The sequence below is a fragment of the Pisolithus orientalis genome (genome assembly GCF_024613125.1).
Source record: "Pisolithus orientalis strain OTSU chromosome Unknown F5J12scaffold_18, whole genome shotgun sequence".
Classification (NCBI taxonomy): Eukaryota; Fungi; Basidiomycota; class Agaricomycetes; order Boletales; family Pisolithaceae; genus Pisolithus; species Pisolithus orientalis.
Window position 1 is genome coordinate 656,633 of NW_026260799.1, and position 63,885 is coordinate 720,517.

The following is a 63,885-nucleotide window of genomic DNA, read 5'->3' on the forward strand; positions in this document are numbered from 1 at the left end:
GTCGAACTAACGAGAATGTTACGTTTCTCCAAAGTTTACCGGTGCTTACTGATCTGCTGTGGATCCGTGTATATGCCAGCGTGGCGTGGACCACGATTCGTAAAGGTGGTGCAATCGGCGTTGGCCGTCTATTTGAAAGGGCGTGGAGGCTGTTAACTAGAAGTTATGCCATTGGAAGTCCAGAGAAGTGGAACATCTGCCAATGCACGTTCTTGATCTTCGCCAAAAATACCAACTTAATTGGAATTTCGTACAAGGGAGTGCGGAACAGCGAGAGGAGCGCAATAATCCTGCGACTTTGCAAATGACATTGATGATCCACGCGCTTACAGTTTTGGTAGAAATCCACGGTGAAGAAGCTCCTTTATGGTGTCTTGTCACCATGATCGTGATACTAGAATGTCATGGAAGTGTCTTCCTTATGGAAGGCTCGTATGCTCGGTTCCTCGACAAGGTTCACCAGTCCAATTTATTTGGGCACGTACACCCCCACATGTATGACCCCCTTCTGCCTACCACCTCATATAAAAGCAGCTCGTACTCTGATTTCTATCATCGATAGGTTTCACTTCAGGCACCTTCAACATGTCTGTTGTCCCTGGTCTCTATAGGATCACTACTCACCTCTCCCCTAACCCCGCCATTGGGGTTGACCCAAGAATTTTGTCGGCAATCAAGCCAGTAATTGTCGCACCTCCTGATTTTTCCCCTGAAGGCACAACAGTAAGTTAACATCTCCGTGTGTGGGTTTGAAGCTAATTATTCTGCAGTGGGAAGTAGTACAGGACGAAGATGGCCAGCTTTATCTTCTTCTTGTCCATAGTGCCAGGACTCGCCCAGAAGAGCAGAGAGTGTTTGCGTACTATGCACAACCGGGTGAGAGGTGGAAAATTGTCCACCACCCACTCCGCAGGGGGTATGCGTGAGTTGGCTGTCTTCATTCTCAAAGTGGCTGTGGATTATTGACGATTCCTCGTAGCATCCTGAGCCCGGACGAATCGCTCGCTTGGTATCTTCCCAACTCCGAATACCTCACCCAGGTGCTCCAAACATGATACCTCGATAATTATGACCATACACTAACTTCTGTTTCAGGTCGAGCTCAAGCCCATGGGGATCCTGCCTGGCGAAGGATACTACTTCAATTTGGAGAGGTTGGTCGAGTAAATGTGCCGGCCTAAGTCCAGGTCGAAATCTAGCTGTGATCGGTATGACATGTATTGACAAGATATATTAGTTGTTTCGTGTCCATAAATAAGCTGCGAAATGAGTTGTGCTGAGTCTTGAACTTCTACTGGGCGTGATCCCAGCTAATGTCATAGTGTCTGGCTCATGGCAGGTAATTGGTAACTATGGTCAGGACAGTGGCCCAGGAAGTGAAACTCCAAGTTGCATAAGTAGCAAAACAGTCAAGGGCGGTATTAAATACTCAGAGATCGTTTTTGCTTAGTTTCTACGGGTTAACGATATGATGAGCGGTACTTTCATGCCTTTCGGTGCTCTTGCAACTTGCCAACGCTGGCTCTGACAGTGAATTTCATTGGACCTAAATACTTCCGCAACCCCGCCGGCCTTTCGGAATCCGTTGCACATATTAGACGAATCATACATTTAGCATCCACAACGGCTCTCTATACCAGAAAATGCCACCGGAGGTTGAACGAAGGTGAACTCACCCTAAAGATTTTACTCAAGAATGCCAGCGATCTTTCCCTTCGTCACCCTCCGACTGACGAGTGCCAGGGAAAACTTTTTTACATCCAGCTGCAGATGCGTGTGATTAATATTGTCAGGAGGTCGTAGTCTATTCCGTGCTCATGCCGTACTATCTAGCTTTTCGTACATCTCCATTCCCCTGCGCCCATCCCTACCGCATTCATACTCCTTGTAAGCGTATGTTAGCCCACCAACCTTTGTCACGGGTCAGGCTTGCAAGGGAGAGTTTAATCGGTGCTGACCGTATCTGGGAGTTTCGCTTGTGCTAAAATCAATCAGCATTGGCGTAGGTTTCTAATTTCCGCCCTCGCATGTGTGAGATGCTCACTCACCTCACAGATACTGTGGTTCCCGGAAATTACCTGTTCTCGGTGGGAAGTGACGCAGGGGACTGACGAACTCTGTCTTCTGTATGGTTATGAAAGCAGTGAGTGCTTGTGTATGCGCTGAGAGTTCAGCGAGCTAATCAATCAGGTGAAGTAGTGCCGCAGTGCGACGATAATGTAATGACGCCCCAAGCTACAAATGCCGCGAGGCGAGTAGTACAGGGGCTCCTTCGGGAACTGATTTACACCCAATTCACCTAGAACCTAACCGTCTTTGTTCTTGTCAGAGTAAGCGTGATGGTGCGTTCTATCCTCGCAGGTGTACGCCTAGTAGTTCTAAGGGGTGTACGAACTCTGTCAGTTCGAATTCCTGAAAGGTGTGCTCGGCTTGGTGCTCCGTGGATGAACCTTTGTAGCAGGTCCTTTCTGACCAAGCAACATATTTTCTGGCGGTCTGGAAGAGTTGGAATCACCACAGAATGTTTCTCATTCTGGAGCCCTGGGGCGCTATCACGGTTACCCTCGTGACTTTGGCTCTCCGAAGCTATTAAAATAGTACGCCCACTTCTCTCAATCCGTTTCTCGCAGCAGGTTCCGTGCCTTCGTTTCCAATTGTGCGGCTGGCAGTCCAGAGAGCCGTCGTTGTAGTGGCACCCCTAGCAATGACTGGCGAGCTTAATTGGGATTTCGTCAAGTGGAGCAACAGGATCACCATAACCGGGTGAATCTGCAAATTTTATCGGTGTCTACACCACAACAAGTTTGGTAGCAGCCCACGGTGAAGGTTTCCTGTGTTGCACCCGCTGTTGCGCCTCTCGCCAGTTCTGCGTGGGGAGATACCCAAACGTCTACATGTGGTATGCCGCATCTCGCAGCGCCCTGCGACACAAGGCACAGACCTTTCACGCTTCATAATAAGATGTCCAAGAAGTATCTTTAGTGGATTCCAGGCCCATACGTCATACGTTCGGTTCTTCGACAAGGTTCACCCGAGCGGTACATACACCACACGTATGACCCCCTTCTCTCCATGGCCGCATATAAATACAGTTCGTACTCCTACTTCGGGCGTCACTTAAAGCATCTTTAACATGTCTGTTACATCTGGTCACTATAGGATCACCACTCACCTCGGCCCTAACCCAGCCGTTGGTGTTGACCCGAGAACTGAATCTGCAATCAAGAAAGTTATCGTTGTACCTCGAGAGATTCCGTCCCCAGGTACTAATGCAAGTTGGTTCAATTCATCTGTGGTTTGAAGCTAATCATTTTTCAGTGGGAAGTGAGACAGGAAGAAGGTCAGTTTTACCTCCTCGCTGTCGATAGTGCCAACGCTCGCCCGGAAGAAGACAAAGTGTATGCGTATTATGGGCAACCGGGTGTGAAGTGGAAAATTGTCCACCACCCACTCCGCAGGGGGTACACGTAATTTGATCGTCTTAACTCTCGAAGTGACTGTGGTTTATTGATGATTCACTGTAGGATCCTGAGCCCGGAAGATGAAGCACTCGCTTGGTATCTTCCTAACTCCGAATATAACACTCAGGTGCCCCAAGCTTAACCCATTCAATATTTATGAACTCACACTGACCTCTGCTTCAGGTCGAGCTCAAGCGCCTAGGCCTCATCATTGGCGAAGGATACTACTTCAATTTGGAGATGCTAGTCGAGGACTAGCAAGTCTGAGACGACATCTAGGTATGATTAATATGTGTTTGAGGGAAGTGTTGGTTGTATTGTTACACTGTAAACGGGCTGTGAAATGAATTGTACTGTATCTTGAACTCTACGTGACAGGAAAGAGCGATCCTGCGGTTGGTATATAATCGGCCGGGAAGTTGGTCCGGGAAGGTGAAGTTACGGAGTAGTTGGACGACCAAGAATTGCACGCACAAATACTATGGCCTCGGCGGATTCCAGTTATCGTTTGGTTTCCTGCAGGCTAGACCAAAGACTGGATAAGGAGTCGTTCCGGCGGTGGTCTTGTCACTTCCCAACGCTCCCTCGCTCAAACAGTTTTATTTCCGTTGACGGGTCTGCGTAAACGAGTCACAAAATTCGGTAGCCTAGTGTGTATACGATGCTGGTGCAGGACCCGACGTTACACCTGGCATAGGACGCATATGTCCAATTGTCTTGCTCGGGCGACTACATATTACTGATTGCCTCATCCTTCAGTTTGAGTACCCCTATGTTCAGGAACCAGATACAGCCAAGGCTTTCATCGCACGCCGTTGCACTTATATCCCTACCAGGACACAGGACCCTCACTCGTTCTGCATCGCGATCCCTTGGGTGCTCCAGTCCACACCGATCTCTTATCGCCTTCGGAATCATAACTGGTCTCCATTATCCGGGACGTCCTTGCAACTGCACAAATTCCCCGAGAAGGATCGGCTTCTGAGCGTTGCCGTCTCGGACTCTCGGCTTCAGGCTTGTTTACATGTCCATATGCTTGGTCCTGCCCCCTGATGGTTTAGGGTGCACTTGAATAATCGCTCTTTGTCCAGATGAGCAGCAAGCGATACTCACAACTGACCCATCCCGAAGTTCAGCGTATATACCCACCAAACCCAATGCTCATATTCGCCCACTGGCGTCCTCATGATCACATTTTCAATATATTGTAGAAGGTCTGCTCGAACTTGGGTTCTGTGGCTAGTGACCTTGCGCATTCACGATCATCTGGACCTGCCTCGCAGCCTTCGAGAAATGTCATGGATTCCCCTCAGCCGGTTCTCCATTCCTCACACAAAATAACTTAAGACATTAAATGTCCCTGATGGTGATTGGGGTACCCAAACTTCTGGGGAACAGAACTCGTTGGGTTGATGTTTCGTCAGATGACCTTGATGGTCACTTCTAGGGCATGTTCGCCGTATGGGGGTCTTATCACCCGAAGGTCAACCTCCTCAATAGTCTACCTCCAGATTTCTATGGTTGTCATAATTCGACTCCTCGATAGTTTTGGAAACTTTGTGGCGCCACCAACTCCATCATCCGATTTTCGATTGCATCGGATGCAGCCTTTCCCAGTTACATACAGTAGGCTACGCCCAGAGTGGTGTTCGTGATGCTACGCGTCCGATTGTATCACCATGGCGTTGCGGTGTCGCTGTCGCACTGCCGCTACTCAGGACTCAGATGTGGGGGTGATCTTGTTGCGCAGGTCACCGATACCGAATCCAGACGAGTCGTATTACCAGTCCCAAACCAACCACTACTTTCCGATAGCGACATCAGAGTCCTATACAATCACCAGGAAGAAGTTGAAGTCATATAATAAATGGATCGTTACAGGTCGTTACATCATTACAAAACAGTATTGCGTGCGTCGGAAGGATAGCACGGAGATCTATACGGTCTGGAATGCCATAAATCTAGATAACGTAAGCCTAGCTGAACCAGGTCCATTGCAGAACCGGGCATAAACGACAAAAGAGAGAAAATATAAAACCTTTACGCCGTAGGGAAGGGTTAAGCTCCAGGAACTTCAAACAACAAGCATTTGTTGCTATAGTGTTTCGTGATTGCATTTCTCACTTCGTCTCGCAGAGCCGAGCGAACAATGAGTCCTCCACAAACATAGCAGAGGTGAGTATTGCATCCAGGGACGATACACTAAATGAAAATAATTAGATTATATGTGCGACACTACAAATCCCAAGAGCCCACCATCAGGTGATTGCACCCAGAAACCTTCTGAATTGGCGTTTTACAACCTAGGATACTCAGTTCAAGCGTGTGTAGGTGTAGTTGAAGAAGGTTGGCAGACATACTCGGGCAGTAGCGCCAGCCTTTGCGCTTCACCAAAGAGTCTAGCTCAGCAGACCCATCGCATGAATGTTTCGGACCACCGATAATAACCGTCTGTTGACAATCCTTGCACCAGACATGGTTGCAATGACGGACGGGACAGACAATATTCTGCATGGCATCATAGTCTTGCCGATCCACGAACGCTGACTGCTTGCACCTGAAAATCGGACAGTCAAGAACAGATGTGCGAGTACGCCATTGAAGGTACCCTACATCCGACAGTGTAACAACACAGAAAACTGGGCCATTTCCATCTCGACCCACACACGATAATGTTCTTCTGTGACACCAATCTGTTCAACGAGCGAACGCGTTATCGCTGAAAGTGAATCAGAAAAAGCCACACGTATTAGTTCCTGATATCGTAAACAAACGTACGTGCAGGTTCTTGGCGTCCTCCAGAGGCTACACAGATAGGGCAGGAGATGGGAAAACGGTGTTCCTCTATCTTCGTACAAATGAAGTCCCTCAGGCAATTTCTGCATATCATATGTGCACAACATTCTACTTGAGCGACGTTATCCTTGGAAACGTCATCCAAACAAATACCGCATCGAAAGATATACTGAACGTTGTGGTACGGGGCCGGCGGAAGTCGACGGGATTGCTTGTCCTCGTTATCCAGGATGTTCTTCAATTTCAAGGCGCGCTCTATCTCTTCGCTCAAATCTTCTGATGTTCGCATCCTCGGAGACATTGGTTGCATCCGAGGGCTCTGCGGGATGTCACCGACATTGTTACGCGAATCCTTGGGTTTCACACAGCGCTTGATATATGGTAGTCGCGGTGAGCCAATGGCGTTGGATGCCTGCGAGGTGACCGAACTGAAGCGCCGCTCCTGTTCAGCCAATTCCCTGGCGCGTGCGACAGCCTGTTCGGCTTTGAGCCTCTCCTTTCTTATGACCTCAACTTGTGCTTCCAGGCGCTGGATTTCCGGAGTTAAAGTTATTGTTTGTCGCTTGAGCTCGACAACCTCGGCTCGCAAGGCCTGTGGAGGCGCAGTTGACGCTCTTTGAGGTTCCAGCCGCTGCTTCTTGGGCACAAATATGTGTCCCGTAGCAAGTAGTTGGGGTTGGAAAGCGCATGTCACTGAAGGCATGTATTCATCGGTACGCAGGATACGACTGAGAGTCAGTGCAGTTTGAGTCATTGAGGTACTGAAGATGAGGGCGGCGCCGTGCGGGTGAGAGCGGCGCGGTTGCGGGTCGAACACCACGAAAACGGTTTTATCGGAAAGGCGGTCTTGAATCTTAAAACAACCTATAGCCTCGGGGGAACAGCTGAAGATCACAGCAGCACAAGACTGAAGAGCTTGCAGCTCCCTGGATGAGAAGGTGGGCTTTGGTAGTAGTTCAAACAGGGTAGAAAAGAAACATACTGTAGGACCTGTTTGAAGTGGTCGGGCCTGGGAAGCTCGTACTTTGTAGAGACTGGTTTAAGGGATTTGTCAAAGAGAGGCGCTCGGCATATGTCTTCGACATCCAGTTGAATATCGCTCGACCACCCAGCGCGGATGGACACGACTTCCTGTATAGAAGGTTGCTAAGTGAGCGAACAGTTGCGACAAGGACTAAGGTAATGCCGTCTCCAACTAATAACACCGACCCATCGTACGAGCCCGATGATGTTTCAACCCCCGGGGTTCCGACTTACCTCCATCGACTGTCGGCTACCTAACGAGGCAAGCACAGCGGCGATGTTGCCATGGTGGCGTTCTGCCAGGTAAAACGCAACTCTGGCGAAATTCAGGGATGCGAGACTGCATGCCGAGATGTCCCCCGAGGTGAGCTGGGGAATACCAGAAAACGAGACGATGCGATCTCTTCCAAGAAGGACATCTGAAGCGAGGGAATCTGTACAGGACACCGAGCATTCGTCAAAAAGCTTCACCATCTTGCGCTGTGGTGACTGTATAGGGTTAAAGACCGGCTCAGTCAGCTTTTGGGGCTGACGTAGACCTGCCAAGGGTTCGGATGGAGGTTCCGTGTGAGACGCAGGACTTTGACGGAAGCCAGCCCGGAAAGCCCTCAAACGGTCGAATTTGGGAAAGGAAGGTGCCATGATACGCAGTTACCAGCTGTGTAAAATTCTCTTGTTCAGTGTGAAACGTCAGCAGCCTGCCAGGAAGAGATAAACAGGCATGGTGACATACTTAACGTACGTCAAATCGTCAGCCCTGTGGGGGGGAGAGAAAACCGTCCAAGCGGTAGTAGGGAGAGAGCGACACGAGTAAGCAATGAGGTGGCCCATGGTCTTGAGGGAGAAGCATGTGTGTGTGGAATGCTGAGAGCCTCATGGGGACTAATATTAGCCCCTGAATGATACTGCATTGCAAATTTGTGGTCCCAAATGACCTCCGCAGGAGGTTCCAGGGACGGTCCTATCAATCGTCAAAACAAATCGCAGCCCGCTGATTCCCTTAAAAAATCGATTCCACAGGTAGTCCGTGTCCTGCGCAGTGCTCAGCGTTGTCAACGCCTGCGGCCGCACGTCGCAGCATTGTTTATGTTTGTTTTGATTACATAAGCGCAGTGTTCATCGCCTCTCTGGGTTTGAACTGGTCAAATACTCCGACGACTTTTGATTTGCATTCCTTCTGATTCTCACCTTCCAACGACACAACTAACGACCTTAGCAAGATCTCTTTTGACACACTGCCATGGAGGAAGAAGTAGCGGCCCTTGTATGATATGGTCTATTGTCGCGTATGCATTGCCATCCTCATTTGCCATATTTCTAGGTCATCGATAACGGTTCCGGCATGTGCAAGGCTGGCTGTAAGTCTCTCCCAGATCCTTTGTCTTCCGTCTTACTGATCAGGGTGTTATTCTAGTCGCTGGTACGAATACGATGTCTGCGAGCGTGCCAAGTTCTCTGATCCACTTTCCTTCGCAGGTGACGATGCACCTCGTGCTGTGTTCCCGTAAGTCACAGCTTCACTCCATCTTGTGATCCTCTCTCATCGGAGCGCGATCAGCTCAATTGTCGGTCGCCCCCGCCACCAGGGTGTGATGGTCGGCATGGGCCAGAAGGATTCCTACGTTGGGTACTTTAATCCGCTAGTGATAATGGGCCTACCGCTGACGTTCTCAGTGATGAGGCTCAATCGAAACGTGGTATTCTTACTTTGAAATACCCTATCGAGCATGGTATCGTAACGAACTGGGACGACATGGAGAAGATCTGGCATCATACGTTCTACAACGAACTGCGTGTCGCTCCAGAAGAGCATCCCGTCTTACTCACGGAGGCCCCCCTTAACCCCAAGGCCAACCGCGAAAAGATGACCCAAATCATGTTCGAGACGTTTAATGCGCCTGCATTCTACGTCGCCATTCAAGCAGTTTTGTCGTTGTACGCATCCGGTCGTACCACCGGTATCGTAATGGACTCTGGTGACGGTGTCACGCACACGGTTCCCATCTACGAGGGTTTCGCTCTTCCCCATGCCATATTGCGTCTGGATCTAGCTGGCCGTGATTTGACGGATTTCTTGATCAAGAACTTGATCGAACGTGGCTATTCGTTCACAACCACTGCGGAGCGTGAAATTGTTCGGGATATCAAGGAGAAGCTCTGTTACGTCGCTCTCGATTTCGAACAGGAGTTGCAGACGGCCGCTCAATCATCTATCCTCGAGAAGAATTACGAACTCCCTGACGGCCAGGTGATTACGATCGGTAATGAGCGGTAAGTAGGTTTCAGTAAGCATAAATGACGTCATCTAAACAAAGTGCAAGCTTCCGTGCACCAGAAGCCCTCTTCCAGCCTGCATTCCTTGGTCTTGAGGCTGCTGGTATCCATGAGACTACGTAAGTTTGGTGTACTTTCATCGGGCAATGCCTCTTATCGTCTTTCAGGTACAACTCTATCTACAAGTGCGATCTCGATATCCGTCGCGACCTCTACGGGAACGTTGTCCTGTCGGGTGGTACGACAATGTTCCCTGGTATTTCTGACCGTATGCAGAAGGAGCTGGCTTCGCTTGCACCTTCCAGTATGAAGGTTTGTGTACATTACAGATATTCGCAGTATGCGTTCTGAGAGCATTGTGTTATAGGTCAAGATCGTCGCTCCCCCTGAGCGCAAATACTCGGTCTGGATCGGAGGGTCCATCCTTGCCTCCCTTAGCACCTTCCAGAACTTGTGGTGCTCGAAGCAGGAATACGACGAGTCTGGTCCAGGTATCGTTCACCGCAGTACGTATCCCTTTCTCCCTGGCGGGGAGTTGAGATGTAAACCTGACGGGTATCTTCACCTCACCAGAGTGCTTCTAAGCGTGCGTAGACGTCGCAGTGGTCAAAGGAAAAGTATTGTTGCAATAGTAGATTGCCGTCGACGTGGGTTTTCTTTCCGTATCCCTTCAGTTTTGAGGGTGGTTCGGCCGGCCATTATGATACGATTTGATCCTTTATATCACCTACACACTCTTACCGCCAATTGAAGATCTTTTTGCAAGTGCCGACCTCTCGATAGAGCGGTGCCGTCGTCGATATGGTGGAAGTGGGCATCTGATTGCAACAGATATTGTGAAGAAAGCTTGCCCCATCTCGGCGTGCGCACAGGTCTGATAATCAGGGCACTGCCTTGAGTTGTACCGAGCTTCCGAATCAGCATTGCGAATGGGTGGACTTATGCCTGTAATTCAGACACGGGGTTCCGCCAACTTCTTTCGGAGTCAATATTTGGGAGATGTCCAACAACTTAGAATCGCATCATCCTATGGAATGTTCTAGGATATGTACAAGCACAGGCCTGCGATGTGGGGCGTGACTATCATTATCATAGTGGACTAACTATAAAATCCACTGCGCAGTCCTCCGCATCTACATACTAGGCGCGACAGTGCAGCTCATGGCCTTCGAAAGTTGACCGTATGCAAGGCAAGGAGTACTCGGCAACCATTGAAACACCTGCAGCACGAGTATGGCTTAGAAGCGCGTTATTCCATGATTGATCCTGTCACCTCTTTGATAATGACTTACAGCAAGCAACGTAACGAGAGACCAAATCCAAACAAAAAGAAGTGTAAGGCCTTCGCAACCATCGGAGCTTGCACAGTAGAAGTATGGCTTAGAGGTGCGTTACTCCATGATTGATGCTGCCAAGGCCCTCTTTGAGCGTTGCCCGCGTTTCCTAGTGCGCTGTGGCACTAGTAGCCTAGTACAAAATCAAGACCTGGGGAGGGCTGTGGCAGGGCGCTCTAGGTTGCGCCCAGCTAAAATTGTTATGGTGGCGCATGAGGTACTGTCCGACGACAGTCCTGCTGCTTGTGACACGATTCTCAAGAACATAGCTACTGGTCCGTGTTTGCGCACGCCCCGATCTCACTGGGTCGGGTACTAAAGCGGAAACAGGGAAAACCGTTATCGATCATCTACTGCGATCAGAAAGGTGAATTTGCGCGCCGATGGAGACCCAAGTCAATTGATTCGCACTGTTTATGGGCGGTCCGAATTGGAATTACATAACTGCATGTTGCCAGTCCGGGGTACCAGGATGACCATGCATTTAGGTCTGGTTCCAAGACGACTATAAAAATGGCATCTGCGTTTGTCTGCTTCTGCTCCTCGTAAAGGTGACCAACCATGGTAGGGATTCCACCGGGCTTCATCTACATTGCACATCGACTCCCTCGCCTAGTCAGTCCTCTGGCTCTTGTTTATGCTGGCTCCAGGATCTGGGCAATCGTCTTCGAGAATGCAGCCCCCCTCTGGCTGAGGCGCTCTGCGTATATATTCTCCATCCCCATCGCAATGGCATGTGGGATCATCTACACCTACCTTCGTGACAGGAGGGAGGCAGCACTTCGAGGCGCTGTCCTTGCCTCACAAGTGAAGAGTACGTGGCCTGGTGGTCTCGACATCCTTCTCTCAGTTGCTCGGGGTTTTGGTGACGGGCATATCGGTATGCGTACTACGGTGTTTCCCGTTATGGTGCTTTTTTGACTGATTCATTTTAGGATCACCGTTTGACCAATACAGTCAGGAATATGGCCCAACTGTCAATGTTAGGTTCATGTTCGAGGACCAGGTTAGACCTTGTCGCAGTTTAGTAATATCTGTTTGACTCCTGAGATAATGGACAGATTTTCACGACGGAACCCGAACATATCAAAGTATGACTCTTTGTCGTCATTTCACCCATCATACTGACTAGTTGCCATTAGGCAGTTCTTTCTACGCAGTTCAATTCCTTTGAAAAAGGTGGGTTTCCTGCGACGTTGGATAAAGTGCCATGTTTTTTATAACAGTCTCAGGCCCGGTGTTCTGGGACCAAGTAAGTGCTCTACTTGGAACTGGAGTATTCAACTCGGACGGTACACTTTTCCCGTATTCTGCCACCCTGCACCGGCTAACGCTTTTGCTCTTTTGGATGCAGGTGAAATATGGAAGTAAGCATGCTGGTTCCTTGGCACAGATTATCTCATGCTCACACATATCATGATCTAGGTTCCATCGCTCGATGACGCGACCGTTCTTTAGCAAGGATCGGATTAGTCACTTCGATATATTCGAAAAGCACGCAGATGACGCTCTGAACCAAGCGAAATCCAGATTCCAAGAGGGTTACCTGGTGGATTTCCAGGTACTTCACACCGCAACTTGGGGGCTCCTATACTGATGTTATTATTACAAGGACATGGTGGGCCGATTCACCCTTGACTCGGCAACTGAGTTTTTGTTCGGGAAGAATGCTGGCTCACTTTCTGCTGGACTAGTCTATCCCAAAAATTCGTTACCAGGGCAAAACAATGAATATGAAAACCATCCGTCCAACGTTTTTGCCCGTGCGTTCTCGCAAGCACAATCGCAAGCCGCGTTCAGGGGTCGTTTCGGATCGTTTTGGCGCTTGGCCGAGTTCTGGAGTGATCGCATTCAGAAGGAAATGGATGTCTGCCATAAATTGATCAATCCTGTCCTCAAGGACGCTTTGGAAATGAAAGGCAAGCGATCTACAGGACAGGGGGGCACGGAGGAGAAAGGGGCCCTTGAGGATACATTGCTTGAACATCTCGTTAGCTGCACTGAAGGCAAGTGGTTTATTTATACTTCCCTTGAATCTGCACTCAGCAATCTCTCACAGACCACACTGTCATTAGGGATGAGATCGTGAACATCTTAATAGCGGGGCGTGATACCGTACGTTGCCTGGCTTGTCTTCACTTTTGATGCTCAATCCAAACTATGTCAGACGGCGGCTACCTTGACATTCCTGGTTTACATGCTTTCCCAACACCCGGATGTTCTGAAGCGACTTCGTGCAGAAGTTCTTAGTAAGGTTGGGAGTTCGAGAAGGCCGACCTACGATGACGTGCGGGACATGAAGTACATGCGAGCTGTCATCAATGGTACGTTATCTCCTCGCCTTGTGTGGAACAGTCGTCATATGTCAATGTGCAGAAACTCTTCGATTGTATCCCCCCGTGTAAGTTATCCGCTGGCCTTATGATTTCTATCGTTTGATCACATCTTGTTCAGCCCTTTCAACGTTAGGTTAGATTTAACTTCCAACACAAAGGTTTCGATGGCACGCACCTGATATCTTTCTATTTTGTAGGACGAGCACAGAAGCGGCGGTATGGGCCGGCGTGAATGGAGGTCCGCTCATTTATATCCCACCAAAGACGCGGTGGGTGGTGCACGCAACCGCGCATGTATAATGTACTGACATACAACAGGATCCCGTATTCTGTATTCCTTATGCATCGTCGGAAAGATCTCTGGGGTCCCGATGGTGGGCTAGCCGCCTTTGCCACTGGGCAGTAACTGAGATTGATTGACTGGCAGCTGAGATGTTCGATCCGGACCGATTTCTCGATGAACGATTGAAGTATCTAACATCGAATCCGTTCATCTTCCTCCCATTCAATGCAGGACCCAGAATTTGTCTAGGTCAACAAGTGGGTCTCCTGTTTAGTGATAACATTGGTGATGCCGATTGGAGTCTGCAGTTTGCATACAACGAGATGTCGTTTTTCCTCGTTCGTCTATTGCAAACTTTCTCTTCCATAACGTTGGCAGAAGACGCCCAGACTCGACCACCTGCAGAATGGGGCAAAGGAATAGGACGCAACTCACAGGAAAAAGTGATAATCAAATCTCACCTGACCTTGTATGTGAACGTGAGTACTGGTAATCTCGGCTTCACATATCAAAGGAAATTCAAAATTGCGGGTTCTAGGGGGGTCTGTGGGTACGGATGGGGGAAGCTGGCGATGATGATAATATGTGATGCCAGATTAAGAATATGCAGAGTACCAATATCGACATGATAGTCAACGTTTTTGTAGTACAAGCCAGTGGTCGTCTTACAGCGACCTTCGTATCGATAGACCAGAATTGACCAAAACTCAAAAGAGTGCCTTTATTTAGTTTTGGAATGTAGCCAAACAAATGCTGGATCATGTGCCCGATGATTACTACAATGAGTAGGAGAAGCAGATGCTGTACCTGGAGTGCTGTGGTGCTGCGGGTCAGTTTCAAGTGCCCAACTCCTTGCTGTTGCCAAAATCCACCATTAGTGGTGCTCAATATGGCTTTGGAAGTGCTCTGGAATCGCACTCTGACAGGCCACTGCTGCTATAAAATTTGACTCTGATGTGCCATGCCCTGTGGCACTGCTTGACTAGCAATACATGGTAGTTACTTATCCTGGAAGATACATGTCAAATAACATATCAAACTTGTATTAATGCATTGTACATGATTGATAAACATCTACCCATCATCCAAGAGCTACCAGATGCCCCAGAAATCTGTCCACCAAGATCTGCTCAAACAGCTGGATGAGACTAGCCTTCATGTTGTGATAGCAAGGCTTGAAAATGCATGATGTGGAGTTGATGGTAGCAGCTCAGAATCTATGTCAATGTTGCTGAGTTCAGGCTCCAGCTCCCCCACAACTCTCTTCTTCATCACTCTGCCATCACCAGTCACTCCGATCCTGTCAGATTTTGAATCCAGTGCCTCCGATGACACAGACTCCACAGCTGAGTGTGATGGGCATTATGCTCAGCTGCTAAACACGATCACAGCTCTCAGAGATGAAGTAGAGCATGCACGTATCCTTGAGAGACCTGAGATGCCAATGATGCAGGCATCTCAGCTGTGCCTCCTCAAACATTTTGTGGATCATCAGCCCCACCTGTTTCAAAAGTGCCTTTGTGTAGACCCACCAATTTTTGATCACATTCTGGATCAGATTAGTGGACATGTGATATTCCAAAGCAATTCTGAAAACCATCAGCTGGCAGTTGCAGTCCAGTTGGCAATCTTCCTTTTCCATGCAGGGCATTATGGAAATGCGGTGTCACCTGAGGATGTAGCGCAGTGGGCTGGTGTTAGCATTGGCTCAGTTGTCAATTGTATGAACTGTGTGATGGTAGCTATACTGGATGAGCATGATAGATTCATCAATATTCCATCTGAAGACTCACAGGAGATGGAAAGAGCGTGGGTTTTCACTGAGTCATGCACCTGTTCAGCCTGGAGGAATGGCATGTTCGCTACTGATGGTTCAAGTATTCCCCTCTTTGAGAAACCACATATCTTCGGGGAAATGTTCTATGATAGAAAATCTAGGTACTCGTTGAACTGCCAGGTGTGTACTCAAATGCTGAGTGTGAACAGCAGAAGAAACTTACCAAGATAGCTTATTGTTTTGCCACACAATCTTCTTGTTGTGGACTACAGACTTGGACATCTGGGAAGCATCCATGATGTGTGGGCCTTCCAGGGGACTCACATCACTTCAAACCCTATGCAGTTGATTCCACATGATCATTGGACGTGGGCAGACAGTGCATACCCATCAGAGATGTGGTGTGTTGTCCCCTTCAAAAAACCTAAAGGTGGGAGATTATCTCAAGATCAGAATGTGTATAACAAGTACCTTTCAAAGGTATGCACCTAGTTTTGCCACAGTACATGGGCTGACAGCTTTGGAAGATCCACATATGAGTTGAACACACATTTGCTGCCTTGAAAGGGCACTTTCAAAGCCTCTGTGAAGTGTGCCTGAAAATCCAGACAGAGAAAGATATGAAAGTCACAATTTACTGGGTGCTTTGTTGCATCATCCTACACAACATGATCATCTGGTTTGAGGAGGAAATGGATGATATGATTGAGCATTCAACTGACTGGGTGGTCAACAAAGGAAGTGGCCTTGATGATGGGGATGGAATTGCTGCAGTGGAGGCTGTGGAGACTACTGGTCAGTGATTTCAAGCAAAGCTATTGGATCAGTTGTTTCAACATCTTGGATGGGAACGAATCCATTAATGGTGGTTGTGGGAGACAGTAGTATTAGCAAGATGAAAAAAATACATTCACCATATGTACATCTTGTGAGAGAATAGCAGAAACATGAATATGATGTGAGTACATAGTGGGAATGCACTGGAGATGGATACAGTGGGGAAGGGTGGGTAAAAACTTGGCCATGACAAGATAAACCTATGCAGTGGGAGGGGTTGCGTCCAAATTGGCCTTCATGAGTTTTGCAAGCTCAATTTTGAGGCGAAGCATCTCTGCCTCACTGTTGAAGGTGATTTCCTGGGCCTTCATCAGCTGGATGTTGAGTTTCTTCACCTCAAACTCCAATTCCATCTTAGTCACCATTTTCGGCTGCTCTTTCATCAATTCCTCCTTCCTACAAAGATATTCCATCTTGATCATATAGCATTTAGTCTTCCCAGAAGAAGAAGAAGAAGCCACTAGCAACTCAGCTTTGTGACTCAAGTCAATGACCTGGTCTTGAAGCTGAGACTTGCCATGTTTAGTTAGTGTTGAACTTGGCTTCGTCAAACTTGTCTTTGATGATGAGTCCCAGAAGGAGGAGGGTGAAGATATGGCAAAGACCAAGAGAAGGCAATTCAGCTATCTGATGAGGGCATATGACCCCTTCACAGGAGGGAGAACCTAGAGGGGAAATGAGTGTCACTTGGCATTGAAGGCCATTGTAACTAGCAATAACTTATCAGTAAAATTTCATTAACTGTTGCTCTGAATGAACATGAACATACCTCATCACCCTACACAGATGCAGAGTCCATGTTGACATTGGGGTACTCATCACCACCAGTCTGCTCATCCCCAAACCCCAGCATTGCCTCATCAAACCCAGCTCCACCATCTTCTTTGCCCTCATTAGTGACTTCACCACCAGCTTGAGATGGCACATCCTCCTTGGCTTCCTCAAGTTCCCCCACTGTCCCCCCCACACCCATGCAATCACCTGCAATCTCAGCCCCAGAACCCAAAATGTTCTTCATACCAAGTGTCTTGTTTTGGATAACCACTAAGAAGCCCTCTGCATGGTTTTTGTTTGGCTCAGAGTTGAAGGGCTTGGGATTGAACAATGGGTTCCCCTGCCAAATGGAATGTAAGTCATCATACCAAGGAAAACTGTTGAGAATGACATCTGTATGTACACATAAGCCCCTGCATTCTTGTACATTGGTCATGTAATATACCATGAAGGTTGGCAAATTTTGGATGGCCAGGTATGATGCCTTCCCCTGACTGTTTGAATTGTGCACAGCACTTTCAATAGCTTGCTTTCAGCCTAGATGATCATTAGTGAATCCTGGGTTTATCAGATGATCAGAGACTCACATATTGAGATGGTTGCCCACACTGACTTGAAACTTGGCAGCACTCACTGTGTACATGTCCTTGTAGACACTGTCATCCTTGAAAATGGCTTGGGCGATCATCACTTGGACCTCCTTCTTGTTGTGGCCCACTGGTCTCTCAGTCGAAGTAGATGATAATGATGGGGGTAAGTCACCTGAGTTTTTGTCACTGAAAAGAATCCTGCAGTTAGCAGGATGGCTAAGAAGCCACTGGACAAGTATTTCAGTATGAGGAGTATCCCAATTGATGTTTTTCAGCTGGGTACTTTCCATTGAGGAGTCAGCCACTGGCTGCTTGTTGGATGCTGGGCCCTTCCCTTTACTCCCTCTCCCAGGTACTTGTGAGGATGATCCACCACCAGTAGTCACAGCTACAGAAGGCCTTCCTCAACAAGCTTGTCCACTCAATGAAGCCATGGGTTTTGATAAGAGTGACTGCAGGTGAGCAGACCATTGAGGGTGTTGTCAATAGGGAGGCATAATTTTCAAACTCCATCATGGCATTGCTCTCAAATTTGCCACTTCCAGAGCACTTCCAAAGCCACCTTGAGCACCACTATTGATTGGCACCTGGTCCTTCACTGCATCAGAGATATGGAATCAGTTTCTAGACACATTGGGTACCACCAACTAATGAGGGGGGTTGAAGTGCATGCACACACCACTACCATCTGTTAATATATTGGTAGACAGCAGCAGAGTGCCCCAGCAATATGAACAAGAGATAGTGTGTGCCATTATTTGGCTACATTCCAAAACTAAATAAAAGCACTCTTTTGAGTTTTGGTCAATTCTGATCTATTGATACAAAGGCCACTGTAACAAATTAAACTATGAGTTTAACCATGGATTTTCTGAGATTTTGAGCTGCTTTTAATGATGAACAGAATGTGAATGCTATACTTGAATAGTTTATCATTTGATGAATGACCAGATTCAAGCATAAGTGCACCCTACCATCAAGTAGGGTTCACATATGTATAAGGGTGCATTTATGCTTGAATCTGGTCATTCATCAAATGATAAACTACATTTCAAGCATAGCATTCACATTCTGTTCATCATTAAAAGTGGCCCATAATCTCAGAAAATCTGTTGTGAGAGTCAGATCTGGGAGAGGCTGTAGAATCTCCCAAGTGCTGCAGTGACCCTGGATGGATGCTACTGTTAACCACAGCAGGGACCTGCATTAGTCAATAATTGATCCAGCCACTTTTTTCGATGATGAACTGGCCTAAGCCTGAGATTGTGGGTGAAAATTCACCGCCATACTCGCACTTACTGACTTAGACTCACTTACTCATGTCCAGTTTCCACGTGTGTGTGTGTGTGTGTGTGTGTCAGTAAACCATTAGGATCATCTATGATCTGACGAGCACTCCAGATATCAGATAAGATAATATGCTGCAATGTCGATATTCCTTGCGTACCGATGAGATCCAAGTCAGTTAAGACGCCAGAGGCCACTAGTAGATCAGCTAAAGTGGACTGACTGTTGTGTCACAGGGGAAACGCAGGGTTGCAATGAGGAGTTGGCGTGTCAAGCATCGTGTGAGAGACGATCCGAATTAGAATTGCATAACATCATGTTGCCTGAACTTTGACAAATCTGACAGGCCAGTTGGTAACCCGATATATGGAAAAATTGGGGGTTGCCACCTTCTGCTCCTCATGACGATCAACCATGGTGAAGGTCCCTCCGGGTTTTATCTACATTGCACGTCGACTTCATCGTCTGGTCCGCCCTCTAGTTCTCGTCTATGCTAGCTCTAAGATTTGGGCAATCGTCTTCGACAAACCACTCCCTCGCTGGCTGAGGGTCTCCGCGTATCTATTTTCCATCCCCATAGCAATGGCATGCAGCGTCCTCTACGCCGACCTACGTGATAGGAGGGAAGCAGCACTTCGAGGTTCTGTCCTTGTCCCGCGAGTGCAGAGTAGGTGGCCTGGTGGCTTCCACATCCTTCTCTCACTCGCTCGGGCCTTTCGGAAGGGGCACATTGGTATGTGCAGCACGGTTTCTCCCGATTCCCTTTATGGTTCTTCTTGGCTGACGAAGTACGAGCGTGCCAGGAGAGCCGTTTGACCGGTACTGTCAAGAGTATGGCCCCGCTGTCAATGTTAGGTTCATGTTCGAGAACCGGGTTAGATTTCCTCGTAGTTAAGCAACGCCTATGATCTGTTGAGATCGTGGACAGATTTTTACGACGGAGCCCGAACATATCAAAGTAAGACACGCTCTCATCCTATCACTATCATACCGATCAGCTACCGTCAGGCAATTCTCTCCACGCAGTTCAATTCTTTTGAAAAGGGTTGGTTTCCTCCTATGTAAACTAGAATGTCTTTTTTTTTTACAAACGTTTCAGGTCCGGTGCTTCGGGACCAACTAAACGCTCTACTTGGAACTGGAGTGTTCAACTCGGATGGTAAACTTCTCCTGCATTCTCCCACCCCACACCGGCTGACGTGTTTACTCGGTTTCGGGTGCAGGCGCAACATGGAAGTGAGCGTGCTAGCTCCATTGGCGTAGATTGCCACGTACTCATGCGCTTGATGAACTATGTAGATTCCATCGCTCGATGACTCGACCGTTCTTTAGCAAAGAGCGGATTAGTCACTTTGATACATTCGAAAAACACGCCGAAAACGCTCTCAATCAAGCGAAAGCCAGATTCAAGGAGGGCTACCCTGTGGACTTCCAGGTACATGACACCACAACCCAGGGGTTGTTTTACTGATCAGTCGTCGATGCAAGGATATGGTTGGCCGGTTTACCCTGGACTCGGCAACCGAGTTTTTGTTCGGGAAAAGTGTTCGCTCGCTTTCCGCAGGATTGATCTATCCAAAAGAATCGTTACCAGAGCGGAATAAGCCCTATGTAAACCACCCGTCGAACGTTTTCGTCCGTGCGTTCTTGGAAGCGCAATCTCAGGTTGCGTTCAGGGGTCGTTTGGGATCTTTTTGGCATTTGGCAGAGTTTTGGAGCGATCGCGTCCAGAAGGAAATGAAGGACTGCCACAAGTTTATCGATCCTATCCTCAAAGACGCTTTGGAAATAAAGGGCAAGCAATCTGCCGGACAGATGTGCGCCGAGACGAAAGGAGGTCTTGAGGATACACTGCTCGGACATCTCGTTAACTGTACTGAAGGCAAGCCGTTCCCATAATCCTCTCTTGGGTCTGCACTCAGCGATCTGTTACAGATCTCACCGTCATTAGGGATGAGATTGTGAACATCCTGATAGCAGCACGTGATACCGTAAGTTGTCTGGCTGATATTTGCATTTGTTCGTTTCAACCCAAGCTATGCCAGACGGCGTCTGCTCTGACATTCCTGGTTTACATGCTCTCCCAGCACCCAGACGTTCTGGAACGGCTTCGTGCGGAGGTTCTCAGCAACGTTGGGAGTTCTAGAAGACCGACATATGATGACGTGCGGGACATGAAGTATATGCGAGCTGTCATCAATGGTACGTTACCTCGTTTTGTGTGGGACAGTCGTTATAAATCATGCACAGAAACTCTTCGTTTATATGCTCCCGTGTAAGTCGCTCGTTGGTCGTCTGTCCTCTACTATTTGATGACGTCCTATGCAGTCCCTTCAATGCTAGGTTAGTTTCAGACGCTGTTACAAGGGTCGCGATAGCCGTGCCTGACACACTTTCACTTCGCAGGACAAGCGCAGAAGCAGCGGTATGGCCCGGCGTGAATGGGGGTCCTCCTATTTATATTCCACCAAACGCGCGGTCCGTAGTGCATGCAACCCGACACATATGATCTACTGACGTACGGCAGGACCCCGTATTCTGTGTTCCTTATGCATCGTCGAGAAGATCTTTGGGGTCCCGATGGTCGGCTCCCTCCCTTGAGCATTGGACGGTAACTAAGACTGATTGACTTGCAGCCGAAATTTTCGATCCGGATCGCTTCCTTGATGAACGATTGAAGTATCTAACATCGAATCCGTTCATTTTTCTCCCCTTCAATGCAGGACCCAGAATTTGTCTAGGTCAACAAGTAGGTCTCCTTTTAGTGGTGATGCTAGTGGTGTTGATTGGAGTCTGCAGTTTGCGTACAACGAGATGTCGTTTTTCCTCGTTCGTCTATTGCAAACTTTCTCTTCCATAACGTTGGCAGAAGACGTCCAGACTCGACCCCATGCAGAATGGGGCAAAGGAATAGGACGCAATTCACAGGAAAAAGTGATAATCAGATCTCACCTTACCTTGTATGTGGAAGTGAGTACTCGCTATCATGACTTCATACATGAAGAAAAGTTGATTGTTGCGGCGTTTTACTCACTATCCTAGGACGGTTTATGGGTAAGGATGGGGGAAGTTGGTGATGCTGACAACATATGATACCGGTCATCAGCTGAGAATATGCATGGTGGTGGTAGTCAATTTCAACAGTAATTGTTGTAAATAGCCTTCCCCACTGGTCCGCACAAACAAATAAACGTACAAGTACGATCACCATTACAGTAATAAAGCTCAATTCTGCATCACCAGCATGGCAGAAAGCCTCTCTGGAGCTCAGAAGCAGAGCTACCCTCCTCTTTACTGTCCTCGACCACTCTCCTCCCTCTCGAGCAACGTGAGAACGTCACCATTGAGTCCTATCACATGCCCGACGTCACTCTTGCGGCTGCCTGAGTTTGATCTTGGCACGGCTGCAAGTCTCCTGCCTTTGCCTTCTTACTCATACGTCATGAGCTGTAACCAAGAGGAGCTATGGGATATAATCCAATCTTTATACGCACAGCATAAATCCCTTCACGACTTGTGTACTGTGCAAAAAGCACAGCTCGATGCCACCAATGCGTACCTGGCGGTCACTCAGCGTCGCATCGCCAAGCTCAAGCTGCTCACCAAACAGCTTACAAGCAAGCAGGCAAAGCGCCGCAAGCCGAAGAAAGTCCAAACCCGCCGTTTCACGCTCGCCGAGCCGCATGCGCGTTCAGATGCCGAGGCTGCAGCAGTAGTGCCGGATGCAAAGGAAACGATAGAAGGCAATACCCAAACCCATTGGTTCAATTCTCCATAGACCACTTGCTGCCAATGCAGGGCACTGCAGCCGATCTCATCAAAGCTATCAAGGACTTCCTGAGAGAATCATCTAACGAGCCACACTTCTCCGCGCCAGTGTGTGGAAACTCGTGACGGCCCACAATATGACTGTCGGCTCCATCATGTATCCGAGCCCCCTTCATGCAGTGACGACGAATGCTGTTAAACCTTTAGACTGAGTCCCAATATTAAAGCCACATTTCCACCATGTCGCATCCGTCCCAAGGCTTACGACAGATTTGTGTGCGGTAATTTCTGATCACCATACTAACCAATGTATGGTCAGTCCCAGACCAGAGCATTCTTCGGGAGAGACGCTATACTGAGCTCACTTGTTCCACTTCAGTGTCCACCGGGAGTCTCCTTCCCTTTCCTCTGAAGCAACTGTCATTTTGTACACCGCATCCCGGAGCAAGTCGTGCAGGTAATTCAGACTCTCCTCAGCCGTAGTCCAGCTTCGCTGCTTCTCAGCTTCAAGCACGGGGGAACTCATACGGTGCGAAGGGGTTGCAATGAAGATGAGAAGGTGTGGGTGCGGTGCATGTAGGGATGAACGAACGAACGATTAACGTCGACGTTGGAGGAGTGATGGTGGTGGACCGGCACCTCGAATGGACATACTTTCTCTCCCGGTATTGCATCTAACACTTGTGCTGGTGACGCCGTGCACCCACTCAGTTGGACCTAGTGCTCTAAGAATGTTCTCACCTTGCAAATATTCAATTAGACCACGACTTCCAGAATTCAATGTATCTGCGACATAGTGAATGAGTTGGGAGATATCGTTACTCTACTGGCTCGGTTGCATTTGTGAAGGCAATGAGTATGCTGGACCGCTGGTGCTCAAGTGACGATTGCCCTGGTTTCTCCTGTTGCCTCCAATGGTCGGGTGAATGTCGAAGGTAATTGTCTGCGCGCGGGGGTCCGGCAGCCAGCCTACTACCATTCTCTTTAAAAGACCTATTTTCGTTGGTGTGCGGAGGGTGTGCGGAGGGAATCGAGCACAATTTGCTTTACCTGCGTATAATCAGCTTGTAGTTTGTAATGTCGGCTATTGGTTTGGTACCATGCTAGACCTGCACAACAGGCGCCTCAGTCTTCAGAGCGCCTGTCTGCTTCTGGTGTCGTGTCAACACCAACCACAGCTATGGTGGGGGCCCCTCCAGGTTTCATCTACATCGCAGGTCGACTTCCTCACCTTGTCCGACCTCTAGCACTCGCCTATGTTGGTTCTAGGATCTGGGCGGTGGTCTTCGCGAAGCCAGCTCCACGATGGCTGAGAGTCTCTGCATATCTGTTTTCCATCCCCTTAGCATTGACAAGCAAAGTCCTCTACACCTACCTGCGTAACATGAGAGAAGCAGCACATCGACGCGCGGTACTTGCCCCGCGAGTGAAGAGTATATGGCCTGGTGGCTTCGACATCATTCTCTCAGTCGCTCGGAGCTTTCGGAACGGGCACATCGGTATGAGCATCACGGTGCGGTGCCCTTTTTGGCTGACGAAGCACGACCATTTAGGATCACCGTTTGACCTGTATTGTCAAGAGTACGGCCCCGTCGTCAATGTCAGGATTATGTTTGAGGATCGGGTTAGACCTCTTCGCAGTTTAGCAATACCCATCTGAGATGACGGTCAGATTTTTACGACGGAGCCCGAGCATATCAAAGTATGACGTCTTAACGTCCCATCACCGTGGTACTGATCAACTACCGTCAGGCAATTCTTTCTACGCAGTTCAATTCCTTTGAGAAAGGTGAGTTGTCTTCTAAGTCGACCCAAGGTCTTTATATATACAACGTTCTCAGGTCCGGTACTCCGGGACCAACTGAACGCTCTACTTGGAACTGGAGTATTCAACTCGGACGGTACACTTCTCTCGCATTCTCCCAACCCGCAACCGCTAACGAGCTTCCTCGCCTTTGGATGCAGGTGAAACATGGAAGTGAGCGTACCAACCCCATCGGCATACAGAGACCTATCACGCGCTCATACACGTTATGAACTAGGTTCCATCGCTCCATGACACGACCGTTCTTTAGCAAAGATCGAATTAGTCACTTTGATATATTTGAGAAACACGCCGAAGATGCTCTTAACCAAGCAAAAGCCAGACTCCAGGAAGGCTACCCCGTGGACTTCCAGGTACATGACTGCGCAATTCAGGGGTTGCTTTACTGATTAGTCATTGTGTAATGCAAGGATATGATCTACCGGTTCACCCTTGACTCAGCAACTGAGTTTTTGTTCGGGAAAAGTGTTAACTCGCTGTCCGTTGGATTGGTATATCCCCAGAATTCGTTACCAGGGCAAAACAAGGAATATACATCCCACCCTTCTAATGTTTTCGCCCGTGCATTATCTGATGCGCAATCTCTTGCCGCTCTCAGGGGTCGTTTGGGAACGTTTTGGCGCTTAGCTGATTTCTGGAGTGATCGCGTCGAGAAGGAAATGAAAGTTTGCTACAATCTCATCGATCCCATCCTTAAGGAAGCCTTGGAATTGAAGAGATCGATGAAGGAGGGTAAGCAATCTGCAGGACAGGGGCAAGGGCTTCTTGAGGATACATTACTTGGAGATCTCATTAGCTGCACTGACGGCAAGGCGTTTCTTTATGCTTTCCTCGAGTCCGCACTCAGCAATCCGTTACAGATCCTACTGTCATCCGGGATGAGATCGTCAACATCTTAATAGCAGCGCGTGATACCGTAAGCTGCCTGGCTGACTTCGATCTTGTTTATTCAATCAAAGCTATGCCAGACGGCGTCTACCTTGACATTCCTGGTTTACATGCTCTCCCAACACCCAGACGTTCTGGAGCGATTATATGCGGAAGTTCTCAGCACGGTTGGTTGTTCCAGAAGACCGACCTACGATGACGTGCGAGAAATGAAGTATATGAGAGCTGTCATCAATGGTACGTTGTGTCGTATTTGTGAGGGACGGCCATCATATGTCAACGTACAGAAACTCTTCGTTTGTATGCTCCCGTGTATGTTGCCCGTTGGTCGTGTTACCTCTGTTATCTTATACTGTTTTTATCAGCCCTTTCAATGTTAGGTTAGTTTCCACTGTCTCAGTGGTGCTCGCCTGTCATGCTTTCTACCTTATAGGACGAGCATTGAAGCTGCAGTATGGCCTGGCGTGAATGGGGGTCCGCCCATCTATATCCCGCCAAAAACCCGGTTAGTGGCGCACATGACTGAGCACGTATAATCTACTGACACGCAGTAGGACCCCGTACTCTGTATTCCTTATGCATCGTCGGAAAGATCTTTGGGGTCCCGATGGTTGGCTAATCCTCTTCACCGCCGAACAGTCACTGAGATTCATTAAATTGTAGCTGAGATTTTCGATCCAGGCCGCTTCCTCGATGATCGATTGAAGTATTTAACTTCGAATCCGTTCATCTTCCTCCCTTTCAACGCAGGCCCTAGAATTTGTCTGGGACAACAGGTGAGTGACGTAGTTATGAGGTAACGTCAATGATGTTGATTGGAGTTTGCAGTTCGCGTACAACGAAATATCGTTTTTCCTCGTCTGTCTGCTGCAAACTTTCTCTTCTATAACATTGGCAGAAGATGTCCAGACTCGACCCCCTGCAGGACTCGCCGAAGGAATGGGACGCAACTCACAAGAAAATGTGATCATCAAGCACCATCTTACCCTGTATGTCGATGTGAGTACTGGCTGTCTCAGTTCCATATAACAAAGAAAGTTGATTGTCGTGGCGTTTTCTTTAATCTAGAAGGGCCTATGGGTACGAATGGGGAAAGCTAGGTGATACTGACAATATGTGATGCTGGACACTCTACTGTTACATAAAGTTGCTCGCAAAGCAATCTCAGAATTTCGCTTGCCGCATTTGTCCGTCACCGTCGTCCTAGGTACTGTTCTACCCTCATCCATCATCGACGGTGCGTTTATATACTGCATATGCATTGTCGGGTTCGGATTCCCAATCCACTCTCTGCTCTCGGCACAATGAAGGCAGTTTGTGTCGCTATGGGTTAATTTGGAACGATTGCCCTTAATGCCAGGATAGTCCATTGTGCACCGGTACTATATGAGTCAAAAATTGCATCATAGGCGGGCGAAAAGAGAATGTGTGATGTGTACGTGAAGACACGCGTGACTAAATACGGTGTCGGAACAAAATGGACGGTCGAAAGTCGCACCGAGGAGTACTTGCGAAATGATCTGGAGTAATCAGGGGTGCGGAAATTTCACGGCGGTTAGACTGCCCAATAAACGCTGATCTTTGCTTTCTCCGCGTACATTTGCCATCCGGGGAATCTCGCACTTGCCCACAGTACAATGCAATCTCCCACTTTCAGGTTACGCACGAAGCTCCCATCACCTGATAACCGACCTCGTCCGAGATCCTCGAGTGCGTGTTGGTCCTCTGCAGAAACAGCCTTGTCGGTGTGACTCCATTTCACTGTATGGTGACTTGTCTTGTACACCGCATACAAGTTCCGCTGGAGTAATTTATCGTTTGGGATGGAAGGACGAGTTTGTTCATTCTGGTAGAACTGCACAGGTGGCTCTACGTCCCGGGCCGCTTCCAACCTCTTTGCGTCTGTGAACACGAGTAAGGATGGCCAGGAGGTATCCGCGTTACCAGTGATCACCGGCTGTGGGGCCTCGGCGGAGGCGTCCCACCAGCTGAATGTTTCCCTGTATGTTCCGTGAAGACGAGAAGGATTGGAGGACCAGCCCTGGTCGTGACTCCACAGTTCAAACACGATCCGGCGGCATGGATGTAACCTGTGGTATAAGGAGAGGCTACTCCTTTCTAGGCCTGCGCCGAGGCGAATTTCCTTGGGTTCTTGAGGAGAAAAGACGAAATCACCTTCAGTTCCGGGTATTGCAAGGGGGAGTGTGCGCATATACATGTGGTCTGGTGAATACCAGCTGTCTGCACAAGCAGGATATTTTACTGTGACCGTGCTGTGGGCCCAGTAGCAAGCTTCGTCTAAGATTATGTCGACGAGCTCATAGGGAAGGGGTGGCTTGCATAGTAGAAAATAACACCGAACCACGAGGATGTCTCGAACTGTTGGCTCATGTCTCCCTGTCGGGCTAGGATGGAGCAAACTCGTAGGGTTCGGCGATTGGGGTCTGGCATGGGCGGTTACGACGATTAACTTCGGGAAAATAATGACTTACGCCGGACAGGCTGAACTATTTGTTGAGTTGTACTTAACAACCCGTCTGTCGACATTGGTGTTCCTCACCATTGGGGGTGGTAAGAATAAGAATAGGGTCGTGGGATGAGGGTAACTGCGGTGGATATATCGCAAGGAATCTGCGGAGAAACATCGTCACGATCACAATCATTTGGAAGCCTATTCCTGGACGGACGGATCCAACGGCGCATGGGAGCTGCCTAGATGGGTCTTTAGTCGCCAAGCAGGATCCCACCATGCAGCACGTGGTCTGAGAACGAGAATGGTAATGTAGAGCGCACCACATCAGCGGTATGTGGAACACGAATAAGAACCATATCAGTAAATCAGAAAGCGAAAGATAAGGTGGAAGTAGGAGAGGAATGACGTCACTCTGGTACGCAGTCAAAACGTCCCATCTCAGTCTACGAGGACGTGAGGAACCCACAAGTCTCTGTTCAATGGCGTCGTGAGCACCAGAAATTTCCCATAGACCTGAAATCGTGGAACGATTATTTAGGGGGTGCCACCTGTGGATCACGGAGTCATCCGCACCGTGACGGCTGCTGACAACTGCTGAACCTGGCTGCGTCTGACGGCGACTCAGAGCGTGTAGGGGAGGCTTACATTGAGAAGTTATAGTGGACCTGTCAAAAGTGTAACGAACTAGGACGACCCAGTGAAGTTTCTGTTTAATGGCATCCTAACCCCAGAAATTCCTCGTAGACCTGACGCATGAATCATCATGGAAGTAGCTTGCGATTAGGGAGTGTTACCCACTGGAGTTACATGGATTACGCAGTCGTCCGCACTCGACAGTCGCTGACGACTGTTGTGTCTGGCTGCGTGGGCCGTCTGACAGCGATACAATGTATGTAGGCGCGACCAGATCGAGAAGTTCAAACCATGGGACCTGTTCGAAAGTGGGACGAACTAGGATACATCAGTGGCTTAATTTCCACTACCTAGGAACATGTGCTGGACGGGTCTATGTAAACCCGTACCCTGCACGGGTGCGATTTCCCAACCAGCAGTGTCACCCGTGAGGAAACTCTAGGACTGGAAACGATTGCTTTGCACCAGGAGTTTCCCCTCGTAACCTTTCAAGGATCCGGGGCTGGTCGGCTGTGCAAGCTCACTTCCTGGCAACCGTCTCTTAGTCTGGAAAGAGTGTGGTACCGGGCCGAATGGCTAGTACGGCCCGGAGAGGGCTTACCCCGTTATAGGTACGCGCTGGACATTTGCTGGACATCCCGCACAACATGGAGTTGTAACCCTACCTGACAGTACTGCATGCCACATAAGGCTCGCGCCGTCCTGGCACGTCCTCCCGTAACGTCAACCGAACGAAACCCCAAAATGATGCACCAAGTGACGAGACCAAAAAAAAACCCGATACAAACAAGAATGTCTCCGTTCTGCAGCATCTTCCCCCACTACTCAAGGATACGGACTCGAAGAGCACCGGTATTGGTACTTTGATGGGAGTAAGCCCTCAGGTTTCACTGCATTGTTTTCGGGGCGTGGCTAAATCGAGTTACTGCTACCGAACCCATTTTTACATTCCAGGAGACAATTTTATAATCCTCATGAAATCCCTCTGTACCCTATAATATCCCCCATTTCTGGCTACATTCTCTTCCGAACGGAGAGGCGACCTTGGCAGTTCTTTATTTGTTATCCGACTATTCCGCCGAAACAAGTCATCCCGGGCTGTTTGTATATCATTGACTTCACACAGTAGCAACCATGTTTCGCGCTGCCACGCTTTCATACGACCCATGCTAATTGTCAATTGTCGTGACGGAGTCGACAGAAAGTCATGTAAGTATAAAGTGCGCTGAGTAGACACGCTGATCTGACAGGAGCCCTTTGGTTAGTGGAAAGGATGATGGAATTCGTAAGACCTTGAAGCTACCACTGATTCAACCGATATGGTCCTCGGACACACATTGGCCCTCTGCTGATGTCATTGGTTCGATACCGCGTTGACCCGCCACCTCATCACGTTTTCCACAATTGGATTTGATATCTCCCGCGAACATCCAGTCCAGACACCCTATGGAAAGAGATTGTTTGTCAGGACAGCTTCACTTACTTTGATTTCGGATTTGATAACGAAGATGCGAATGCAATTCCACAAACGTTGAACACAATTTCACCTCCGAACCGCTCTCTATATGATCTACTATTCTCTTCTCTAGCACAATCCCCAATGTGGGTTAGGTGGCGTTGAACCGCTTCCATTGCTTGTGCATATACCTGAAGGCTTTCAACTGTGGAACATGTGGTGGAGGGCAAGACCCGTCGACTACTTCAGAGACAAACTCATCTCCAGACGCTTGGTCAAAACGTACAATACGGCCATGTTTTTCTGTTGGATGATGATGATGTAATTTGTGAGCCGTCTCGTGGAATGTGATGCATTTCACTCAGTTTGTCGTCTGGTATTGTGTCTTCACGCACCCCATCGACGTCCGCACAGTTCTCCACTGACAAACAAGATTTCGTATTCTGTATTCCTAATGTATCATCGGAAGGATCTTTGGGGTCCAGAAGGTCGGTTTAACTTGTTTGGGTTCTTGATGACAAAAGATGAAACCACCTTCAGTGCCGGGTATCGTAAGGGGGTGTGTAGGCATACATATACATGTAATCCGCTAAGTACCAACTGTCTGCACCAGCAGGGTATTTTACTGTGACCGTGCTCTGGGCCCGGTGGCAAGCTTCGTCTAAGATTGTGTCGACGAGGTCATCGGGAGAGCGTAGTAGACAATAAGATCGAATGGTGAGGATTTCTTGAACTGTTGGCTCGTATCTCCCCATCAAAACAAAGTTAGGGCGGACCGGTACGGTTCGGCGGTTGGAGTCCGGCACGGGGGGCGATTAACTTGGGGACAGATACTAGACTTACGTCAGATGTGCTGAACGATTTCCAGAGTCGCACTTGGCAATCCGTCTGTCGACGTTGGTTTTCCTAACCACCGGGGGAGACAAGAACGAAAATAGGAACGAAGCGCTGGGGGGAAGGGTAACTTGGACGAGAGCGACGACGGTGTTATAGTGTCAACTTCACGGTCGTGGTCGGAGGGTAACCGGTGGATGTATCCTAGGGAATCTGTGGAGAAATGCCATCACAATTGTCAGAATGCTTGTTCCTGGATGGATGTACTCAATGGTCCTGAGTTGGAGAGGACCACTCCCCTCATGATTCAAAACTCGCAATGGATTCTCTGTGACTATACAGTGGTCATGCTTGGGACCGTCTATTTCGGGGGCCCAATCTAGATGGGGGAAGATGAGGGAAGGTCATATGGAGAGCATCTTCGACGGTGATGAGAGGAAGAGTGGTGATTGGCCGCTGTGGAATTGCAACTGCATCTTCGTGGTTGTCAAAACTTACGCCAAAGGACCACCTGTGCCGTCCTGACCCGGCATTGGCAAAAAGGTCGGAGAAGTCTGGTTCGAAGACTCCATTCAGGAGACTATGTAGTCAGAAACGGAGGACGGCACCTTGGTATTCCCAAGGCGAATAATGAGTCCATAGGGAATATATGAATGTCGCCTAGACTGTAAGAAAAGCCTCGGGGGTGAATTGATTTCAGCTCGCGTGCCCTTCATAATGAACATGGTCAAACCTTCAGGCTTAATCTGATTGGAGCAACATGTGTACCAAGTCACATTTATCCAAGATAAAGGGTGGGGCATTAACAAAGGCACAACGAATTGCACCTTGCCAACTAGCAAGAATCAAATAGACAGCATACTCCTCAGAAATGGAAATATTGAAAGTGATTACAATGGAGAACAGAGACCAACCCCATGTAGTCCATTTAGTCACAACATATAGGTAGCCTGCATGCCAAAATGCCAACACTTATATAGACCCTGTGATGGGCCTGTCTAAATAGATTAGCCATGACACATGGACAGGCCTGAGGGCCTACATCAGTAAATCACTTTTGCTGTCCAGAGCTGTCCAGAGCTGTCCAGCATTGGATGGATTCCCTAGGACTACCAGTGCACAAAGTGGTCTACTGATGCATAGTGAGAGCAACATATGTACAGGCCCATAAGTGCAATTCCACAACATATGGGAGGGCCTGTGGAGGGTAAGGATGCTGCAACATATAGACAGGCCCAACCAAGTAAGTATGCTGAGCTACTATAAGACATGGACAGGCCCATCCATGGTAGGGTGCACCCCAGTCACAATATCAGGACAGGCCCACCTATTGTATCATGAAGAAGGTTGCAACATATGGATGGGCCTGCCCATCATATGCTTTATAGGGTCACAACATAAAGAGGGGCCCCTCTATGATAGATTACAGAGTTGGCAACATATGGAAGGGCCTGTCTTTGGGATAATATACCCCTGTCACAACATATAGACAGGCCCGTCCATAGCAAGATGTATGCCTGTCACAACATAAGGACGGGCCTGTCAGTAATATCATTGACAGCATCACAACACATAGATGGGCCCATCTAGTAAGATATGCCCCTGTTCCAACATAAGGACAGGCCCATCAGTAATATTAATTACACAGTCACAACACATGGATGGGCCCATCAATAGCAACATGTATGCCTGTCACAACATAAAGACAGGCCCATCAGTAATATCATTTACAGTGTCACAACACATAGATGGGCTTGTCCAGTAAGATGCACCCCTGTCACAACACATAGATGGGCCTGTCCAGTAAGATGCACCCCTGTTTTGAAGGATGCTGTAGGTATCCTCAGTAGTGCAACAAGCTACTGATGTATTAGACCAACCTGTAGGTATCTACAGGATATCAGTAAGTATAATACTGGTAGTGAAAGTGAGCTTACCCTCAGTAGTGCAACAAGCTACTGAGGGAACAGTGAATAAACTACTGTAAAATGTGCGCTCTAAGGTGATTATGTAAGCACCCAAACATCGCACCAAAGTGAGCAGAACACAGGGGAGAATATATCTCCAACACCCTGTCACAACATAAAGACAGGCCCATCAGTAATATCATTTATAGCATCACAACATATGGATGGGCCCTTCCATAATATCATTTATACCATCACAACACATGGGTAGGCCCATCCATAGTAAGATGTACCTGTTGCAACATAAAGACGGGCCCTTCAATATATATCATTTACAGGGTCACAACACATGGATGGGCCCATCTAGTAAGATGCACCCATGTCACAACATAAAGATGGGCCAGTCAGTATTATCAATTACATTGTCACAACAGATGGATGGGCCCATCTAGTAAGATATGCCCCTGTTGCAACATAAGATGGGCTTGTTATTGTGCAGAGGATGGGAGAAATGAAGAGCAATAAGCAAGAACACTTGCCTTTGGTTAGAATGGTAGTAGATTTGTGAGTAAAGCTTTAGGGGCTCAATGAGTTGTTGTAAGACAGAAGAACAAATGTAGAATTTGATAGGGACTAAGGGAGAAATGTCCCAGGTTTATATACATGAGTAGGTATGCACGGACCAGTAGTGTAAAAGGAAACTACTACTATGTATAGTAAGGAATAGTGGAGAATGTCATGGAATATGATGTATGATATGATGTCATATGTGATGTCATTGTGGAGCTGATTGCTAAGGCAAGTCATGTGATGAACAACATGTTGATACATGTGTAAGTCTAGATGTGTCTAGATGTCAGAACATATAGAATATTTCCAACACTCCCCCTCACTCTAAAATGGGAGTGTAACAAGTCCCATTGACAAGTGATTCATTTCAAATTTTTGCCACATCAATGATTTAGTCAGACCATCTGCTTTTAGTTTATTGGTTTGAATGTATTCAATACCAAATAAACCATCTTGTACACATTCGCAAACAAAGTGCCATTGGACGTCAATATGTTTAGAACGACCATCTGATACAGGATTCTCAGCAATGAAGTGAGCTCCCATATTATCGCAGTATAAAATGGTCTTTTCTGTTTTTAACTTGAGTTCATCAAACAGCATAGAAAGCCATTTGATTTGATGTGCAGCATCACAGAGAGCCATATACTTGGCTTCTGTAGAGGAGAGTGCAATTGTCTTCTGTTTCCGAGACCACCAAGAGATTAGGGCATTGCCAAGAAACATGGCAAAGCCGGTAGTTGAATGATGTGTGTCTTTATTTGAAGCCCAATTGGAATCTGCAAAACCATAGATCCAAGATTTGAGACCAGAATAGTATAAGGCCATTTTTGGAGTAGATGCAATATAGCGAACTATATGCAGGGCCTTGTTGTGATGATCCTCAGTAGGATTCACCATATATTGAGACATGTGAATGACAGCAAATGCAATATCTGGTTGAGTACCGAGAGCCATATAGAGTAATGACCCTATGATTGATTGGTACTGGGATCTGAGTGATGAAGTGGCTTGATAATCTGATGGTGCTTTTTCCAGTTGATATCCTGAAGGTAATGGAGTGTGAACATTTTGAGCAGTCTCCATGTTGAACCTTTTGATGACCTTTTTAACATATGGAATTTGATCAAGGTAAAGTTCCTTTTTTGATCGATTGCAGTGAATTTGAATGCCAAGGTATTCCTTGACTTCACCTAGGTCACAGGATTCCCATTTCTTCATAAATTCTTGTTTCTTGGCTTTAAGAAGATGTATGTCTGATCCAATGAATAGACCATCATCGACATAGACAAGGAAGATGATGATGCCAGCTTTTGATGATGGATGTAAATCCCAGCATCCACTTTTGAACATATATAGCCCATTTTGAGTAAAGATTGGTGGAGGGGTTTATTCCATGCAAGTACTGCTTGCTTTAAGCCATATAAGGCTCTAAGCAGCCAATAGACCTTGTGTTCTTGACCTGAAACTTTGAAACCTTCTGGTTGCTCCATATAGATTTCTTCATCTAGATTGCCATATAAAAAGGCAGTTTTAACATCCAGGGCTTCCATTTCCCAATTCTTTTGGGCAGCAAATGCAAGTAGAATTTGAACTGTTTTGAATTGAGCCACTGGAGAGAAGGTATCTTCAAAGTCAGTGCCAAATTCTTGTGTGAAGCCTTTTGCCACAAGATGAGCTTTGTAATGACCATTGCTTTTGATTGCAAATACCCATTGACACTTAACAGGTATCTGATTCTTTGGAGGATCCACTAAAGTCCAAACTTGTCTTTCCTCGATAGACTTTAATTCATCTTTCATAGCAACGAACCATTTCTTTTGAAGATTGGGAGATAATTTTAGCACATCTTTGAAATGTTCTAGTGATTCTTTAACCCATGCAGTAAGTGCAAACTCAAAAGGATGCATTTCTGCTTCTTGATCGGGCATTCCTTTTGGAGAATCAGGAGTATCTGGAATAGGAGTGAGTGGTGAACCAGGAGATGGGGGTGTAGTTCCTTGTGGATGTTCAGTCCACTGATGAGGAACTTCAGGAGGTACAAGTCTAGGTGGTAGACGAGGTGATGGAGGTCTATTTTCTTCTCCATATCTCCTGTAATCTTCCCAAGATTGTTGTGCATGCCTTTTGGCATTATGAATCCACTCTTGTGCTTGATCCTTATTTTGTTGAATATCTTGTTCTATCTGGACTGGAGGATGATCTCCATAGATGTTTCCAGGATGAGATACAGGCATAAAACAACACTTGGGACAAGGTTCTCTGTCATCAGCAGGTGGTTGAGCTCTACAAACATTTCATGAGTCACCAGATATAGGTCAAGGTTCATGTAGGTGCCTAAGATGATGAGGGTCGACTGGTGGTACAGCAGCAGGTGCTCTTCTTTGTTGTTGAGCTCTAGGCTGGTCTGCAGCTCTCTGCTGTGGGTATGGATCTTGTGGTTGTGGTGGATTAGGTGGATATAGTGGTTGCCAGTGATGAGTCAGTGGTTGGATCTGATCAGGATCCAGAAGTGAATGTAGGCTTTCAGAATTGGATGAGGTGTCCTGGTCATCTTCAGAACTGGGGTCAAAGGTATCAGTCTTGTTTTTGTTATCTGAACAAAAAGGAAAAGAGTCTTCTATGAATTTTGCAGTACAAGATAAAATGATCTTTTGACCATGTAAAAAGTGGTATCCTTTTGTGTTAGGCTCATAGCCTAGGAAAACCATTTTGACTGCATGTGGATCCAATTTATCTTTTCATTGTTCCTTTGGAACCCATACAAAGGCTTTGCAGCCAAAGGTGCAGAAATAAGCAATGTCAGGTACTTTTCCTAAGAAAAGTTCGACAGGAGTTTTAAACAGAATCCTCTTGAGAGGAGTTCTATTGTACACATGAAGTGCACAATCAAATGTGAAGTTCCAGAATCACTTTGGAATGCAAGCTTGGTGTTGAATAGTACCAGCTTTTTCAGATATGGTGCGATTGAATTGCTCTGCATGACCATTTTGCTGTGGTTGATCAGCAATTGATAGATAATGAGTAATACCATGCGAAGAAAGGAGTGCCTTGAAGGTAGAACCCATAAACTCTCCCCCTCGATCTGAATGGAGCACAAGTAAATGATGCCCAGTAGTATTTTGCATGGACACCATCCAATTGGCAAATGCAGTATAAGTGTCGGATTTACATTGAAGGTAGAGACAGAAACCATAGGATGAGTAATCATCCAAGAGGGTTAAGATGTATTTTGACCGAAAATAGGATTCGACAGGTAATTCAAGAAGGTCAGCATGGACCAACTCAAGAGGTGTAGTAGTGCATTTCCAGGAAGGTTTGAAAGATTTGGAAGATAATTTGCCCTGTGTGCAACCTTTACAAGGAGTAGTCTCCCCCTGTATTTGTATGTTAGGCCCCAATCTGCAAATGTATCTGAGAACAGCTTGTGCTGGGTGGCACATGTGATTATGGCATAAAGACTCTTCTGTTATCCTAACCAGAGGGCAAAGGACCCCATAGGCAGTGGTAGGTGGAAGTGGTACACCCACAAACCAATGAAGAGGTGAAGTCAGTGAAGCTACTTTTGCTTCAAGGACAGTCCAGCCATCTGGTGTTCAGATTATCTTGCTAGTAAGTGTTGCTGTGCTCCTATACCTGTTTTTCAGGAGCACATTTCTTGAACATAGTCTCTTTGAGAACAAAGGACTGTAAACAACATTATGAAGTGGTAGGTTACTGCCATTTTCAAGGTGAATAACCACTGTTCCTTCACCGAGTAATTGAACTCTACTTAACCCAGTGGTAGATGCAAGGGAAGGAGTTTTAAATTCTCAAAAAGTGAGGAAATCAGTTTTAAATGGAGTCACATGATGTGAGGCTCCACTATCCAACATCCATATTGACTCACCCTTTGGTAGGTTCTTAAATGAGACATGTACACCCAAGGGGTAACAGTCATAAGAATCGAAGGCATGTCCATCAAATGCACTTGGGAGATATCCTGATGCAGATTTGTTTGGATCATACTCGATGTCTGGATTATGCTTTATACAAAAAGGTTTACATGATTTAGGTTCTGGCACAGATTGAGATCCTCCGTTGTCACAATCATGTCCTCAAAATCGAGAGGTAGACTGATCATGATTCCATATTGTTGGCGAAGCCGAACCACCATTGTCCTCAACATTCCTATTCTCCACCATGTTCTCACCAGCCAAAACAGGAGTTCCCACTTGTACTGAGGATGGGATGGAGTCACTTGGACATAACCTGTCCAACTCAACAATGGAAAGCAGAATCGTCCTCTGATAAGAGTTCGAGTTTGTCCATTCCCATGGTTCCCATAGGGATGAGTCCACTCACTGGCAAGTGAGGACTGCTCGGTGACAAATAGAACATGTACATGGTGAATTAGATTTAGGAAGTTGAACACGAATCTTGACTGACTCAACTTGGTCTGGTTGGTAATTGGAAATTTCATCAATGTACCAGGGTGCAAGTTGGCTGGTGGATGGAGAGACAGGATTGTGGGGAGTATGTCCCACAACTTCCATAGCCATTGCAATGTCTCTTCATTCTAATTCTGGATCATAGGTCTCAGTGTCAGTGATGACATGAGATCCTAAATAGGTATAGAGGTTGTTGGAATAAACTCTTTCAACCAGAGTAGGGTCATTAGGAGTATATTTGGGAGAAGGTTCACAGTTAGGAATTTCCATCGCAGTGATGTCAAATTCCTCAGCAGCATTTTCATAATTTTTGTAGTAGGGTTCATTGACACCAAACTCTCCAGCATAAGAGCGAGTGTTTGGGTCATACATCCCCTCAGGGATTTCTTCAATGAAAGTGGAGTTTATAGCTTCTGCACCCTCTACTTCAACATTACTGGCTCAGGCTTTGCCCTTGCCATGTTGATGATTTTGGCCTTGACCATGAGAGCCAGAACTTTGTTGCTGCTGCTGTTGATTTTGTGGGTAAGGAGTATAACCTCCACATCCATGACCATGACCTCCATGACCTCTGCCTTGACCTCTGCATCTGCGGAAAGATCCAGAGCCAGATCCACCAATGTGATCTTGAGTATTATGACTGCCTCTGCAGATATTGCAAAGAGGAGGTTTATTCATGTGTGCCAGAAGTGAGTTTGATTCTTGTTTAATTTGGGTTGAAGACCCAGAAGCCTTTTCTTGTTGGGGAAGCATAGGTTTGCCTGATTTATGGGCCCAGACTTCTTTCATTCTTGGTATAATGGCATCAGGACCAAGTTGGTCTGCAGGAATAGATGATAATATGTTGATGGGTGCTTGTTCCCAGGCTTGGGACATAGCATGCACGAGTATCAAAGCCTTGATTTTATCATTAAGGGCAATGCCTTGAGCGGCAATTGCAGTGATAAGCATGGTAATCTCAGAGATTTTAACCATGATATCATCTTTAGGCTTGATTTGGATTCAAATAAGGCATTGAAACTCCATAAAAGTAGTTATAGCAGATGGAGTGCCATATCGATCACAAAGTGCAGTCCATTTGGCATTAGAGGTTGCCAATCCATCAATTGACATTGTGATCATTGGATCACAATAGAGTGTAATGATGCCTTGACCACAAACATCTGAAGTGTTCCAAGCATTGATGGCAGCTTGAGGTGCAGCAGGGAGTGCCACAGTGCCATCAATGATTCCCATAATACCAAGAGTTTGAAGGTAAGCCTTCATAAGAACTGACCAAGAGGCATAGTTGACTCTGTTAAGTTTTGGAATCTGTTTTGAAAGACCTTTGGGCATCTAGTGTCAAAAGTCCATAAGTAGATGTTCATATAAAAATGATTGAGTCAGATGAGTCAAAATGGATGGAGGATTTAATTTGTGTAATCTGATTGGTTTAATTCTGCGAGCAGATGCTCTAGCAGATTGAGATGGGCAATGCTTGCAAACCTTTGGAACATATGGACAAGGATTTTACCAATGCTTTATTAACGATGTACCTCTCTCAGCGAATTGCCTTGTGGAGATGTGAGAGTTATTGTGCTCTAGACTTTCAAAGTCTAGTGGAGGAGAATAGTGGTATCCCAAAAAGGACCACTTGCAGTTATGCAATGGTTCTCCTCCAGAGGTAAATCCTAAATAAGGATCGGCACAAGAATATGGTACATTGATAGCATCAGAATGGCGAAAATGAAGATCTTGTACTAAAACTTCAAGTACATTGTATGACTTGTCAATGATACAACTATCAGTTTCCAAATGGTATCGCCTGCCTGATACGTATGGTACGTCCATCATACCTGGAAGAGGATAATTTTTGGCAAATGGTTCGAGCTGCACAAGCTCAGCTAAGAGCCATAGACCATATTCCTCGAGGTCAGGGTTCCACAAGATAGTTGAAAGTATCTTTCTCCATGGCATGTTCAAGATCAGCAATAATCTCTGCTGTGCTGGGCCAGTAAGTGAATTCAGGGTTAGTGGCATTTGAAGACCAGTAAAGATGCCTGTTAGCAGGCATATATCACACACTATTTCCCAAATCGACCTGCTCTGTGAGTTGTCAAATAAACCCATATAAGTTGCTATCAAAGCAGTCTCCTCTGCATTTCCATTCCCGGAACCATTGCAGGATGCATCAGATGTCAGTACTTCTGTCAGCCCAAACTCCTTGGAAATTCCACTCAAGATGTTGGTTCCAAACTCAAAGAGGAGGGATGAGACTGTTGAAGCAGGCCTCATAGAGTGGATGGGTGTTGAAACAGATGTAGATGAAAGTGTCATGTGAAATGGTGAAGGCCAGAACAGTGAGGAGGGAAGGATCTTCATAGGTAACTGAAGGTAAATTGCAACCATTGAAGTTAGCAATCACATGAAAAGTTGATGTATGGGTTAATTTGGGAAAGAAGTCACTTAAGTAGCTGTGGGAGGCTAGATGAAGGCCAGGATAGAAATATGGAGATTTGAAACCAGGAAAGTGGGGCATCACCTGCCATGCTGTTTCCACAGTGTCGAGCAGAATGAGGTACATAGCCAGATTTGGCTTCTTGAAGTATGTCATCGAGGAAGGAACAGCCTCTCTCCAAGATGAACAATCCCATACATATATCATCTTGATAAATTCTATGATCTCTTTGACCACATACTTTCTCCACTTCACCTCATGCATTCCATTGTGATGCTTGGCAGTGAGCAACTTGGTCTTCTTAGCAACGATGAGAGACATCTTGTAATGACCATAGATTAGTTCCTGTAATGACAGTAAAAAGCCATGAATGAGTTAAAGAAGTTCAAACTTGGTGTCATCGTTGGGAAGACCAACAATGGCAAGAATGGGCTCAGGGTTGAGCAACTCGTTCATAGCAATGACTTCCTCAGGAAGAGGAGTAGGTGCACATCGAGCAGGAACAGGGTCAACTGCATTGACCTTGGTGTGCGCCGGTATGGGATCTAAGTCAGCTTTGAAATTGACAGTGGGAAGATGGAAATGAAGGTAGTGAGGAGGTGGAGTTGGTGGATGACAAATGAGCATCTGAATAAGAGCTCTGTGAACAACCAAGTCTTGCAACAAGAGTTGTCACCTTCACCACCAGGCAGAGAGACCTAGAAAAGACAACCAAAATGCGGTGGAGCAGATAAAAAGCTCCCACAGGTGAATCGGATCATGACCACCATAATGAAGTAAAAGTACTGCTTGGTTTAACCCAGCAGCAAGTGACATGGCGAAGATAACTACTGCCATTCCTAGCACATCTAGGCCTATGATATCCATAGTGATTTGCCCATTGGCAGTGATTGCTCTATGCAGATACATAAATAGCTCACTTCGCCTAGAAGGCAGGGCTCATAACCTATTGTGCAGAGGACAGGAGAAATGAAGAGCAATAAGCAAGAACACTTGCCCTTGGTTAGAACAGTAGTAGATTTGTGAGTAAAGCTTTAGGGGCTCAATGAGTTGTTGTAAGACAGAAGAACAAATGTAGAATTTGATAGGGACTAAGGGAGAAATGTCCCAGGTTTATATACATGAGTAGGTATGCATGGACCAGTAGTGTAAAAGGAAACTACTACTATGTATAGTAAGGAATAGCAGAGAATGTCATGGAATATGATGTATGATATGATGTCATATGTGACGTCATTGTGGAGCTGATTGCTAAGGCAAGTCATGTGATGAACAATGTGTTGATACACATGTAAGTCTAGATGTGTCTAGATGTCAGAACATATAGAATATTTCCAACACCTGTCAGTAATATCAATTACACAGTCACAACACATGGATGGGCCCATCAATAGCAACATGTATGCCTGTCACAACATAAAGACAGGGCCCATCAGTAATATCATTTACAGTGTCACAACACATAGACAGGCCCATCTATTAAGATGCACCCCTGTCACAACATAAAGATGGGCCCATCAGTAATATCATTTATAGCATCACAACATATGGAAGGGCCCTTCAGCAGTATCATTTATGTGGTCACAACATAAGGATGGGCCCTTCAGCAGTATTATTTATATGGTCATAATGTATGGATGGGCCCTTCAGTAATATCTTTTATATCACCATAAAACAAGGACAGGTCTGTCTAGTAAGATCCACCCCTGTCACAACATAAGATGGGCCCAACACCAATAGCACATATAGTGTCCACAACATATTGATCAGATCACAGCAAAATATTGAGGCAAGTGTCCTGACATGCTGTAATTTTCCAACAAGCTGCAAGCAGCTCACTCACTATACAACTCCAACCTCATCCACCCCAAGCATGAATACTATGCAAGACACATCTAAAACCCCCCATGGGTGGTGAATGGAACTAACAGACTGCATTGCATCATACATGAAAGCCAGATTTCAAGAGGAGGTATTCAGCAGACCTTGTGCCCTTCCAGATATATCAATTCTGTTTCCAGTGTTATGTGAAGTGGATCGCATATCATCAGTAATCTCACAGGCCTATTGTCGCCCAAGTAAGTCCATCATAATGGTGCAATGGAAGTTTTCATCTGTCTGCAGTCAACATTGGGAAAAATCAGGGTGGAAAAACCTGCAATGCAGAAGTGACTGAGCTGTCCATTCTGGTGAACTGACTCAAACACCATCCATGTTTGGTATTTGCTGGATGCTCTCAGCCCAAAAAGAAGGGTAAGGGAATGCAGAATCTCATATTCTACTGACTTAATGCAATGGCAGGCCAATGTGTGGAACTGCCTTCATCTTCTGAGGGAACCACTGTGGGAGAGCATAAAGGCTTCCCCACAGGCATGGTGGATGGACAAGTCATATTTCCACAATAATGCTGAGTTGAAAGGTGCCATCAACCTGTCACCCACATGGTTTCAACAGGGTCATGGGGTGGGTGATCATTTCTTTCCTTGTGAATAAAGTGCTCATCTGTCTTGAAGCCCCAAAATGGCTTCCCAGAAGCCTCATGGCTGCTTAAATCCAGGACAGAAAACACTTCTACAAGGGAATGGGTTGACCAAATGTCTGACACCAATGCCCTGTTATCTGCAATCCTGCATGTCATCCATCTGTGAATGTATGCAGATAGCAGGGAAGCATTGATCCACCTTGGCAAACAGGTGGAACAGCAGGCAGATTCAGATATGAGCTCCATACTGCCAATATGGAGCTCCACATATAGCAGCATGTCCATGATGGTGAATCAGGCAACTTGTTACCACAGGGATATCAATGGATAGGATCCATGGTATGACATGCTGGTAACTGTGGGCAACTACCCACCCTTGGACTTTGTCATTCAAATGTTGAATCTGCAGCTGCACTACAACCCAGGGACAATCATTGCATTTTCAGGTTCAGCATTGGAGCATGGGGTGGGAGCTGTAGACAGTGACAGAGCATGCCTGGCATACTACATGTGTGCCAATGTCCATCAGTCAGTGCATGTTCCCATGTGTCAATCACCATGGATAGACAACCTACTACCTAGACCAGTTGCAACTGGAGAACTGTTGATTTGAAGCTGCAAAATTTAATGTAAGATTTAGTAGGCAATGTGGATCTTGTATTTTATTAGGATATGCTGGCTCTTGAACTTCAGATGGGTGGTGTTGCCAAGATTTTGCAAATAGGCAGGTGCTTTGACATCATAGATTGGGTGGGTACTCAGAGCTAAAGGGTGTGCATCATAAACTGTGAAAATCATAAACCTACTCAGGCCATCATGCAGATGGGTGGATTGTCAGACATTGTGCAGATGGGTGGGGGTTCAGACATCATGTGAATGGGCAGTATCTCATAAATGATTGACATTCACAGCAATGTATATTCAACCAACTCCACAGTCAAAAACATGTAAACTATTGAAGCAGCATTCCCAACAACCTGTGCAATGCCCACCACCTAGTGTAGAAATGGTCAATTTGTCAACCCCAACTGTTGACAACATTGGCATATTTCCAAATATTTTTGATGCAGTAGTTTACCTGCTCCTCAATATGCCATCAAGACAGTCTGCGATTGGTGCCTCAGGCAATGGCCATAAGCCCTGGGCCATCATCAACTATTTGCAGCAACAAGGATAAGTGGCATACCTTAAAAAAATCCCAGGCCATGGAAAACAATCCCTTGCCTTGCAGTCTTTGGGAATCCACTGTGTATTCCTCAGAATGATATAGCCACCAAGGGAATGCAAAGCTGGAATTGGGATCAGCTGTGTGTGGGGTCCAATGTAGGACAATGGTGCTGATATTGTCAATTATGCAAAATGTGCTAAGGGGAATTAGCTGCATTTGATTGTGGAAGCTAACCTCACCATCTTGGTGTCTGAGGTACACATGGTAGCACACCAGGAGGGGAGGAGTATAACTGGCATGCAACACCATCACCAGAATCAAGCTATTAAGCTGATTCTGAAGGAATTATGTATCAGTCCCAAATTGTGAAAAATTGATGTAAAACCTACCAAGTCCATTGCTAGGTTTGCAAACCAATGTGCAGGCCATCCCATGATATCAGCAGTCTGCTTCAGATGTACAGAGGCCACCTTGATCTGGCACACCAAGTAGAGGATACCCATCTCTACCACAGACTGGCAAGATGGGTGTGATTGGCTGGTGATGAATTGCTTGGGACAACTCTCAAAGGCAGAACATGGATGACAAATGACTTCCATCAAATCGAGCATATTGATGAGTCAAAGGCCCTGAGAGGCTGCACCATACTGGCCCCTTGCAGCTGTGACCAATTCTCTCACAATGGCATTTGCAGCACACACAAGGTGCTTATTGAGGGTGGGATCAAATGGCATGTCACTGGGAGTGGTGTTTCTGCAATAGTGAGATACTGTGGCATGTAAGGTGTGCAGGACTAAAATTATCAATGTCAAAGGTGTATCAGATTAAGCTCATGCCCATACCTTGATCACAACACAGAACAGGTGCCAATCCCCATTGTTCCATCTGAAGAGATTGCTGTGTGGATGGAAGTTCACCTACATAATTGATGGATATCACTGATCACATGAATAGAATCAAATAAATGCTCACCATTGCATATTTCCTCAAAAAGATCCCTCATCTCCAATCATTTGGGCATGCCCAAAGTCAAACAGTTTGTGCCATTGTCCTCATCAGCTGCCAAGTCAAAAGATTTGATGGGTACATTTGAAATGAGTGGGGTAGGTATTGGTTCCCTCATGTCCTGCAATTGAGCAAGCAGGTTAGTTGGAGAATCAGGTTGAGGAGATTGGTCCCTCAGATTTGATGATTTGGGGGTGATGGGCAGAGGAGATGGTTCCCACACATTCTGCAAGTCTGCCAGAAAATCAACCTGCATAGTAATGTCTTGTGCAAGTGTTGAAGACCTGTCCATCCTGTTTAATTTCTCACGTGTGACTGGCAGTGCTGATGGTTCCTGCACATTCAGCAATTGCTCAAGTAGATCCATGTTCATACCATCCACTGGGGGAGCAGTTGGTTCCCATTCATTCAGGAATTGATTCATCAAGTTGTCATGTGGATCTATTACTAGAAAATTGGTTTGTTCATTAGCTTGAAGGGCAATCAGTGCCAACTCACCAGCCATGATTCCACCCTCTGCCAGAGCAGTTGGCTCCCTGTCCTGCAGGAACTGATCCAGCAAGCTTTCACATGAATCTATAGCGAAAGAATGTTTGTTGTTTAGCTTGGAGAGGAATCATGTTCACTCACTGGCCACGATATCCATGTTTGACCCTGCCATATCCACCCTTCCACTTGAGACAATTGGTGGAGGGGTTGGCTCTTGCAACTCATGCAGTTGTACTAGTGTCTCCTCCAAATTTTTGGACTGCTTCACACAGGAGCTAGATTGCCTTGGCTCAATTGGTCTTACATTAGCTGTGGATGGCTTAGGTTGCTGGATCCAACAATGAAGACAACCTCACCTTGACTGACAGAAATGAACTCGGTAGGACTGTTCAGCAGACATATTCAATGATGATGGGTTCACTGATAGGTCAATGATCAATCAAGATTTAAACTTGTAGGAACAATGGTGAGAATATCATTCACACCATGGGAAGCAAGGTTGGACAACATGCAGACATGGCCATATTTGGTTCAGCAAGGTTGGACAATGGCAGATGGAGCCAAATTTTGGGTAACAGCAATACATGGGAGATGAGCAGCAATATCTCCCTACATAGATAGCTACCAGTCACTTCCACATGGCCAATATGTAGACCTGTCCTGCTCAACTGTCCCACTTAACTATCCCTCTCTCTGATATTGGAGGTGCCTCTCACAACCACCATGGTGTCATGAGCTACTGTACATGCCATACACTTGTATTCTAATGTGTCACACTAGGCTAAGCCCTCTATAGACTGTACATGAGTCCCAGAAAAGGTTTCCACTCTGACTGTTTGAGGGATTCAACAACTACTTCTGCTTCTGATTGCTGCCTGTTTGCTTGCACAATCTCTTTGCATCAGGAGATGGAACATCTGCATCTGGCCTTGCAGGGGCCTTTCTGACATGAGGTGACTTCCAGGTGCTCCCAGGGATGCCCTGTTTCACATTTGTGGATGCTGCATTGGTGGTCACAGATCCATTATGGTTGGACTTGGATGAGTACTTGGCCCCAGGTTGACATCAATTCATGTCTGGCTCACTCGATTCTGACAGAGCCTGCTTAATATACAGTGCAAACTTGTTAGCCATAACAGCTGATTCAACATGACTGAACTTGCCTGGTGTGTGCACTTCAGGGCGGATTTCAGCTTTCCACCTTTTTTTCTGCTCATTGACTTCTCCTCAGTTGGGTGGTCAGTGAAAGGAATGCTCTCCAATCCATCTTCATCTGTATATTCTGAGTGGTCCTGTAGTTCAGCTGTGTACTCATTCCCTGAGTGCAGATCAGGGTTTGCTGTGAATACAAGTTACAGTGGGAAGCTCACTGTTTAGGGATGTTGCTGTTTTCTTTGAATTGGATGGGGTGGGCAAATAAATGTCTTCATCAGCTTCATCATCGGAATCATGGCTGTTGCTTTCCTGCCCATTATAGTCAGTTAGCACTTTATTTTGTGGATGATGCACCAGGGTCTTTGCATGGGCTGGAGGTGCAGAGAGCTGCTCACTATGGGAACCATCAGCTGATGGGGGATTTGAGCAGGAATGAGAAGGGAATGGTGTCTTGGCATGGTTTTGCCTCCTGCCAGATACCTGAAGACCAGAATCACATTAGTGCTGATCTGTCATGCATGAAAATCACACATGGTGCACCTTTGTAGTGGAGGGACCATCTGTTCCAACATTGCTCACCTCAGCCTTGCTGTGATCATCCAAACTGTCATCCACACTGTCATCCATCTATCATCCATGCTATCATCTGCCACTCCCTCTTCCTGTACTTTACCCTTGCCCTTGACATTTTTCCTTCTGGGATTCTTTTTGCATTTGGGGGCAGGTGTCTTTCAGAATTTCCACTGCCTCACAACCTGGAGGGGTGCCAAAGTTCTATCCACTGGTGGCTGCAGCTTGCCAGATCGATCAATCCATTTCTGAAATCCAAACACATCACTTGGATGGGATTCCTGTCACTTGCACCAAAAGGACAGCAGCTGGGTAGCTGTTGTCATCCACATGTGACTTGGGTTGCGGTCAAAGGTAAATCCTTCAGGAAGATGGTGGGATGCTATCATTTCCACTTGATGATGACCAAAATTCTTGAATGGCACTGCTGACAGGGGATTTCTGCAGGCTAATCCTGATAGCACTCATCAGAGATTGAGGACACTAAATACTCTGGCCACTCATGGTAGTGAGCAGTCACAAATCTGCAAACCATTTTTTGTAGTTGGTCCTGGCTAAGGCCTGCAATTTCTCCTATCCAAATCTCTCCATTGGCATTTTTCACCAATTTCACAGAGTCAACCTTGCCAGTCCTCATTGCATTGGCCGCTGTCTTTTTCTGAGCACGTTTGGGACTGGACTTGCCATCATGCTTGGGCAGTGTTCCTGGTTCCTCAAATGTTTCCCCAAGGTACTCTCACCAGCTTCCTTCCAGTGTGTGGACATCATTGAAGGGGATTCCATCTGTGATTTTGTTATTGAAGTCCATACTGTCATTGCATGAGTCTTACCTAGGCCTAGAGGAGAATATGGTGGATTCACATGCATGCCTGTATAGTTCCCTCCTCATTTTCCACCCAGCCATACACACTATGCACATTCTGCAATACCTCCACATCTCCATCACAAAGTTTTGGACATACTTGTACCCATACTTGGCTGCATTCCTTGGAACCAGGATAAATTGAAGACTGGGAAGCTGACCTCATACAATTGCACCTTGCTTTTGTCTCTGGCATGGGGCCTTCCCACCCATTCCACCTTTCCACTATATCTTCAACTGCAGCCAATTGTTCCTCTGTCAGGTTGTCCTGAATAAAAGCCATCAATGCATTCTGATACTGTTGGATCTGCTTGCTTCCATGGGTATTGCCTTCTTCTACTTTCATTTTTGCAAGCTTCTCCTGTATTTGCTCTTGGTACAATTTGTGGACCACTGCCTGCACAGAGTATTTGTAACTGGATCTAAGGGTAATGCAGGGCTTCTTTGAACAGAGGGGCTTTTTCAACCAATCTTGTATTAGCTACAAGGGTGCTTTGAATTGTGAGCATCTGAATCAGAACTTTTAGAGCATACCTTGCACTTGGTCTGGACTTTGCTCCCTCTCAACTCCTTGTTCCTGTCCAATTTCTGCATTTCCTCCCATATAGATAGCAGAACTGCAGGCTTCTTCTTCTTCCCTGCTTGCCTCCATTCCTGGCATTGGCACCCAAGGATCTCCAACTCTTCCACTTCAAACCTTTCTTCCTCCCTTTCCCCCACATCTGATGGTTCTATGTCTCCCTCACCATCAGCATCATCTCTTTCCATCTGATCCCAGGTATCTGATTTGTACTGGGACTCCATGGAGTGTGATGTGGTATGATGTATAATGGTGTATAATAGATGGTTGGCTACTAAGTTTTTTTGTGCCCTTGTTTGGTCTCAATGCATTTCAGTACTAGTGCAGTCATGCCAAGGAATTCATTCAGACCTCTGTGAAGCAACTGAAATATCCAATCAGGCTGATCTCCTTGACAGGATCCCACCCAAAGGTGGATTAGCTCCCAGTTTGCATCTGGGCTGTCAGTTGGCTTGCCCAATCATATCCACACTTATATTGATACCAAACATCTTGTTTCACCTTCATCAGCTAATATAGCATCCAAATTCACCATCATAATCCAGGCAAAGCACCCAGGTAATGTTGCAGCAGGAAGGGAATGTGTGGGCAGGGATTGAGCAGTAATAAGAAGGCAGCACCATGCATTGTGCAAGGCCAGTGTAGTTGCATTTGTATTTATGCCCTGACATGTGTTAAGGTATGGACATCAATAGAGCTAAATGATAAAGTGACTTGCACTAGCAGTAGCATTTCTAACAACTGACCTCATACTGTGAAATCAGCAACCTCCAGATGGCCAAGGGAAGCACTCAAAAGGGTATGAGAATGATTGGTCCTACCCTGGGCCATCAGGTGAAGCAGCTGGAAGTCAAGACTTGGAGAACTGGAGGTAGATATAGATTGTGATTGGTAGAAGTCATGATCAAACAGCCAGATCCAACAACCCCTGTCAACTCTCCCCAATCCTCACCATCCAAGCATTCAAGGTCTTGCTCCCACAAGTACTTTGATGCATGGGCAGATTCAGCCTTTGACAGACATGAAAGCATGAGCCCACTGGTCCAGCAACTGATGTTACTGTGGAAAAAGGTATGCAGCAGTTTGCCAACCCAAAAGTGGACCTCACATGGTGTGTCAGACACAGAATGATTACATCCACAAATGAGTTCCATGGAAGGGGGAGTTCTTGAAGATACTCCTGGAGCTGGAAGCCTCCCCAGAGCCAAGGAACTGCACCTGGTGTGGCAACAATGGGGTATACAGATGTCCAGATTGCTTGCATCAGCCCCTATTCTGCACAGAATGTTGCTGGAAGAGTCATGAGAGCCTGCCTTTCCACAGGATCCAGCAGTGGACAGGGGACTTCTATGAGGAATCCACCCTCCATATGGTGAGAGATCAGTTGGTTGCCCAGAATTACATTCACATCAAGACCCACAGACTGGCATTCAGTTGCACCTAGGACATGGTGGAGAACCCTGTCCCCATGCAATCACACAAGCCCAGCAAGCAGCAGGTGAACCTCTGCCCATGGATGATCAAGAATGGGAAGATATGGAAGATATCAAAGAAAACCCAAAGCACCTCTGTCCTCCAGCAGGGTCAAGATATCTCACCATTGTGGATGTCACAGGTGTTCATTTCATTGTAGTGAATTGGTGTGAATGTGAGACTGCAGAAACCTAGTTACTCAGCGCCAAACTATTTCCCTCAACATTCAAGAAGCCAAGCACTGCATTCACATTCATGGTTCTGGATGACTTCCTGAGGGACAACCTGGAATGTGGAATGTCCAGCATGAACTATTACAGCAAGTTACATCAGATCACATCCAGTGTGTTTCCACACCTCATTCCAGTAAGATTTGGTATTTTGGTTCCAAGTGTTGGAATGTCTGAAGGGTCAATCAGGATAGATACCATAAGCTTCTATGGGTTGCCCAGAAATGGTGATACCTCAAGCTACTTAAATGGAATGGATTCTGCAGGACAACCAGGTCAGCAGAGAAAGGCAGACTGGCATTATTTTGCACAGCATGCCCCCAGCCTGGAATAAATGTTGATACTAATGAGGATTTGGACCAGTAAGTGGCTCCAATAATGCAATCCTCATATGCTGACCTTCTCCAGCTGGTGGTTCACCCACACAGTAGTAATGGATGGAAACTTTAAAGCAGAACACATGCATGAGCAGAAATCTGAAGATCAGGTGTGGTTGATGGACAGACTAGGTTATATGGTGACCAATCTGCACTATGTGGACTATTTGAAGGCCACTCCACATATTGGGGAAGTATGAATTCATTCAACCTGTGCAAAACATGATCTGAGCTCAGGCACAGAAATCCACCTGCAACAACCACAGAGCTATCAGTCAGGCAAATGCAGCCTGGGGAAAGCTTCATGTGACCAGAATTGGGGCAACTGCATGCACACAGCAGTATGAGGTTGAATCATCAATTTTGACACCTGCTGATGGCACTGCAGACAGTTGAACATGAACAACTCTTTGGCAAATGTGTTGGGATACAATATGGAAGGGATCAAACAAGTGGTTTGCTTCTACAACATTAACTGCTCCTACATGATGAATCTGCAGAAGCATGTGGGTTGAAGTGAGATGATTGATATCCTGTTGTCACTTTGGATTATCCCTGGAATCAGCATATGGCATGTGCATGGGCACAAGAAGGAATGTTATGCACAGTATGCCCCACTGTTCATCAAGGGGGCTGGATGGGTAGACAGAGAAATCATTGAAATGTTGTGGTCTGTCCTTAACATGGCATCCACATCTGCACATGGGATGACCTCACCACATTGCCAAGAACTGCTGGATTTCCAGATGAATGATTCCAACTTCATGAAGATGATTCAGATTGGTTAGTCTGAGGATCCACTTGCAGTGCACTCTCTGACATCCAAGATTAAGCAGATAGCCTATTGCAGAAGCTCAAAGCAGCTTGAGCAGCAGTGCCATTGGTAAGGCAGGCATATATAAAGCTAGATGAAGCCTTGACTGCAGAGCAGTGAAACAGCTGGTGAATGCAAGAGATTTGCTGCACTGCACAATTGTGTCGATGACCCATCTGTCATGGACATCTTCAAAGTTCAATTAAGGGTGGGTATGGTGTCCACCTTTGTGGATAAATGCAAAATACTGACATATCATGAGAAGCACCAACAGTGTGTGCCATCAAACTAGCATTATTGGAGGAACCAAGACCCAGTGGAAGCCTACATGGAGCAACTAGTTGGCTAGTGTGTGGTTTATGCTTAGAAGAGGCCATAACCTCACTTCACATGGACAGAAAGGATGTCAGGGAATGGGCATCAGAATTGAAAAAATTGGCTATGGCATGTTGTGCTGATCACATTGCATCTGAACAATCAGGTTTTATTGCAGATGCTGTGATTTACTTGAAGCTGCACCTTGAAGTGGGCTCCAACACTTCCACCAGTGAATCTGTACAGCAGACTGCATTTCTTGATGCAAATTCAGAGCAGGATTATGCTTCAGATGATGGTTGGCTGGACAGTGTGGGGGATGAGTTGCCCACTTCAGATGGAACCCTGGCAGGACTGCAGGACAAATTGCCACTTCCATCTGCTCTTGGCATTGATGCATGTTGAGCTTGAGGGCTTCAAAATCTTGCAGAAATGGAGCTGAAGCTTCACACAGGTCAAGCTAATGATGTGCTACATGGCCTCTGTCTTACATTGGCAGACAAGGCAGCTGTCTTTTGGGGGGTGGTGTGCACAGCTAAGAGCTATTCTACAAAAACTTGGGCCTGGGATATGATCTGCATTATCAATGTCTCAGTAAAAAAACAGGCCATGATTTATAATTGATGCAGAGATGCCATGGTTGTACTTGGCAGGGGTGCAGATATCTCAGGATGTTATCAAGAGCTTCATAAAGAAGACCTGGGTGTGCAGACAGTGGCCTTCTCCCAAAATGCACAGGAGCACTGCAGAACCCATCTTCCATGGTTTTGGTCAATCAACATCCCACAGGACACAGAATCAAAGAGTTGGATGTCTGAATGTATGTTGACCTTACTGTTCAACAGTGCTCTAAGGTTGATGAACTTTCTTCAATTAGTTTATCACATTCATTGGCTGCAAGCAAAATCTGTCAAAGATCATTGGGAAGAAGAGGAAGAGCTCATAATATCAGAATTTCAATGGGCTATAAGTTTCTTCAGATTTCAAGCAAAAGAATGGCATAAGATACAGATGGGAAGCAGCACTATTGGAGCTCCTGGGGTGCAGTGTTATGCAGTGAGGCAGAGGATGATGTATTTGAGGTTGGCCAAGCATGCTGAATGCAAATGGCAGGCCATGAATGCAACTGATATTCAGTTTGTTCTGGAGAAAGATTTGTAGTTAAATGTTAGCTTAATGTGAACCTGCAGTTTCCATTCCCTGCCCTTGGATTCTGCCCTGTAGCTGATGAGCAGGTCAGCAGGTACTTTGCAGGAGACATCCAGTGGCAAGCTAGCCCATTCATTCACCTTTCGCATGTTTTATTTCCATTGTGGATATGTCTGGTATGACATGAGTATGTATGTCATTTGTCTTGAAAGGCTCATGTGTCCATGGGCTGAGATGAATGGCAACAAACCATTGTTGGGAAACAGAATATTTATTGCTCACTACAGAGGGTGAATTGGTCACTAGTGACTGGCTGAATGCCCTTGGTTGTACTTCCATCTGTGGAGAAATATTTATCTGCTCATTTGGCAAGCTTTTGCCTATCAAAATACATTGGCTCCTGCAATAGCAGAATGCAACATTTTCCCTGAAATGAACCTTGCAAATCTCACAATCCACTCATTTGCACATGTCCCACCTGTGGGCATACCTTGGATCCTATGTTAGTGCAATGAGAATATTGCTTTGCATTTGGCATCTGATGACCAATTGCTCTCAGCCTTGCATCTTGCACAGTCTGCTCATTTTGAAGGCTTCCTCTATCAGGATCCATTGAATGCCATGTTAGCAGGTTGAGACATTCCATATCAACCTTGCATATTGCACAGGCCACTCATTTGGAAGGGTTCCATCTATTGGGATCCACAGAATGCTGTTTTTGCAGGCTGACATCTTTCTTTGCATCATTATCCTATTATTAGCCATTATCTTGTTTTGTAACTCTCAAGTGAACACTGTAAATAGCATAGCCTGCTCATTCACCAGGTGTTCATCTATTGGGATTCATCAGCAACTGTATTAGCAGACTCAGATGTGTTGGCCAAATCAGACTATTAATTGCATTTGTGTCAAATGGCAGGTTGCTATTGCATATTGCACAGTCTGTTCATTTGCAAAGGTTCCATCTATCAGGTTCCATCAGCTCCAGTTTTAGCAGAATGAGACCATCCCACTATCTCATTTTTTAAGTTTCAAGTTAACTATTCTACACCACAAAGCCATGCATTCACTAAGCTTCCACCTATCAGGATACATTAGCAGTTGCTTTAGTAGAATGAGATTATCCTTTGCAATTCTGTTGGCTGTCTAGCCATTATTGTCTTTTTCTCACTCTTAAATAAAGGTTGAATATATGATGTGGCATGAGTGGTCAATTAAAATGGAAATATAAAATGACATCATATGTACTGTGGAGGAGTAAAATGATAGATGGCCTTGTTCACCCTGCTGTCCTATCCACCCTTGTCTCATCTGCCAGAGGCCCTAAGAGATTGATGAGATCATCTCCCAATGCTTGTCCATATACCCGAATACACAGAGCCTCCAGCTCATGAGCCATCCTGTCCAGTGTCTGCATGGTTTCATCCTGTTGTATTTGGAAATCATACATTCAATCCTTGTAGTATTGGTGGTGGGCCTCAGCATTGCAGAGTCAATGTTCCAAATCTTCAATTCACTCTTTGATTGTGTTGGATGTTTGTGACACCTTGGCAATTGGGGCACAGACAGGTGACAGTGCACTGGGATTTGCAGTGGTTGTGAGTTGGAGGGGTGCTGCTGTTGTTGATGGGCAGGTGTCTGCTTTGAATAGAAGGGTTAACTGTGATAATTAGTGGAAATGTAGAGTGATTAAATGTACCTGCTGCTGTAGATCCCTCTACCTCCTGCACAACAGATGGGCCAGCCTCAATGATCAAATCTGCTTGTACGGTGGCTGGGATTGGGCGGAAATCCCTGCATTTGAATGCAGGAATATGAATCTCTAAATAAAATTTGAGTCAGCATAAATACATGAAACTGTGAACATGCTGAGTGAAGATCCCTCAGGGATTGTCTCTCCTGGTTGGAGGGCCCAACCCCAGTGTTGATGGCTTTGGAAGCCATTGAAACATGTCACTTTGGGGGACATTCCTTTGGGCTTTGGGATTCTTGGGCCTCCATCATTGGGGACAGACTTCAAGCTCACTTTTTTCCCCTGGCTCATGATGGATTCTGTTGAGTTGGAGTGGCAATCCCACCTTTGGCATGGCTACATCAAATCTTGTGACTGTCACATGGGAAGCAGGACTTCCCAGGGTTCTTGTAGCATCAGACCTTGTGTCTGTGGCATGACTTGCAGGAATGGGGGTCAGGGGAAGGTGTCCTTCTGGCAGCTACAGCAGCACGACCGTATAGTCTGTCTGATGGTGGATGAGGCTTGTGTTTTGATTGGCCTTGAGCAGGAATGTCTTCATCATTGTCAGTTTCCACTGTTGCCTTCCTAGAGTGGGATCAATGTCTGGATCGATGGGATGTCATTTTTGTGGCAGCTTTGTGCTTCTGCCTGCCTCGCACTGGTTCTTCCTCATCATCCTCCTTCTCTGGCACCTCATCTTCACCCTCATCATCCACCTCCATCCTGTGCAAGCTATCTGCTATCATTTGCTCCACCTCTGCCTCAGTCACTTTCCATTTTCCTTTGTTGCTCATAGGCATTTCGGTCTCTTGAGCAGGTGGTGTTGGTGTTGGCACCATGTGGGGCATAGGGAGGCCCAACCAGTGGTAGTCAAATTGATGCTTGATGATGTTGAGCCACTTGTGGTTGGCAACATCAGTTTTGGAAGGGGATAGGGTGGTCTGCCACTCAGGCCATGGGTGCTCAATTGAGCCAAGGTCTTCATGCCACTTTAAGAATGTGTCGATGCTGATGAGGGTCATCAGAATCTCATCCATCCTAGTGATGAGGTCACACACAGCATCCTGAATGCATCAGTTAGTGAAAAAAATGTGATGATGCTATGACACACTAGTTCATCATTTATCACCTTGATGGCACCTCTCCACTTTGCAATCTTGTCTGCCTTTCCCAGCTTGCTGCTTTCTATGATATCCTTGAAGTAAATTTGAAGGATGCAGTTGGCCACAGCATCGAGCTCAGGCAATTTCTTGAAGAGCTTGCAAGATGATGACAACAACATGTTTCTGATGATGAGATGATGGAGTAGTTTGATGGTGAGAGTGGTGATGGTGATTGGAGAGTGGAAGAGTCAGAGGTTAAAGACAGATGATGAGATACACAGATGTCACATTTTTTATCCTGCCTATGAATGATTCCCACAGCACAATGGCAATACTAGTACAAGTCAATAATCCTGAATGCATATATGAAGCAGAGGCTCAGATAAAAATATGATGCATTGTTCTGGAATAGCATTGCTGTTTGTTTTGCATGTTTCCCATCTGCTCCAATGGTGGAGCCTGGCTCACAGCTACATAGACCAGTGCCTGAGATTCCAACTGAATAGGCAAATCATCCAATGTGAAACACAATTTATAGTGGGAAATTCAGATACTCTATAGTGCAAGAGGTTCCACTTTCTTCATTTCTTGTCTTCCTGGGCCTGTCTTATGCAGTGCCAAGGGTTTGTAATCCTGTGATGGATGGATCAGCCCATCTTATGTTGTAACACTGGTTTTTGTTTTCCCTTATCTGCTGCCTGAGAATACCATGGATGGGCCCATCCTTATGTAGATCCCTTTGATCTCCCTTTCTGCTGCCTGAGAATGCCTTACATGGACCATCCTTATGTAGATAGCTTGGATCTCCCTTTCTGCTGCCTAAGAATACCATACATGGACTCATCCTTATGTTGCAACAGGGGTGCATCTTGCTAGATGGGCCCATCCATTTGTTGTGATGATATACATGATACTACTGAAGGGCCTGTCCTTATGTTGTGATGCTATTAGATGATATTACTGATGGGCCCATCCATATGTTGCGACAATATAAACAATACTACTGAAGGGCCTGTCCTTATGTTGTGATGCTATTAAACAGCATTAGTGATGGGCCCATCTTTATGTTTCAACAGGGTACATCTTACTGGGGCTGGGCCTGCCCAAATGTTGTGATGATATAAATAATACTACTGAAGGGCCCATCCATAAGTTGTGATGCTATACATGAGATTACTGATGGGCCCATCTTTATGTCTTGTCAGAGGTACATCTTACTGTGGACAGGCCTGTCCATATGTTGCATAATACTACTGACAGGCCTGACCTTCTGTTGTGACTCTATTAAATGATACTAGTGACAGGCCCATCTTTATGTTGTGACACCATAAATGATATTACTCTGGGCCCATCCATATGTTGCCAACTTTGTATTCTAATCATAGACAGGCCTGTCCTTATGTTGTGACCCTCTCCATGTTATGATAGGTGGGCCTGCCTTGATGTTGCAACAGGGGTGTAACCTACCAGGACAGGCCCATCCATTTCTTACAGCAACTCAGTATACTTAATTGGTCACAGGCCCATTTAAATGTTTCAACATCCTTACCCACAGCAGGCCCTCCCATATGTTGTGGTAATGCACTTACAGGCCTGTACATATGTTGCTCTCACTTTAGTCCCTCAGGCCTGTCCATGTGCACTGGCTAATCTATTTAGGTGGGCCCATCTTGGGGTCTATATAAGTGTTGGTGTTTTGGCACACAGGCTGCCCATGTGTTGTGACTAAATGTGACTACACTATATGAGAGACCCACCCCAATATCATAATTGGAGTGCATGGAACTGTTGGCATCTGTCATCCAACTCAGAGGAAACAGCAACAGATGTTGATGATCTCACCACTGTGGAATATTGAAGGGAGAGATGCTGGACCACTTTCCTCTTCATTTCTTAGTGAAAATGGATTGAACACAAACATTGATAGATCTTGGAGAGTTTGTCTTTACCAGTGGAACTGCACAACAAAAATGTTCTGAATGAAAATGAAAGCATCCCTGACTCCCAAGATAGTGGGGAACAGATGCAAAAAATCCCTACTCTGCCAAGTGAACAACCCCATGACCCCCAAATTCATTTCTCAGTAACCACCAACAATGAGCCTGCCACAGGGGGCTCAGACCTTTTCCTTTCTTATCAAGCAGCACAGCATGCTCCTTCACAGCCCTTCCACTGGTCGTGTTAGGGTGCATTAATCTGAGTGCTGGTGTATTCCAAGGCATTATCTGAATTTCAAACCCACTACAACTGCTGGTTGTGTGAGGGAAGTAAAGTTGTAGTGGGTTTTGAAATTCAGACAGAAAACTGAGCCTGCATTCCTCACAGCCTCTCTTCATCCTGAATTGCACCCCAACTGGAACACATCAAGGTGCCATCCTTGCTCCACAAGTGAAGAGTATGTGGTCAAAGCTTTGATCCCTTCTTGTTTGGCTGGTGAAGTACAAGCATTTTAGCCTTTTAGGAGCACCATTTGGCAAATGTTGTTGAGAATACAGATCTCTGGGGCCCTGGTGGCCAGCATACCCCATTTGTGGCTGAACAGTAACTAAGTCAGTTTATTGTCACCTCTACTGATAAGGTGGAGTGTCTAAAACAGCCAGTGGGACCAGCACACATAATGTACCTACTTTGTACCATATCATATGACCAAACAAGGTTGACAATTGGCTGTGTTGCACAGACTGGCTAAAGTTGAGCCCACCTCTGAGTTGTCATTGTGTCACACAGCATAGCCATGATCATTGGATGTCACCATACTGCACAGTGTGGCTGAGGGGTTACTACTATATACATCTTGCCTGGATAATCCTGGCATGGATTCTGGCAAGTTGGGAAAGGTCTGGCACTAACCTGGTGTGGGCTCACTGGCATGAGCCCAGCATGTGTCAGCAATTGCCAGTGGGTCAGAAGGCATTCCACTGTAATTCTATTGGGTTGGTATGAATGCCAGGCTAATTCCAGTAAGCTGGGACAAATGCTGGGATAATGCCAATAAGCCAGCAAACATACCAGTCTTATGCTAGTGGGCCAGCACAGATGCTAAGGTGGTGATGGTCAGTTGGCATGGATGCTGAGCTAATTCCAGTTGGCCAGTATGGATGACAGCCACCACACTATTTCCAGTGGGTCAGAAGGCATACCAATGTACATCCATTGGGCTGGTATGAGTTATGGCCACTTCTAGTATGCTGGGACACATACTGACCTTATGCAGGTGGGCTGTGATGGGTACCTGGATTATGGTGGGTAGTTGGAATATACAGCTAGCCAGCTTTCATGCTGGTATTAGTAAGCTGGCACCCATACCAGTATAGTGCAAATATGCTGGAATAGAGGATAAGCTGGTGGTGGTTTGTGGGCATGGATGCTCATCTAATTCCAGGTGGGCCAGATGGATCACAGTCTCCAGGATATTTTCAGTGGTTCAGAAAGCACACTAGTGGGATTCTATTGGGCTGGTATGACTTCCTGACATTTCCAGTTAGCTGGGTCAGATCCCATGTTATTGCCAGTGAGCTGGGATATCTACTGGGCTGAATCTAGGGGACCAGCAGGGGGTCAAGGCTGGTGACAGTTGGTTGGCATCAATTCCTAACTAACTCCAGTTGGCCGGGATGGATCACAAACTCCAGGCTATTTACAGTGGTTCAGAAGGCATTCCAGTGGGATGGTATTGGGCTGGTATATGTTTTGGCCAAATCCAGTCAGCTGGGTTAAATTCCCAGTTGATGACCATGACCTGGGACACCTACTGGCCACATTATAGTGGGCTGGCACAGGTCCAGGGCTGGTGGCAGTTGTTTGGCATCAATTCTGAACCAACTCCAGTTGGCCAGGATGGATGACACCCTCCAGGCTATTTACAGTGGTTCAGAAGGCACTCCAGTGGGATTCTATTGGGCTGGTATATGTTCTGGTCAAGTCCAGTCAGCTGGGCCAAATTCCCAGTCAATGGCCATAACCTGGGACACATACTGGCCTTATGCTAGGGGACTGGGACAGATGCCCAGCCTATGGTAGTTGATTGGCATGGATGCCCAGTGAAGGCCACTTAATGTTACCAGTGTAGATGATGGGCTAGTCTTTTGGAATCCCCTGGTGAATGGATGAGCCATACAAATAGTGTCCCATATATATTGGCTCAGCTGGGAAGCTATTGTCTATGGGGCTTATATATCAGTGGCCCATGTAATAAGGCTCAGCTGGACCTGCAGTGTTCCATTTGGAATGGTAGGAGCATATTTCAGTGTGCTGTGCACATTGGCCTCAGCCCAAATAGGAGTGCCCATGTACCATGGAGGGCTTATAGTCCATTGTACCATGTCCTTGGGGAGGGCCCAGATATTATGATCCCATAGGACAGGCTGGATGAATACTCCAGTGTTTCATGGTGTACAGGAGGCCCATGATACAGTGTCCCATCTGTCTCAAATCAGCCCATGTATTATGATCACCAATCCATGTGGTCTGGCACATATGCCATGGTCTCATGCACAACAAGCAAGCCAATCTCCCAGTGTGCTGTCTGACTGGATTCAGCTCGAGTTGAAGTGTTCCACCAATTACAGGCCAGCCATAGTCAATATTTGGGGGAGGTATATGGAAAATAACTTGGCTTGGGATGGCATATAATATCTATAGAACTACCTTTACATGGACCCCCTATTGGATAAGTGTAGGTTATATGGAATGTCCCACCAGACCTGCAGGCATCAACCAAGTCCAGACATTCTGAACTCTCATCCAATCCCCATGGGGTATCCCTATCCAATTGTGTATGTTGTCCCTCATGTAGTAGGCAAAGCAGCATCGGCTCCCACCCACAGAACTAACCCCATGTCGAAGAAGCCTTCTGGAAAATGCAACTACAGTGCCAGGGTTGTAAAGGCACTGAAGGCCAAGCATGTGGATATCCAATACACAATCTTCATAATCACCAACCATGACCAGCATGTTATACCAATTGGACCATGAGTGTGAGTCCTGGTGAAAGGGTGTGGTCTGGTTAGAGATTATGGAGACATAAGTAAAAACCAACAGACAGTGCTGCAAGGCATCATGCATATCTTGGTTATGCTGACTTGACCATGTGTCCAATAACTGCATGGCTTGCCTTCCAGCATCATACAGGCCTGGGTGCATAATTGAAAGCACACCAGAGAGGATGGTAGCCAGGAGGTAAGACTGCTGGGACCATTCACAACTGGCATCCATCTGTAGGTCAGTGGAAACTGATGGGGAAAAGTTCATGGTCTGGATGCCACTTGAGAGACATACCCCTGAGGTAATATAACCATACCATATGCCCCTGTTGGTGCCTGGCTGGGGAAAACTCCAGGCACCCTGGTGACTGTGAAGTGTGATTGAAATATTCAGCATTTTTCCACCAGGAGCCACTTGTCATACTCTTGGACATTGTGTGGTGAAGGGGGTCCAGAGTGGCAAGCATGTGTGTCTGCAGGGATGCCTGAATAATATAGAGTGCAAAGGAAATGTTTGAACTGACTTGCAAATCATTGGTGATGGCACTGGGAAGGTACCACAATGCAATGGTATTGCTGGTACCAAGGATTACCATAGGTTCATCCACAAAGCCAGTGAGACTTGATGGATGCACTTCCAGGTGGCCTGCCTCCCAGGTTTCATTAGCCCCCAATTCCATAGCTGAAAGGTGCTCAGAAAGCTGGATCAGATCAATGCCACTTTGCTCTGCAATACAATTTACATTTGACTTTACATTCAGCTGGGACATCAGCTTACTTCTATTATTGTATGCTGCATGCATGCTGGCCACTATCTGATTCATAGCAACAATGCCATATGTTGGAATGTAGAGTGGAGGATCTGGTTTGGGGGTGTTATGCTTCCATCAGGGGTCTTTCCTTTTTCAACTTCTCTCGATCACATGCATCACGTGCCTGGTCGTGTCCCTAATAATCATCACCATCCTAGGGGCTTGAATGCTCCAGGGAATGTTCAGATCTCCAGCTGTCAAGGTATTTCCAATACCTGTTGAGACCACGTTGCCACTGTGATCCGGTATTCCACTGCCCTCTCTGATGGACGACTTGTTCCCTTTTCACTTTTGTGACTCGTCTCTGACTCGGTTATATTGCTTACATGTTGTACTATAGCTCCGGTGTCTGGCTCCTCACTGCACATTGATTGTGCCAGCCAGTATAGCCTTCATTGCCTCCCTACCCCCATCACTGACACTGTACAACTCCTATTTATTTGACTGATCGGTTTGTTGATTACTGCAGATATGCATCCATTGTGACTGCTACTTGTACTTAGGGGTATATAATCCTACATACTCCATCCTGTATCTGCAGTTTTTTGATAGCTTGCAACTGAGCTTCATCCCTTCACTTTGTCCTTGTTCTCTCTCTGTGTGAACAACCTTAGGGACTTGCCAGTAGACAGAACCTCTGTCAGATCATTGTGATAACTCAGCCATAGGGGTTATGACAAGTTCAGCCCTGTAGACTCCCACCTCATGCACTTCGTGCCTATTCCATTTGAAGAAGTCACTATGCTCAGGCATAACAGGGGGCATTTGGTCCTGGGAAGGTTTGACTGGAGAATTCCCAGTGCATATAGTGTGTAATATCCTGGGTGGCACTGTGATTTATTGCCATTAAGAATGGAAGGCAATATAGCAAGCATGGTGTTGATGATGAGTTATCTGGTAGCTGTAGTGTGTAGTATGGAACTGTGGCTATGTATGCCAGTGTTTTCCAGACCATAGTGAAGCTGCCATGGTTACATGGCATTGGTAAATGACCATTCTGGCCTTTGAAAACAGGTGCCACCATGGTGGCATAGTACCTCTGGCTTCCACATATTATTCCAGCATGGTATAGGTACCAAGATAGAGGCAATAGATAACAAGTTCTGCTATGGCTCCAGTGCTAGCTACACTTCCTACCACACTGGTTCCATTTCATGGTGTTCATGTTCCTTTATACACCCTGCCAAAGCATTAGATGGTGGACTGGGGCCTTTCAACCTAATTTCATACTCCACAGCCATTGAGAAAACATGATGCAGCCTTTTCTAGTACAGGTCTGGCACTAGCTACACTTCCTACCACACTGGTCATATTTCAGCATGTGGACCTTTCATTATACACTGTCCACAAGCATTGGATGATAGCCTGGGGCCTTTCCAACTAATTGCCTATTCCACAGCCATTTAGAAAATGCAATGCTGCCTTTCCCAGTACTGGTCCAGCAGTGCTGGTAATGCATAGATTCACTATGGTATCAACATTGGTCTTGTTCAGATTGATATCCAGCCACTTGGCCCATGATAACTGCTGTGCCAGGATAGGCCACTTGCTATTCTGGCCTCCTGGGATGTGATTATTGATGATCTCTTACCTTGTGGTCATCACATGTGTCAGCCACATTGCTATGTAATAACATTTGCACCTGATCCAACTCTACTCTGAATCACCATGGATGTCAGGACTGCTAATCTATCCTACCTCTCCATGATAATCCAATACATTGGTGTCTGATTTAGAGAGTTCACATGTGCTTTGCAGCAGGCTAACAACCCAAGCAATCAACTGCCAGATGACTGGTATCAGCAGGTTCAGGTGGAAACAGTGAGTTTGTCAAAATGGATGCTGGTTCACTGTGTCACGCACTTTTCCACAGCATATATTGAAGCAGGCCCTGGCTACCTGCAACTCATATAGGACAATCATGAAGGTCCCATATGTTGCCAATGAACTGCTTTGGTGGATGGCCATACAAAGTATGGGAGAGACTGCCCTGCTGGCACACATCATGGAGTTGAATGTGCTGCAAGTCAAAAGAGGAGAGATGAGATATATGATCCACACCAGTCCTATGCCACATACCTGGTGGACAAGGGACCCTACCCATCTGGATGGGTATGATCATCAATCATTGGAGGAAGTTTTGCAGGAGGCCAAGGAATTCTTTGTTGGGGTTGAGGTGCATGGTGGTCATTTTTCAATCATTCCATTGAATCCATCTGAGCCATAGGAAGGAAAAGACAGTCTCCCACTGCTGTGTGACATGGACCAGATGCCATCAGACAGCATCGGCTAGTTGATTGAAAGCTGTGACAAGATGATCCATCAGGAGGAGGAGATTCACTGGCTCCATGGTGTGATGGAATTCTGCAGTGAATGGCTCACCCTTTTTGACAGGCTTGGACAAGTACAGGACCAGCTTGAGGACTTCTGAGTCAATTCAGTTACCCAGCTGGGAGCCACCAATAAGTAGGGTGCTGTCCTCATTACACATCTCATTAGAATCTTGATATGTAATTTCCCCGGTTTCATACTATCTAGAGATATATGCACATTACTCTTCCAATTCATATCTTGAAGTACATCCTAGTGTT

General features: G+C 46.4%; 9 protein-coding genes across 9 annotated transcripts; 7 read left to right on the plus strand and 2 right to left on the minus strand.

Moving 5' to 3' along the window:
* Positions 1-585: 585 nt before the first annotated feature.
* On the plus strand, positions 586-1,167 carry F5J12DRAFT_783600 (uncharacterized protein; the record flags this gene model as incomplete). The annotated part of the gene is made up of 4 exons (XM_051742870.1): positions 586-723; positions 771-922; positions 980-1,040; positions 1,096-1,167. 4 exons carry the CDS (start codon positions 586-588, stop codon positions 1,165-1,167), a joined length of 423 nt encoding a protein of 140 aa, XP_051599077.1.
* A 4,061-nt stretch (positions 1,168-5,228) lies between these two features.
* On the minus strand, positions 5,229-8,361 carry F5J12DRAFT_838562 (uncharacterized protein). Its single transcript, XM_051746040.1, has 8 exons — positions 8,014-8,361; positions 7,515-7,952; positions 7,240-7,388; positions 6,240-7,183; positions 6,075-6,180; positions 5,822-6,018; positions 5,718-5,764; positions 5,229-5,663 (listed from the first exon to the last, which is right to left on the minus strand). The coding sequence occupies exons 2-8, from the start codon at positions 7,920-7,922 to the stop codon at positions 5,520-5,522; spliced, it is 1,995 nt and encodes a 664-aa protein (XP_051599078.1). The 5' UTR covers positions 7,923-7,952; positions 8,014-8,361; the 3' UTR covers positions 5,229-5,519.
* Positions 8,362-8,433: 72 nt separating this feature from the next.
* F5J12DRAFT_838568 (actin) lies at positions 8,434-10,394 on the plus strand. The gene is made up of 9 exons (XM_051746041.1): positions 8,434-8,544; positions 8,602-8,636; positions 8,749-8,784; positions 8,839-8,907; positions 8,955-9,551; positions 9,602-9,673; positions 9,722-9,866; positions 9,922-10,060; positions 10,128-10,394. The coding sequence occupies exons 1-9, from the start codon at positions 8,521-8,523 to the stop codon at positions 10,136-10,138; spliced, it is 1,128 nt and encodes a 375-aa protein (XP_051599079.1). The 5' UTR covers positions 8,434-8,520; the 3' UTR covers positions 10,139-10,394.
* A 1,055-nt stretch (positions 10,395-11,449) lies between these two features.
* Positions 11,450-14,096, plus strand: F5J12DRAFT_722531 (cytochrome P450; the record flags this gene model as incomplete). The annotated part of the gene is made up of 16 exons (XM_051741381.1): positions 11,450-11,768; positions 11,824-11,894; positions 11,950-11,979; positions 12,031-12,067; positions 12,121-12,193; positions 12,314-12,449; positions 12,501-12,878; positions 12,935-13,003; positions 13,056-13,212; positions 13,265-13,289; positions 13,343-13,357; positions 13,422-13,493; positions 13,543-13,598; positions 13,652-13,764; positions 13,816-13,986; positions 14,046-14,096. The coding sequence occupies 16 exons, from the start codon at positions 11,450-11,452 to the stop codon at positions 14,094-14,096; spliced, it is 1,773 nt and encodes a 590-aa protein (XP_051599080.1).
* A 4,986-nt stretch (positions 14,097-19,082) lies between these two features.
* On the plus strand, positions 19,083-21,987 carry F5J12DRAFT_743923 (cytochrome P450). The gene is made up of 16 exons (XM_051742056.1): positions 19,083-19,505; positions 19,576-19,646; positions 19,701-19,730; positions 19,781-19,817; positions 19,872-19,931; positions 19,996-20,008; positions 20,072-20,207; positions 20,261-20,654; positions 20,708-20,974; positions 21,023-21,047; positions 21,101-21,115; positions 21,179-21,250; positions 21,300-21,355; positions 21,409-21,521; positions 21,572-21,742; positions 21,815-21,987. The coding sequence occupies exons 1-16, from the start codon at positions 19,187-19,189 to the stop codon at positions 21,863-21,865; spliced, it is 1,830 nt and encodes a 609-aa protein (XP_051599081.1). The 5' UTR covers positions 19,083-19,186; the 3' UTR covers positions 21,866-21,987.
* A 1,627-nt stretch (positions 21,988-23,614) lies between these two features.
* On the plus strand, positions 23,615-26,583 carry F5J12DRAFT_158028 (cytochrome P450). Its single transcript, XM_051738184.1, has 17 exons — positions 23,615-24,039; positions 24,094-24,164; positions 24,213-24,242; positions 24,293-24,329; positions 24,382-24,441; positions 24,506-24,518; positions 24,583-24,718; positions 24,776-25,172; positions 25,226-25,281; positions 25,334-25,490; positions 25,541-25,565; positions 25,619-25,633; positions 25,687-25,758; positions 25,808-25,863; positions 25,917-26,029; positions 26,082-26,252; positions 26,322-26,583. Exons 1-17 carry the CDS (start codon positions 23,721-23,723, stop codon positions 26,355-26,357), a joined length of 1,764 nt encoding a protein of 587 aa, XP_051599082.1. The 5' UTR covers positions 23,615-23,720; the 3' UTR covers positions 26,358-26,583.
* A 220-nt stretch (positions 26,584-26,803) lies between these two features.
* On the minus strand, positions 26,804-27,697 carry F5J12DRAFT_838633 (uncharacterized protein). The gene is made up of 2 exons (XM_051746042.1): positions 27,594-27,697; positions 26,804-27,526 (listed from the first exon to the last, which is right to left on the minus strand). The coding sequence occupies exon 2, from the start codon at positions 27,469-27,471 to the stop codon at positions 26,809-26,811; it is 663 nt and encodes a 220-aa protein (XP_051599083.1). The 5' UTR covers positions 27,472-27,526; positions 27,594-27,697; the 3' UTR covers positions 26,804-26,808.
* A 30,973-nt stretch (positions 27,698-58,670) lies between these two features.
* Positions 58,671-59,520, plus strand: F5J12DRAFT_783609 (uncharacterized protein; the record flags this gene model as incomplete). Its single annotated transcript, XM_051742871.1, has 5 exons — positions 58,671-58,788; positions 58,883-59,011; positions 59,044-59,077; positions 59,144-59,279; positions 59,329-59,520. The coding sequence occupies 5 exons, from the start codon at positions 58,671-58,673 to the stop codon at positions 59,518-59,520; spliced, it is 609 nt and encodes a 202-aa protein (XP_051599084.1).
* Positions 59,521-63,215: 3,695 nt separating this feature from the next.
* Positions 63,216-63,725, plus strand: F5J12DRAFT_783611 (uncharacterized protein; the record flags this gene model as incomplete). The annotated part of the gene is made up of 2 exons (XM_051742872.1): positions 63,216-63,470; positions 63,609-63,725. 2 exons carry the CDS (start codon positions 63,216-63,218, stop codon positions 63,723-63,725), a joined length of 372 nt encoding a protein of 123 aa, XP_051599085.1.
* Between the last annotated feature and the right edge of the window lie 160 nt (positions 63,726-63,885).

Bases quoted from the DNA above. Each gene is read 5' to 3' on its own strand.
- F5J12DRAFT_158028 (XM_051738184.1), top strand. From the start codon at position 23,721: ATGGTGGGGGCCCCTCCAGGTTTCATCTACATCGCAGGTCGACTTCCT. The intron at 25,491-25,540 runs GTACGTTGTGTC...GTCAACGTACAG, and splicing joins TATGAGAGCTGTCATCAATG to AAACTCTTCGTTTGTATGCT. The intron at 26,253-26,321 runs GTGAGTACTGGC...TCTTTAATCTAG, and splicing joins ATCTTACCCTGTATGTCGAT to AAGGGCCTATGGGTACGAAT.
- F5J12DRAFT_743923 (XM_051742056.1), top strand. From the start codon at position 19,187: ATGGTGAAGGTCCCTCCGGGTTTTATCTACATTGCACGTCGACTTCAT. The intron at 20,975-21,022 runs GTACGTTACCTC...AATCATGCACAG, and splicing joins TATGCGAGCTGTCATCAATG to AAACTCTTCGTTTATATGCT. The intron at 21,251-21,299 runs GTCCGTAGTGCA...GACGTACGGCAG, and splicing joins TATATTCCACCAAACGCGCG to GACCCCGTATTCTGTGTTCC.
- F5J12DRAFT_838568 (XM_051746041.1), top strand. From the start codon at position 8,521: ATGGAGGAAGAAGTAGCGGCCCTT. The intron at 8,908-8,954 runs GTACTTTAATCC...TGACGTTCTCAG, and splicing joins CAGAAGGATTCCTACGTTGG to TGATGAGGCTCAATCGAAAC. The intron at 9,552-9,601 runs GTAAGTAGGTTT...ACAAAGTGCAAG, and splicing joins ATTACGATCGGTAATGAGCG to CTTCCGTGCACCAGAAGCCC.
- F5J12DRAFT_838633 (XM_051746042.1), bottom strand. From the start codon at position 27,471: ATGTATATGCGCACACTCCCCCTTGCAATACCCGGAACTGAAGGTGAT.
- F5J12DRAFT_838562 (XM_051746040.1), bottom strand. From the start codon at position 7,922: ATGGCACCTTCCTTTCCCAAATTCGACCGTTTGAGGGCTTTCCGGGCT. The intron at 7,389-7,514 runs GTAAGTCGGAAC...CCTTCTATACAG, and splicing joins GTAGCCGACAGTCGATGGAG to GAAGTCGTGTCCATCCGCGC. The intron at 5,664-5,717 runs GTGGGCTCTTGG...ATTTTCATTTAG, and splicing joins CTGGGTGCAATCACCTGATG to TGTATCGTCCCTGGATGCAA.